General features: G+C 38.5%; 4 protein-coding genes across 4 annotated transcripts; 2 read left to right on the top strand and 2 right to left on the bottom strand.

Moving 5' to 3' along the window:
• The first annotated feature begins 18,829 nt into the window (after positions 1–18,829).
• LOC104091395 (la protein 1) lies at positions 18,830–35,328 on the top strand. Its single transcript, XM_070182466.1, has 11 exons — positions 18,830–18,835; positions 29,915–29,976; positions 30,067–30,145; positions 30,798–30,947; positions 31,110–31,252; positions 31,600–31,748; positions 32,749–32,850; positions 32,952–33,345; positions 33,910–34,057; positions 34,472–34,553; positions 35,103–35,328. The coding sequence occupies exons 2-11, from the start codon at positions 29,929–29,931 to the stop codon at positions 35,194–35,196; spliced, it is 1,389 nt and encodes a 462-aa protein (XP_070038567.1). The 5' UTR covers positions 18,830–18,835; positions 29,915–29,928; the 3' UTR covers positions 35,197–35,328.
• Positions 24,607–25,029, bottom strand: LOC138897734 (uncharacterized). The gene has a single exon (XM_070183743.1). It carries the CDS (start codon positions 25,027–25,029, stop codon positions 24,607–24,609), a length of 423 nt encoding a protein of 140 aa, XP_070039844.1.
• An 18,726-nt stretch (positions 35,329–54,054) lies between the features above and the next one.
• Positions 54,055–54,531, top strand: LOC138897733 (uncharacterized). Its single transcript, XM_070183742.1, has one exon. It carries the CDS (start codon positions 54,055–54,057, stop codon positions 54,529–54,531), a length of 477 nt encoding a protein of 158 aa, XP_070039843.1.
• Positions 54,532–59,268: 4,737 nt separating this feature from the next.
• On the bottom strand, positions 59,269–61,051 carry LOC138897732 (uncharacterized). The gene is made up of 3 exons (XM_070183741.1): positions 60,323–61,051; positions 60,025–60,207; positions 59,269–59,925 (listed from the first exon to the last, which is right to left on the bottom strand). Exons 1-3 carry the CDS (start codon positions 61,049–61,051, stop codon positions 59,269–59,271), a joined length of 1,569 nt encoding a protein of 522 aa, XP_070039842.1.
• Positions 61,052–72,089: the final 11,038 nt, after the last annotated feature.

Genomic DNA, 72,089 nt, shown 5'->3' with positions numbered 1-72,089 from the left:
ATATAAAAATTACTCAAATCCGACCACAAATCCCCTTTCAAAACTCAAAATCTTTGTTGAAGGAGTTCTTCCAAATTTTTCCCAATTTCAACCCCAAAATCCGAAATTAAATGATGAAATCAACCATAGATTAGTGAAATATAACCATAAAGGAGTTAAGAATCGTTACCCAATCGATATCTCTGAAAATACCTCAATACCTCCAAAATCTGAGCTTCCAACTCAGTTTTTTGATAAAAATGGCAAAACCCCCGTTTTTTGGAAACTTTAACACTGCCCAGCGATTCCTTAATCGTGATCGCGGAAATAGCCTCGCGATCGCGAAGAACAACTTTACTGCCCCAGAAATTACTCTACGCTATCGCGTAAAACACCACGTGAATGTGATGCTCTGGCTCCCCTACTCACGCGATCGCGAACATCATTACGCATTCACGATGAGCAAAGCATGTGGCCCAGTTTGGTACACTTAACCCTACGCGATCGCGACCTTGTTTCTGCGTTCACGAAGCACCACCTCACATCACTACGCGTTTGCATACCTATGTCCGCGAATACGAAGAACAATTCTATCCTCTGCCCAGCTAAGCCTACGCAATCGCGGATCACCCCACGCGATCGCGTATAAGGAAACCAGAACTCAGACACTAGAAAAACTTCAGCAACCTCCTAAGTCCAAAAATCGATCCGTTGGGCGTCCGAAACTCACCCGAGGCCCCGGGACCTCGATCAAATATACCAACCAATCCTAAAACACCATACGAACTTAGTAGAGCCCTCAAATCACATCAAACAACGCTAAAATCACAAATCATCCTTCGATTCAAACTTAAAGAACTTGAAACTTTTAATTTTGACAACCGATGCCGAAACTAACCAAACCACGTCCAATTGACCCCAAATTTTGCACACAAGTCATATTTAACATTACGTACCTACTCCAACTTCCGGAATTAGATTCCGATCCCGATATCAAAATTTTCACTACCGGTCTAAAACTCCAAAAATTCAACTTTCGCCAATTCAAGCCTAAATAAGCTACGGACCTCCAAAACATAATCCGGATACACTTCTAAGTCCAAAATCACCTAACGGAGCTAAAGGACCAACGAAACTCCATTTCGGAGTCGTCTTCATGCAGTTCCGACTATGATCAAAATTCTAAGACTTAAGCTCCCGTTTAGGGACTAAGTGTCCCAAAACACTCTAAAAACCAAAACGAAGCCTCCCGACAAGTCACATAAGCAGAAAAAAGGTACGAGGAAAACAGTAAATAGGGGATTGGGGCTATTACTCTCAAAACGACCGGCCAGGTCCCGGTCGTTACACTCGGGACCTTAAGTCGCTGAACGAGATGTTAATTCTTAAAACGACAAGTCGGGTCGGTATAAAAACTGCCCCAATCTTGAAATCCTCCCCCAGATATGATATAGCGGGTTACCTTCTCCAAGGAAGGGTTTATGTATGTCTATACGTATCCCTTTACCTTGGGTTCATTCTCCCTAGGGTCGAGTGAAGGGCTCGACCCAATAAATTTGGAGTTTTGCCACTGATATCAGGTCTGCTTAACACAAGTAGGCCCGTCTATATGGCGGACGGTGGCCTACCTTCGCCAACTGTGCACGAAGACCGGGCAAACCCTAACCCTTGCACATGTAATGAGCCTTTACTCTCCCAAAATTTTCTGTGGGGGAGTAATAAACTTTAGCAAGCCTGGTCACCACGCTCTTCTCACCAGCGTAGACGATAACAATGATCGTGGATGGATGGAATAATTCGTTGTCATTGCTACCAGGGACATCATCCCGACCACAACTCCAAGTTTTCCCTAGTCGTGGAATCGTTTTCATAAGTTTTGAGTCAATCACTTCCTTTTCCTGTGAAATGATCATCTTCGATTTTGCTAATTTTCCATTTTCTTCGTTTCAGATACCCGTTGGGAACCTCCAAGGGTTCAAGGCCCGGACCAATGGATTCAGAAAATTCTAAAAATTACAACTCCAGAATCCTGACGGTGGAAAGAGATGGCCCCCAAATATGGGTGGAGGCCAAGCATCATGGTAAGTCAAGCCCTTCTTTCTTTTACCCTTGCTCGAGCATAAGAAATCTTCATGAACGAACTACTAACTCTATTATTGGCCCGACACAGGACTTCCGAGGGGCTCTGTCACCTGCCCCGAGGTCGACGCTTTAGTTAACCCCGAGGAAGCCGGGTGAGTGTTAAAAAATGCCCTTGCCCGGAGCAGAGCTCGTGGATCTGTCCGAGCCTCCGGTGAGAGTACCTCCTCTACGAGTCCCCAGCCCGAGAGCAAGAAACCAAAGAGAAGATGCTCTTTATTGGTTGGAACTCAAGAAAATAGGATAAAGAAAATGCCATCCGAGCCGGCCATATTTTCCTCGTCGATGAAGGGAAGCCAGTGATGAAGAGGGTCCCCTTCAAAGGAGAAAAGGATCTTCATTAGCTCAACCAGATGCTCAGCCGGGGGAGCTTCAAAACCCGTCGTCAAATGAAACTCAGGCGCTTTGGGGTGAGATAGACCTGGTCAAAAATACTGATTCTCGCTTTCCGGCCCCAGTTGTTGTCTCTGGTCCAAGGAGCTTGGACCCTGAGCCTTTTCTGCCCCCAACCATTGAGCCAATAACAACCAACATTGTTTCTACCGCAACTACTTCTCATCCTTCCACACCAACTGTTGAAAAATTAGTGATATCTCAAAAGGTAATGTTCATCTTGACTTGGAAAATCTTTTCTCTTTGAAATATTATTTATATTTACTTATTATTTAGTAAGTTATTTTACAATTAATAGAGTCAAACTAGCCGTTAACTAGCCATTGGAGCAACACCTATATAAACATGGAGTTTGGAGAGCTAAAGACATACTTTATAATACAACTTTCTGAATCTTCTTCTCCTCCTATATGCTGGGTTTCTTTCTTGAATTTTCTGCTAGTTCTATTCCCAGTTTAATAACTGAAAGTGCTTGTTGAATCCTGGGGGATATACCTAGTTTATCCTTTATTATGTAGGCGATGTCCTTGACATGCCTCAAGCTTTGATAAATCTTATTCTCCATAATCAATAATTGTTCCAACAATCATAAGAATATTTCTATACTATTCCTATGGAGAATATCAATTCTGGAATCTCAAGAGCAATAGATGACAGGTGAACAAATATTATTATTATTATATTGGTATCATATATCGTTGTTGCTGGTTCTACTTTGGCATGCACTCTTAGCAAGTTGTCATTTCAATTTTATACACTATCGCATTATGAAGATCAAAATGCACCACAAAATTAAGGTACGCTTTTTATAATATTTAAATGCGCTTAAGATAGTGGGTTTAAATTTATTCTTTAATTTTAACAAATTTGAGTTTTGAATTTGGAGTGTTACAAATAAAAGCATGATTGATTTCACCCAAGTCGTATAAGTTCTTTGCTAATTCTACGAGAATGAAATAGTGAATAATTTACTATACATGATAATCATACATGTCAAATAGAATTTGACAGATCTTTTTTATGGAAGGGAAGATGATGATTAATGTGTTGGCCTTGTAAATCTCCCCTCAGCATATTTAAATATTTTACATATATTTTCTAAAGGATTTCATAATATATTTAATAGTTTTTTGAGATCTTGAATTTTGATGAATTCGCATTTATCTTTACAAATAATTTGTATCTAACAAATTGTCTTAATTAGTGAGCCATGATTTCTAGGAATTCAACTTGAGTATATGTGTTCCTAGAACATTGCGAGTCTCCTCTGTATTTGTTTGATAGAAATATTAGATAAGATAAGACCTTCGTGTTCTTGTGACTTATTGGATGAAGCTGTGTTATTAGCTTGTTATTTATAAATTAGTAAAACTCTTTATGAGTTGTAAAAGAGTATTTGATTAACCTGAAAATTTTGAGGGGGGGGAGGGGGGGGGAAGTATCGTGTCCGAGTTATGTAGCGTGATCCAAAGAAGATAAAGAATGGAAAAAATGTTTATTAAAATTATAATGTTGAATCCTTACAAAATTGATATATATATATATATATAGTGCTTCTGACTCAGAAACATTATTTTGCTTCGGATCTTTTAGTCGTTTGGATGAAAAAATTGTTGAATTATGACTTGTTTTCTACTAATTTGAGATATTCCTGTAGAAGTTAAAGTTGCTTCTTTATTTAGAAAATTTTACTCTGGTATTATAGTATGGAAGATACCAAAAGGAACACAAAATTCTTATATGTGTTGAAAGATGTTTCAAAAGGCACTGGTATGGAAGTCAAGTTTCATTTCATTTGAAATGATTTTATGACTTACCTGAGAAATATTGTGAGTTAGTATTCTGTATGTTAATTTTTCACTGTATTAGAAGGATTCAGTGATGATATTGAATCTTTGATTCAGATGAGAAAAAGCTCACTAGTGACTGTGTGATCACCTTTTGGTGGAGTGTTATGGTATTGAAATTGCCTGACAGCGAGGCTGATTAAGTAACCTCTTGGTGAATATTCCACTGGGAATCAATCCGACAATATTTGTGCCGATAAATCAATTGCTTAAAGATGAGAATTTTTTCATAAATATAATGTGTAGTCAAAAGAGGATTTGGCAGATCCTTTGACTTATAAATGAAATATCGAGGGGTTGAGACTTTTGTCAATTTGAGAGGTATCAACAATGCTGGTAACCCAACCTATGTGATTGGAGATCCCATGAAGTAGGTTCATATGGGTAATAACAAGTCATTAGTTGATCAAATATGCACTATTAAATTATGTCTCTTCCTATGGTGTGTGTATATAGTGCAAGACTGCAAGGAATGTGAGGCTGAGTTATTAAACTCTTAATCCAATAATCTGTAGCCTTTTATAGGTGGTGTATTACGCTGCAGAATACACTTGATGGATGGACCTATATGATCGCGGAGTGGGCCGCTCCTATGAAATTTATGGCAAATATTTATAGAGCACTCATGAAAATCAGGCGCGTGCATGACCTATTAGCGCAAAACTGCGATAACAGTAGAAATTGTGGGGGTGTAATATGATGAATAAGATCCCTAGCTTACAACAAGAGTTCTTGGTTCATAGAAGTTATTAACTTCACCAATTATTCTGTAAGTTAAAGCTTATTTTATCTATATCTGGTTCGTAGTCTATAAGACACCAGATGAATTTCATTATACCCCGAAACCCAACAAATTATTCTCTTTCTTTCTTTATTTACTATTTATTTTTTATGTCCCTTTTGAGATATGTGGGGGATTATTGGAAAATTAGTGATATCTTAAAAGGTAATGTTCATCTTGACTTGGAAAATCTTTTCTCTTTGAAATATTATTTACACTTACTTATTATTTAGTAAGTTATTTTACAATTAATATAGTCAAACTAGCCGTTATCTAGCCGTTGGAGCAACGCCTATATAAACATAGTTTTTATATTCCATCGACACCAGCAGCTCCTTCGCTACCAGCAGTAACTGCATCTCCTCCACCGACATCAGCTGATCAGGATAGGGATGCTTCTCCCCCTCGGTCTCCCAATCATGAGAACTTAGGGAGAAACTATGCTACTCCTTCTCATGACCCCTAAGGGAGGCGAAGCGCCACCCTTTAAATTTCACGGGATTGTCAAGTCCTCTCGAGGCCGGTGGAAATCGTCAATTATATGAACCCACTGGCTTCGGCAAAAGATTGGAAGAAAATGTGCTCCCTTTCTAGGGAGTGTCTGATAAACAATGCCATGCATAATTCGGTTCAGGAATCGTACTTGTTTTCCCTTATTTTCTTTTCTGCTTACATATTGCAACGAGAATCCTAATTTCAACCTTCTTTTTTTAGGCCAACCTTCTCGTTTCTGAGGGCCTGCAAAGGTTTATCCTTGATAAACAAGGACTTTCTTTCGAGCATAATCAACTCTTAGCTGAAAGGAACCAGCTTGTCGCGTGCCTCTCGGTGCTGGAGGTAAAAGCTGTAGAGATGGGCGAGCTCGAGGCTCACTTACAGCAAAGTGAGCAAGACAGAATGGCCCCCAACCAAGAAGCTGTCCAATTACATGAAAAGCTTCGAGAAGCTAAGGCTAAGTGGGCCGAACTTTACGATACCGTCATCGCCGCTGCCGATCGCGAGTCAGCCTTCGAGGAGCAAACCAATAATTTAAAGGCCAGCTTATGCTCCAAAACGGAGGAGGCCAATGTTGTCGAGGATAAGAGGGCACAGATGGATGAGAGGCTTAAGAGGGCCATGGACCAAAACCGGCTTCACTCAACTACAAATGTTGAGCTCGATGCCCGCCTCCATGCCATGAAGTCCGAAAGAGAAGAGCTTCAGGCCAAAAACAAAAAACTTCAGGCCAAACTCCAAGAACAAGAGGATTTCCTCATCTTCGAGAAGACCTATGCCATATACCATATGAAGAGAAAGACCTTGGAGGAGGCTAAAGCGAGCATCGACAACATAGACGATTATATTGCCTAGGACCGGGAACTGGAGTTATCTGCTCGTCAAAGTCTTTTTGCTCGGCCCACTACGACTCACTCCTCGAGTACTGGTTTTGAGTGCTCGGGAACCGAAGGGGAGACCGAAGAAGATGAAGGTTCTGAACTGGTAGTGAATCCGCTTTCATCTACCAGGGTAAATATAGATCCATCTCTCCCTTCGGGTTCTGGCGGCAATGATGCTTAACGTTTTTTTTTCTTTTTCTATTTTTTTTTGTACTTTGTAAATATACCAAACCTTTCATCGAGTTTGGCATTTTATAAACAAAGAATTTTTGCTAAAGTGTTGTGCAAAAATATTTCTTTTATGTTTAATCAATCAAAGCTTTAGGTATACTTTTTCATTCGATAGCTTTTGACTTCTAGAATCTATCCTTTACTATGAGAGAGGATCCTTATGTTTACAGTGCTCTTGAAGAGAATGTTTCCTATTAATTCCGGCACAAGCATTTGAAGTGTTTTAACTTTCAAACGATAAAGTTAACTCATCATTTGGACAATAAATAAGATAAAAATAAAATGACTTTATTTTATTCCTTCTATCTTTAAAAGTACATAAGCATTCATTTAGTAAAGTAAATAAAATTGCTGCTAATACATGTGGTTAACTTATACAACTTATTTCTATGGAGCTGATCATGCAATTACTGTCCCTGATGAGACATTATTGATCCCGATTCTAGTAGTCTCGATTTTTGTGGCATTCTTGGTGTCGTATCATATACTATTCCCCAAGTGTTCGGATGAGAAACATGCGAATTCGAACACTGAAAGTCTTGCTTCATCGGTGAAAATAACTTGTGAATGGTTAAATAATCCTATTTTAGTGATGGAAGGCAAAGCTTTCCATCTAAACAAAGATTATTTAACCATCCACATAGTCATTCACCGTCGATGTGAAAATTTTTTGCCTTGATATTTAAAGGTCTTGCCTTTACTGGTGACACTTCCTTCATAACATGCTTTCCGTCATTGCATCGTTAAAAACCTTGCCAGAAAAACCTAATTGGGACAAAAACTAGATGAAGGGAAAAATAGTACAACGCATACTTTCAGTATTGGTAGGATCCATCATCAATAATACCTTGGTGAGTTACGTTCCAATTGATGGGCTGTTTGACTCCATCTTGATTTTCCAACTCGTACGACCCTTTACTGATGATAGCGGAAGCCTAGTAAGGACTTTTCCATATTGGTCCCAGCTTTCCTGCATTGACTTCCCTAGTTCTTTGAGTCACCTTTCTCAAAACCAAGTCTTCTCCATTGAAGTAACATAGATTGGCCTTGCGATTATAATATCTTTCCATCGTTTGCTTTTGAGCCACCATCCTTACATACGTCAAGTCCATGTATTCGTCTAGAAAGTCCAGCCTCACCAGCAAGGCTTCATTGTTTGCTTCTTCCTTTGTTTGGAAAAACCTTAAAGTCGGCTCCCCTACTTCCACCAGTATCAAAGCTTCCACGCCATACATTAGAGAGAAAGGTATTTCTCCCGTGCTCGACGTCGTCGTTGTCCGGTATGCCCATAGCACACCCCGTAGCTCATCGGCTCATTTTCCCTTAGCATCTTCTAACTTCTTTTTAAGGTTCTGAATAATTACCCTTGGTTGATTATGCATGTCCGTTAGCACTTGGATGGTACGGTAAAGATGTAACTCCCTTGATTTTCAATTCTTTCAAAAAAATTGTGAATTTTGAACCTATAAATTGCGGCCCGTTGTCACAAGAAATTTTCTTCTGTATTCCGAGCCGGCAGATTATGATCCCATATGAAGTCGACCACTTCGCGTTCACCGATCTTCTGGTAAGGACCTGCTTCAACCCATTTAGTGAAGTAGTCAGTTAAAACTAAAGGAAATCTTATCTTTCCAGGACCCGATGGTAGAGGACCAACTATAACCATCCCCCATTTCATGAATGACCACGGGGACAACACCGAATGAATAAATTTTGCTGGTTATTGCACCAACTGTGCATGGCACTGACATTTGTCACATATTTGAACAAATGCCTTTGCGTCCTGTTCCATCCGAGGTCAACAGTAACCTGCCCTGACCAGCTTTAAAACTAATAAGTCTGCACCAAAATAGTTTCTGCAAACTCCTTCATGGACGTCTCTCATCACGTAGTCCGCCTTTGAGGCCCCTAGACACCGAGCCAGTGGTTGTTGGAATGACCTCTTATATAACTGCCCATTTACGAGGCAGTAGCGATCTCCTTTGGTCTGTAGCGCCTGGGACGCCTTTGGGTCCTCAGATAATTTAGCATGTTAGAGGTATTCGATGAACTCCTCCCTCCAGTCCCAAACTAGGTTGGTCGAATTTACCTCGCAATACCCATCTACATCCAACACCGAATGTAGAAGTTAGATGACCATACTGGATCAGATCATTTCATCTCTGTGGATGACTCCAGATTGGCCAATGCATCTGCTTCCATATTTTCTTCCCTTGGAATGTGTATGATTGACCATTCCATGAATCGTGCAAGCAACGCCTAAACCTTGTTCAAATATCATTGCATGCGCTCTTCCTTTGTGTCGAAAATCCTGTACACTTGGTTTACTACTAGTTAGGAATCGCACTTTATCTCGATGACCTCGGAGCCTAGTCCCCGGGCTAGTTCAAGTCTTGCAACCAAGGACTCATACTCGGCTTCATTGTTAGTTAACAGAACAATTTTAATGGTCTACCTCAGGGTTTCCCCCGAGGGCATGATTAGAACTACCCCAAGATCGAACTCTTTTATGTTGGAAGCTCCATCCGTAAACAAGGTCCAAACTCTCGATGTCATTTTCGACACTAGCACTGCTTCCTTAGTAGCTAAGGGCAATAACCCGGCACTGAAGTCGGCCACAAAATAGGCCAAAACTTGTGACTTGAATGCAGTCTTGGGTTTGTACTCAATGTCGACTTCGTTAATTTTGACTGCCCATCTAGCCAAACGGCCTAATAATTCAGGCTTGTGAAGGACATTCCTCAAAGAAAAGGTTGTCACAACGGCTATCGGGTGGCACTGGAAATAAGGCCTAAGCTTTCGAGAGGTGACTACGAGAGATAAGGCCAACTTTTTGAGGTGCGGATAGCGAGTCTCCGCTCTCGACAATATGTTACTAACATAATAAATAGGAAATTATGTACCTTCTTCCTCTAGGAACAAAATGGCACTTACCGCTACCTCCAATACCACTAGATATATCAATAACTATTTTCTTTAAGTGCTTGTTGGCATTTCAAATTCCAGGCGATATCGTTCTTTTTTTCTGAAGCGAAAAGAAGTGGTGGCACTTTTTTGAGGATCTTGAGATGAATCTGCTTAGAGACACCATCTCGGTCAACCTCTGTACTTCCTTCACACTTGTCAATTGGTTCGGAATGTCCTAGATAGCTTTGATTTTATTGAGATTTACGTTAATCCCTCTTTGCGAGACTAGGAATCTTAAGAACTTACCGGAGTCAACCCCGAACGCACATTTCTCTGTTAATTTTCATGTTATGCTTCCTAAGAATGTCGAAAGTCTCTTGGAGATGTTTCAAATGATATCCTGCATTCAAAGACATGACTAGCATGTCATCAATGTATACTTTTATTATTTTACCTATCTGATTCTCAAATATTTTATTAACGAGCCTCTGATAAGTGACTCCGGCATTCTTGAGCCCAAAAGCCATCACATTATAGCAATATGTGCCAAAATGTGTTATAAAAGAAGTCTTTTCCTGATCCTCTGGATTCATCTTAATTTGGTTATACCCGAAGTAAGCATCAAGGAAACCATTAGCTCATATTCGGTCGTCGCATCAATCATTTGATCAATGTTTGGTAGTGGGAACGAGTCTTTAGGACACGCCTTATTTAGATCTTTATAGTCTACGCACATTCTAAATTTGTTATTCTTTTCGGGAACTACAAATACGTTTGCTAACCATTCCGGATACTTTAACTCTCGGATTGAACCTGTATTGAGTAGTCGGGTTACCTCTTATTTAACAAACCTATTCCCGACCTCTGCTATCGGGCATTTCTTTTGCCTTACCAGAGGGAAATTTGGATCCACACTTAGCTTGTGGACCACCACCTCTAATGGGATACCTGTCATATTCGAGTGAGACCACGCAAAGCAGTCAATGTTAGCTTTAAGAAAATTTGTAAATTCTAAACTAGGCTAAGGATTTAACCTTGTCCCCAAATGAAACTTCTTTTCCAAGAATTCCTCGAACAGGGTCACTTGCTCGAGTTCTTCCGCGGTTGATTTGGTCGCATCTGTCTCCTCTGGTACCTAAAAATATCTTGGAGCCTGATGGTATTTCGATGACTCCTCACTTTTATTGTCTTCATTCGGAAAGGGAGAAGGCATCAGTTCCTGATATTGCAATTTGTTGGACTTTTTCCCTTGGTTGCTGGAAACAGTTATTGCGTTCATCTCTCTTGTCGCCGATTGATCTCCTCTTATTTGCTTGATCCTTCCAGCGATGGAAATTTCAACAACTGATGATATGTTGAGGGTACGACCCTCATCTCATATATCCACGGCCTTTCGAGGATTACACTGTAACCCATATCTCCATCTACCACTTCGAATAGAGTGGTCTTTGTTACTCCTTCGGCGTGTGTGGGCAGCAAAATCTCTCCTCAGGTAGTCATGTTGTCAAGTTGAAGCCAACCAAGAGTTTTGTCGTCGGAACGATGATCCCAATTAATTTTGCTTTCTCCAAAAGTCTCCATTGTATTATGTTGGCTGAGCTTCCTGGGTCAACCAAAACACGTTTAATTTTGAAATTTAAAACATTGAGAGAGATTACAAAAGCGTCGTTGTGTGGCAGAAGAAGTCCGTCAGAGTCTTCCTCCGTGAAAGTGATATCATCTTCTGCAACTTCCCGAAGTCTCTTGTTGTGAGTCACCGATATCTTCGTTTTCTTTGCTGCTAAAAAGGTTACACCATTGACTTCATTTCTTCCGAAAATCATGTTAATAGTAAGCCAAGGGGAGCCTTCCACTACCTTTAAAGGCTCTTCATTGTCTCGGCTTCGGCCATAGTGATTCTTGGCTCAATCACTCAAAAACATCCTGAGATAGCCATTCTTCAACAATGTCGCCACCTCTTCACGAAGATACCGACAGTACCCGGTTCTTTGGCTGTGAGTTCCATTGCAGTCACACCACAAACTAGGATCCCTCTGGCTAGAATCTGAGCAGATTAGCTTTGGGAACCGTGCTTCTTTGACATTCCTCATTGTCGATACCAATTCTACCAGGCTGATGTTGAAATTGTTGTTCGATAACCTGGGATATATGAAATCTCGGGCCCGCGATACCTCTTTATTTTGCAATGACCTGTTGTTTCGGTGACGATCAACTCTTTTGTCGGGAGCGACCCTATCCGATGTCTGAAACCCTTTGCTGCTATGCCCATCGGTTCTCTCATACGGTAGAAAATAACCTCTAGAGGGACACCGATCCGTGTCATAGTCACTTTTAAACTTGTCCTCGCTCTTCTCTCGACCTCGTCCCTTAGCTGATACCGAAGACCCAAGCTAATCATTTTCTATCCTTATTTTTTACTCATAACGGTGTAGATATCTGCCCATGTGTTGCCTAAAACTTGAGCAGACTCTCCTTCAGTTTTTGGGAGGCATTGGAACTCAGCGGATTTAGACTCTTTGTGAATGCCTCTGCGTCCCTCTCATCTGAAATTGACGGTAGCAGTTGTAACTACCCGACCGGTCATTTTGAACTTTAACATGTCGTTCGACAGTTTGAGTCCATGATCAGCTTGACTTCGGGTATTATGACTTGTATGCATGGTCGGAATTGAATTTTGGAAAGTTCGGAGTTTATTTGGAAAGAGAATTCTAATTTCGGAAGCCTTAAGTTGGAGGAATTGATGAAAGTGTGATTTTGAGTAAACGACCTCAGAACTGGGATTTGAAGGTTCCAACAGGTTCGTATTATGATATTGGACTTGGGCGTATGTCCGGATCGGGTTTTGGATGACCCGGGAGCGTTTCGGTACCTATTGTAGAAGTTGGCATTTTGGAAAAATTTCATAAATTTGGGTTGAGGTGTATTTCAATGTTATCGATGTCCGTTTGGGATTCCGAGTCTGGGAATAGCTCCGTATGATGATTTTGGTATTGGGAGCGCATCCGAAAGTGGATTTGGAGGTCTGTAGGTCATTTCGGGGTCATTCAGCGAAAGTTAGAAATTTGAAGGTTTTTGGAAAGTTTGACCAGGAGTGGACTTCTGATATCGGAGTCGGATTTCGATTTCGGAAGTTAGAGTAGGTTTGTAATGTCGAATGTCACTTGTGTACAAAATTTGAAGTCAATCGGACGTGATTTGATAGGTTTCGGCATCGAATGTAGAAGTTTGAAGTTCTAAAGTTTATTAAGCTTGAATTGTGGTACGATTCATGATTTCGATGTTGTTTGATATGATTTGAGGCCTCAATCAAGTTAGTGTTATGTTATGCGAAAGAAGTCCTGCGTTCGCATAGAGGAAATTATGAGTTGGCTTTCGCGAATACGAGCAAGTGGACACGAAAGCGAGGCAAGAGCTGGGCAAGCCTTCGTGAATGCAGCCAAGGCAACGCGAAAAAGAAAGGGGAAGATGGGCCTAAGGCCATTTGGCCTACGCGAACGCGTAGAAGGGAACGCGAACGCGAACGCGAACGCGAACGCGAACGCGAACGCGAACGCGAGGGATCTGGGAAGCTGGCCTTCGCGAACGCGATCAGAGTGTCGCGAACGCAAAGAGAGATTTCTGGGCGTGAGGTTGTTGAGCCTCGCGAACGCGAGGGATGTGCCGCATTCGCGAAGAAGGGTCGCCTGGGCAGTGAAGTTTTTAAAAGACGGGATTTGGCCATTTTCCTCTATTTTTCTTTTGGTTGGGCGATCTTTCGAGATCTTGGAAGGGAGATTTTTGTCATCTATGTCAAGGTAAGTGATTCTCATCTATTGCAAGTTAAATACTTGGATTATATATGGATTTAGACTTGCAAATTTTTGGAAATTTGGGATTTTGAAGAAAAATCTAGAAATTGATATTTTTGGATTTTGACCACGAAATTGGACATGGAATTTGGAATAAATTATATATTTGATTTCGTGGTGTTATGGTTAAAGTTTATCTTCAAAAATTTTCGGAATTTGGGCACGTGGGCCCAAGGGTTGCTTTATCGATTTTACGAGCGGAGTTGAAAATTGTTATAAATTGATTAATTATGAGTATTAGAGTATATTTTGATTGGGTTGCATCTTATTTGACTAGTTTTGGATCGGCGGTCACCGGTTTGAGGTGTTAGGGCGGTGTTGGAGCCGATTTTGGAACGTCGAAGTGATTTAAGTCTATTGTCTAACTCTATGAGGGGGAAATTACCCCTAGGTGTTGTATATTGATGTGTGCTACTTGTTGTGGGGGCTATGTACGCGCGAGGTGACGAGAGCCCGTACGTAGCTATATTCATGTTATTGTCCGGGTAGGCTTAGGTTTATATCATGCTATAGCTGTATTATTTGAGCAGTCTCTCGCCTATTAAATTCCTCTGTTTTACATTACTACTTGAGACTAGACTTGTTATTGTAGAGACTTCACGAGTTCATGATTAGTCACCGAATAATTCTACTCCTCTTACGCATGTTTCTGTGATATATATACTTCATTGAAAGGTTTTTGTTAAAGAAATTACAACTCACACGTTTATTCGTGAGTGGGGTCAATGACCCGTCAAAGCTTCTTATTCTAATGGGATCGGGCCGTTCGCCTCGGCGGGATTATGTATTTCACTCTTATGGGATCGGGTCGTTCGCCTCGGCAGGATTATGTATTTCACTCTTATAGGATCGTGTCGTTCGCCTCGGCAGGATTATATATTTCACTCTTATGGAATCGGGTCTTTCGCCTCGGTAGGATTTATGTACCACACTCTCATGGGAGCAGGTAGTTCACCTCGGTAGTTTAATAGATGCATCTATGATTCGTGCCGTTCGACCCTCGGTAGTGCATAATTTAAATATCTATGTTGGATCGGGTTGTACGCCTCGGCATTTTCTATATCATATCCTCATGGAATCGTGCGTAATATTTGGCAAGAAGCCAGTGTATCTGTGAGTTTTCCCGATTTGAGTTATGACTATCCATCTGATGAGATCCAATATATATATATATATATATATATATATATACACTCTCCGGTTAAGGAGGAAATTTCTAATGGAGAGCTTGAGTTCCTCGTAAAGAGGGGGATCTGTACCACGTGATTTATACTTGTTTATCTTATTTATTTACTCTGCCTCATATTTACTTACCTCTTTACTGTACCTGATATTATTGGACCACTAGTGAGTGTCGATGTCGACCACTCGTCATTACTCCTCCGGGGTTAGGCTAGATACTTACTGGGTACACGTTGATTACGTACTCATACTACATTTGCTGCACATTTTTGTGCAGGTACATATGTGACTAGTGGCCTTGTGAGAGCAGAGGCGTGTATGCATGCGGGGACTTACGTGAGCTGTATTCCATATTACGACCCACAGCCGGCAGAGTCTCCTTCAGAGTATTTATATTTCTCCTGTCCAAATTTGTATTCCGGACAGATGCTGTATTTTATTTTACATTCCTAATTCATGCTCATGCACTTGTGACACAGGGTTTTGGGGTGATTATGGGTTGTTCTGTATTGAAATTGTTAAGAATATTATTATTTACACTGTGAATTCCATCTTTTACTATTTAATCGAAGGAATATATGATTTCAAAAATATTAAAATGAGAACCAAATCAAGTATTTATTTTTGGCTTGCCTGGCGGCAGTGTCCTACGCCATCACGACCATTAATGGATTTTGGGTCGTGGCAACATGGTATCAGAGCGCTAGGTTCACTTAGGTCTCATGAGTCATGAGCGAGTCTAGTAGAGTCTTGCGGATCGGTACGGAGACATCTGTACTTATCTTCGAGAGGCTACAAAGCTCTTAGGAGCACTTCCCTTCTTGATTCCTCATCGTGCAAATTTATTATTTTGAGGCTTGTACCTTTATTTCTTTCCAATTCAATCTTATACGACGTGAAGCGCTTGTTATAAATTGGGAATCAAGGAATTGTCATGGTACTACAGAGGTGGTGCAGGATGTCTCTGCCTGCGTGTTTAATTGGGCTATTACCGTCGCCTTGCGGAAGGTCGTCCTGTCGTTTTAGCTCAGCATCAGTATTTCCTATGGTTTTGAGATTTGGCATTGATTGTTATGATGATTTATGCGTTGTTATCGCACCGTGTTTGTGTAATGGTAGGATGCCTATCTACGCATCGAGGCAGTGAATTACTTGAAAGGAGGATTTCTCAGCGCATGATGTAGAGGTTCAACGTTTAATCACAGCAAAGGAGAGGTAATCGTACTATGATTGTTCAGGTTTGGAGTTGATAGAGTGATGAGGCTTGATATTTTCGAGCGAAGTAAAGCTCTCAATTGTGATGTGGTGTGATCGCCCTTGTTAAACGCATTAAGGTTCGCCGGTGTTATGGTCTTCTTCAATTCGCCTTTGGGGCAGGGTATTGTGGAATAATACCAGGGAAGCGGCTGTTAGAGATCGCGGTGTGCAGTGGTTCAGGATCGAATCGATGTTCCTAGTGTTGATGGTTCGAGAAGGATGATCTTTAGAGAGGCTTTAAAGTTGGTAGCGATCGATTGGTTCAAGTGCTATAGAGTTAGATTTTGATTTAAGGCAATAACTAGGCAGCGAAGGATGAGGAAGGACATGTGGGAGGTGTCTTGCGGTGGTTAAATTTTGTAGAGGACAAGTGTGAGAAGCATAATTCGAGTAGTTGCTTAAAGGAGAGGGTTTAACCAAAGTGGGAGAGTGGCAGAGTAACATATGGGTTCTGTGGCAGGGTGGCCACAAGCCTTGAGGAAAGTTTGAGCCATTTGGGAATTCATGGTGGGTAGAGACTAGGTCTACGGATTTTATTTGGATGCGACATGACTTCGGATTTGAAATGTATTATCGCACCTTTAGTTGATGTCAATGGGCAGTGAACAAACTTGTACAGCTGGTGAATGAGCACGGGATCAGGATGGTTTACTAATTTTGTGGTGTTGACGGTGCTTGTATGAAGAATTCTACTGGCTATCCAGTAAGAGGTTGAATATATGAATATGGCTAGTGATTCAGAATGTTCACGAAATGTTTAACAGGAGGATTTCGAGAAATTTGGCAGGTCAATTGTGCAGGCTCATGTCTATGAGGAAGGAGGAATATTTGTGGGTTATAGGGTTATGTAATTATAGCTTCAAGCTAAGTGGGAGAGCCCCACCTTCTACGATTGGATTGCATGGTTGCCTACTTGTGAAGTTTCTGGTTATCGGCATATTGGTGGGTTATTACGACTAAGGAAAGAAAACACTAGTGGTAATTTGAGCAAAGGATTAGAGGAATGTGTGCTATACTTGGGCCTTATCGGTTCATGTTCAGTTTTGAGAAAACTCAGAGTTTCTACTTCTTGTGGAAGTAATGTACAAGGGAAAATAATTCAGTTGGGTGCTTCTTTGATAGGATGTTCACGTGCTGGCAGAGCGCTAGAGTTTAGCTTACTCGGGACCAAGACAGAGTGGGTGACTCTCAACAGTGTTCCTGGTGGGTTCAAGAATTTGAGTACAGTGCCTGAGGACTTGGAATGTTCTATGTTATCATTGAGTGTGCGGTGCAGTACTGGAGGAAGGGAATAAGTAGCTCCGGATTCATGAAAAGTCTTGCAGAATGGGTGTACCAGTTGGCTATGCTATTGAGCGCTTAAGGAGAATATGAGACGGTTCATGGGTATTAAGACGATGTGGTCTAGTGGATTGGGTCACTCGGGATGAGTGTTGTTGGGTTTTGTTACGTTACTGAATGGAACTATTATTGTTTCTAAGGCAAGTTGAGAATAAATTGGAAGTTGAGGATCAAGGTTGCAGTTGATGTCGACAAGAATGTCAAGAGCTCAGATGAGCAGGGAAGAATTCAGATGTTTAGAGTAAGCTGGTATTGTCATTAGCGTCACCTGAGATTGGTGTCATGTGGAAGAGGCTTGGTGTATTGACTTGCAGATTTTTGACTCACTCTACAGAATTAGAACGACTGCTGGTATAGATGTGCGGACCTTGCTATCTGAGCGGAATGGTCATGGGATCATGCCTCACGGGAAGATTTGTATAAGTGTAACATGTCAGTTACTTGATTGTTAAAGATTGAGACCGAATGTGGAGGTCATGGTAATATCGCAAGTGCGAGAGTTTATGCCTGAGAGGCATTCTATTCCTTGGGTTGTGGACCATGTGAGTTCATTTCGGACTTGACGGTTGTTCTTATTAGTCGTGAATAGGTCATTGTGGGTCCTTCAAGGGTTATTAGCCCAGTGCGATACGATCAGAATCGACTTGAGGTCCGTGGATGGATCTAAATGTGAATATGGGCTCTATATCAGGCCGAATGTGTTCATTTCAGCATAACATTATTTTTGGAGGGATCTTCGGGCCTTGGATGATATTTCTGTTGTCGGCCCTTTCGTGTATTCTATATTATGCCATGTGGGTTGTAAGGTGGTTTAATTATTCGCACTTGTATTGAGATCCCGTGTTATTGGTGGTGGTGTGAGAGAAGGATGGCTCTCGAGATACGGGTCATTTATTGCATCGTAGTTGTGCTTGAGTTTCGTAGCGTATGGCTCTATCCGTCTCCCCAGGATTTGTATTATGCACTTCGCGTGTTTGTGGTTGATATTCGAGTATTTCGTAGTTATGAGCATTTTAGCTCGGTAAGTATTTTCTTATCGACTATTATGTGTGGATTGGGCGGCAGGCCGCCACGGTTATCATGGTTGGATCGGGTTGTACGCCGCAACGGTATCATGATTGGATCAGGTTGCACGCCGCAACAGTGTGATGTTGAGTACAGTATCCCATATCTTCTATTGTGTGTTTTGCTTCTCATTTTTCTGAGGAAGGTCCACAATATCTTTTCGGTTGTTTAAATTAGTTACGTGGGTTGAGAAATTCTTTCCAGAGTTCGTTTCCTTATGTATCACATTCAAGTTTGCAGCTTTTTGGCACATTATGGCATCATATGAGACTTTTGGCAACATCTGAGGTGGCTTATTGCATGAGTAGCTTGTACTGGGTGAGACGAGATTATTGGACCTGGGATCAGTGCGATCAGGTTTATATGAGTCACATTAAAGAGTAATATCGATATTCAGTCTAGAATGAGGTAAGGGTTCTTGTCGGGAGAAGAGACTCCATGAGTTGTGATTCGGCGGGTAGTTATGAGTTTCTACACATGCTTTCTGTCGTGGCAGTGTTGCGAGAGTTGGGACGGGACTTATATGCTTTATGAGGTGCATTGCGGGCATCAGATTCGGGAAATTTCGGCTATTGTTGTCACGGGATGTCATTATGGACATGTGAATAATGCGGTGCAAGGTGTGAATTCGGTAAGGGTATACAATCATGTATGGGTACATCGTGTAGTGATGGGTATGGTGTTCGTATGTTGGAAGCATACCTGGTAAAGAATTTCAAATGTTGGAATTTGGCTCTAAGGCTTATTTGACTAGATAAAAGAGAGAATTTCCAGGTTTGCTCGAGCGGATGAGCTCAACAGGATCGTGGAGGCACGGGTAGGTGCACGAGGTGTTAAACAGAAATTTCAGACAACTCCAGAGCAGTTCTTAGCACGTTCGAGGACGAACGTATGTTTAAGTGGGAGAGAATGTAATGACCCAACCGATCATTTTGAGCTCTAATGCGTCGTTCGGCGGTTTGAGGCCATGAGAAGCTTCACTTCGGGTATTATGACTTGTACGCGAGGTCGGAATTGAATTTCGGGAAGTTCGAAATTGATTTGGAAAGAGAATTCTAATTTCGGAAGCCTTAAGTTGGAGGAATTGACTAAAGTGTGATTTTAAGTAAACGACCTCGAAACTGGGATTTGAAGATTCCAACAGGTTCATATGATGATATTGGACTTGGGCGTATGGCCGGATCGAGTTTTGGATGACCCGGAAGCGTTTCGGCGCCTATTGTAGAAGTTGGCATTTTGGAAGAATTCCATAAATTTGGGTTGAGGCGTATTTCAATGTTATAGTTGTCCGTTTGGGATTCCGAGTCTGGGAATAGCTCCGTATGGTGATTCTGGTATTGGGAGCACGTCCGGAAGTAGAATTGGAGGTTCGTAGGTCATTTCGGGGTCATTCGACGAAAGTTAGAAATTTGAAAATTTTTGGAAAGTTTGACTAGGAGTGGACTTTTTGATATCAGGGTCGGATTCCGATTCCGGAAGTTGGAATAGGTCTGTAATGTCAAATGTGACTTGTGTGCAAAATTTGAAGTCAATCGGATGTGATTTGATAGGTTTCGGCATCGAATGTAGAAGTTTGAAGTTCTAAAGTTCATTAAGCTTGAATTGGGATGTGATTCATGATTTTGATGTTGTTTGATGTGATTTGAGGCCTCGAGCAAGTTTGTGTTATGTTATGGGACAGGTTTGTGTGATTGGATGGGGTCCTGGGGGCCTCAAGTGTGTTTCGGGATGGTTTCATATCATTTCGGGCTGTTTTGGACTCATGTTGCTGGTGTCTGATGCCCTTCTTCGCGAACGCGAAGGAAGTGTCGCGTTCGCGTAGAGGAAATGGTGAGGCTTCTAGGTTGTCCTTCACGAACACGAGCAAGTGGACGCGAACGCGAGGCAAGAGCAAGGCAAGCCTTCGCGAACGCGGCCAAGGCGACGCGAACACGAAGAAGAAAGGGGGAGATGGGCCTAAGGCCATCTGGCCTACGCGAACACGTAGAAAGGAAGGCGAACGCGAGGGTCTGGGCAGCTGCCCTTTGCGAACGCGATCAGAGTGCCGTGAACGCGAAGAGAGATTTCTGGGCGTGAGGTTGTTGAGCCTCGCGAACGTGAGGGATGTGTCGCGTTCGCGAAGAAGGGTCGCCTGGGTAGTGAGGTTTTTAAAAGACGGGATTTGGCTATTTTCCTCCATTTTTCTTTTGGTTGGGAGATCTTTGGAGCTCTTGGAAGGGAGATTTTCGTCATCTATGTCAAGGTAAGTGATTCCCACCTATTGCAAGTTAAATACTTTGATTATATATGGATTTAGACTTGAAAATTTGTGAAAATTTGGGATTTTGAAGAAAAACCTAGAAATTGGTATTTTTGGATTTTACCACGAAATTGGACATGGAATTTGGAATAAATTATATATTTAAGTTCGTGGTGTAATGGGTAAAGTTTATCTTCAAATATTTTCGAAATCCGGGCATGTGGGTCCGAGGGTTGCTTTATCGTTTTTTCGAGCGGAGTTGGAAATTGTTATAAATTGATTAATTATGAGTATTAGAGTATATTTTGATTGGGTTGCATCTTCTTTGACTAGTTTTGGATCGGCGGTCACCGGTTTGAGGTGTTAGGGCGGTGTTGGAGCTAGTTTTGGAACATCGGAGTGAGGTAAGTCTCTTGTCTAACTCTGTGAGGGGAAAATTACCCCTAGGTGTTGTATATTGATGTGTGTTACTTGTTGTGGGGGCTACGTACGCGCAGGGGGACGAGAGCCCGTACGTAGCTACATTCATGTTATTGTCCGGGTAGGCTTAGGTTCATATCATGCTATAGCTGTATTATTTGAGCAGTTTCTCGCCTATTAAATTCCTCTGTTTTATATTACTACTTGAGACTAGACTTGTTATTGTAGAGATTTCACGAGTTCATGATTAGTCACTGAATAATTCTACTCCTCTTATGGCATGTTTCCGTGATATATATACTTCATTGAAAGATTTTTGTTAAAGAAATTACAACTCACATGTTTATTCGTGAGTGGGGTCAAGGACCCGTCAAAACTTCTTATTCTAATGGGACCGGGTCGTTAGCCTCGGCAGGATTATGTATTTCACTCTTATGGGATCGGGTCGTTCGCCTCGGCAGGATTATGTATTTCACTCTTATGGGATCGGATTGTTTGCCTCGGCAGGATTATGTATTTCACTCTTATGGGATCGGATTGTTTGCCTCGGCAGGATTATGTATTTCACTCTTATGGGATCGGGTTGTTCGCCTCGGTAGGATTTATGTACCACACTCTCATGGGAGCCGGCCATTCGCCTCGGCAATTTAATAGATGCATCTATGGTTCGTGTCGTTCGACCATCGACAATGCACAGTTTAAATATTTATGTTGGATCGGGCCGTACGCCTCGGCATTTCCTATATCATATCCTCATGGAATCGTGCGTAATATTTGGCAAGAAGCCAGTGTATCTGCGAGTTTTCCCGATTTGAGTTATGACAATCCATCTGATGAGATCCACGATATCTATATATATGCTCCGGTTAAGGAGGGAATTTCTAATGGAGAGCCTGAGTTCCTCGTAAAGAGGGGGATCTGTACCACGTGATTTGTACTTGTTTATCTCATTAATTTACTCTGCCTCATATTTATTTACCTCTTTACTATACCTGATGTTATTGGACCACTAGTGAGTGTCGATGTCGATCCCTCGTCACTACTCCTCCGGGGTTAGGCTAGATACTTACGGGGTACATGTTGATTACGTACTCATACTACACTTTGCTGCACATTTTTGTGCAGGTACATATGTGACTAGTGGCCTTGTGAGAGCACATATGATTTCAAAATGAGAACCAAATCAATTATTTATTTTTGGCTTGTCTGACGGCAGTATTTGGCGCCATCACGATCTTTAATGGATTTTGGGTCGTGACAGCAATATCCTTTCTATCTGGAACCGGATCATAAATTCTCGCAGCAGCTCAGATTCGCCTTGCGTAATTCTGAATATGTCTGCCTTTCTAGACTAAACCTTCTTTCCTCTAGCATGAGCCTTAATGAACGAGTCTGCAAGCATCTCAAAAAAATCAATTGAATGCTCAGGTAAAAGAGAGTACCATGTCAAGGACTACTTTGTGAGGGTTTCACCAATCTTCTTCAACAAGACCGACTCAATCTCATGTTAAGCTAAATTGTTTCCTTTCTCAATCGAGTGTAGGTTGTGATGTACTCATGTGGATCCGAAGTCCAATCATATTTTGGTATGTCCTGCATTTTGAATCTCTTCAGAATTAACTCTGGTACTGTGCTCGGTTTAAACGACAACTGCGTGTGTTTTTTCGAATCTGGACCTTTTAGTACTGGTGGTGCGCCCGGAATCTGATCCATCCAAGCGTGAAACTCCTTCTCATTTTGATCCATTCGTTTGTTCATTTCTCTCATGAATCTCATAAGCTCGATTTTGAAAGGATCACTTCCATTGTTGTTCCTAGATCCGCTACTGGTACCTCCCGCCTCGTCGAAACCGACTTCGCCCTTGGGGTGTTGTTATCGATTCTCTGAGTCGTTTGATTTATGGTTACGATCGCATTGTTGGAAGCACTTGTCTATGCTTGTTTCAATTCTGTCATCACCTGATCCTGTCTCGAGGGGTGATCCATGATTGTTCTCTACTATTCCCTCAGGAGTTTGACCGTTTCTACATCATGTTCCTCCTCCACATCATCAGGAGTCGACTCCCATACATACCGATGATACTTTCTTTCACAAACCGGGGTTGTTCCGTCACCTTCATTACGGGTGTCACTAATTGAGTCATCACATTGGGACAATTCTTCCCGTTCAATGCGTGGTTCAATATTGTATGTGTTGTTGACATCGTTAGCTTCCATATATGACTTTTGCTAAAGAAAGTACTGAAACTTGTTAGTAATAAACATATGGATCAAAGCAATTATGCAACTGTCTAAGACCCGCGGTGGACGCCAAATTATTTACCCGTAAAACGGTACAGTTAAATTCATAACGTGATTTATAGACAAGCGAATCGATTTGACCCTAAAATGATAAAGAGATAAGACTGAAATTAAGATTTATTGATTGAAATTAAAGAAAATAACGATCCTAATTTCGAACTCAACCTTTTCGAGAGCAAAAGTGAAAATAAAGATAAAGCAATGATGAAGCTTTAAAATTGAGAGCTAAATAATAAGGTATGAGAGCAAAATGGTGTATCTTTTGTGTACAGAGTGTTTTGTGTCCCTACAATGGGTGTTAAACCCCACTATTTATAGTTTTACATAGGGAAATAGGATCCTAGGATCAAGATCCTCTTTAAATGATAATAAAAGGGTCATTGATGAGTGTGTAACGACAGGTCTTGAATTCCAATATTCTCTGTAACAGCTGGTCATTTAACGCCAGCAAATATTCCCTCATTGAATGCTATCCTATGGTAAATCTTTAACCTTCTATCGCTGACTATATTCCCTTTGAAATCCAGCCAGTACTGGTTACATGCCGCATTCGGTACTAATTATTTTCCAACTCGTCTTTTGTCTATCTTCGGTTCCACGTATCATTTTTATATTCTACCATTCGTTATAAACTAATTTTACCCCATACATTTTTATCAAGGATAAAAATGATAGTGTATTAAAAAAGTTCATCAATAAAAATGATAAAATAGCTTTTTACTTCTCAAGTTATATTTCCTTCTAAGTTTATGAACACAAGTGTGAACTTTCCTACAATTTGTTTCTTCTTTCACCACTAAAATAAGGTTGCTTAGTGATTAAAATTCGCTTAAAAGTCTACATTTTAAAAGGATTCTTCTAAATGCATAACGATTCTTTCATAGATTAAAAGAGTTTAATAGGTAAGAAAATTGTATACACATGTGATCATGAAATAATGACTAATTATTAGACATTAGTGAATTAATAAATAGGTGAAATATTGGCTAATAAGTAGGATATCAGCCGGGTATTTAGTATACAAGTAAAGAAGTCAATGCCCTTAAAGAATTATACAAAAAGATTATGGCCACAATCTTAACCATAACAGTCGCTGATATGAAAGATCATGAAATAATTAACACTAAAATATTACTTCAACACCTCTTAGTAACAAGTGAATATGAGAAAAATGTTGTACTGATGAGAGTAGGATGCATATAATTTCTTGCTGGTATAGCATGTTTAAGAGATTTTGTTTTGATGGTGAAACATACCCACATCGTCAAAGATTATGATGGAGTGATAAGCGGTTCTCCATCTTAATTAGAGGTCGACTTTAGGAGGGATACCAACCTTGCCTTGTATCTCTCTACTTCTCCATTAGCTTTATACTTGATTTTATATACCCATTTAGAGCCAATAGCATTTTTTCCTTTTGGTAGGTCAACAACCTCCCATGTGTTATTATCCTCCAATGCTTTTATTTCTAACTCTATTGCTTCAATCCACTTTCTATCCTTTGATGCTACTGCAAAGCTTTGTCCTGTTAGTGCTGAAATCTTGGCCAACATGCTTCTGTAACTTGCTAAGAGATTGTCATATGAGAGGTAGTCTGATATAGGATATAAAGCTCCATTAGCCTTCTTCTTCGTGACATAGTTCTGCATCCACAATGACTCTTTGGTGTGTCTTTCTGGCTTCGTCCTTATTATATGAGACTCATGTTCCATAAGGTCACCCATAGTAATCATCTCAGTAATAGCCTGATCATCTGTCTATTCTACAATGTCTTCAGCTTCAGCTTCAGCATGTTCTGCAATAGTAATAGCTTGATCATCTGCCTGTTCTGCTATATCTTCAGCTGCAATAGGAACATCTTAATCATTTGTCTGTTCTGCAATGTCACTAGTATTTTGTGCACTAAATTCTACTTCTGACAATGCAGTTTCAGTAACATCAGCATTATAATCCACCACAGTAGTGTCATAAATGGAATTTACAGACTCATCATGTCTCAATGCATTATCAGCAGCATCATGGTTTGGAGTGTCATTTTCAGTACCTTATACTTGTTCATGAGGATCTGTTATCACTCTCCCCTTATCAAGAACAAGGACAAGTGCCTTGGCTGGTACTGATTTGGTAGGAACTTGTCCAAATGGAAATAAGTGTTCCTTAAATATAACATCCCTACAAACAAAAAAATATTTAGTGGATATGTCCATCAGTTTGTACCCCTTTTGAGTCTCTGAATACCCCAGAAAGACTGAGGCCCTGGCCCTAGGAGCAAACTTATCCTCTTTAACCAAATTGGTTGCATAACACAAACAACCAAAAATTTTAAGATGAGACAATGATGGTGATTTGTTGTGTAACATTTCAAATGGCGTTTTGCCTTCTAACAGCTCAGTAGGTAGTCGATTAATCACATAAATTGCAGTTTCCGCACTTTCCCCCCAAAATCTGATAGGCAAACTTGCTTGAAACTTCAAGGCTCTAGTTGTGTCAAGAATGTGCCTAAGTTTTCTTTTCATTATGCCATTTTATTGTGGAGTATAGACACAACTACTTTGTTGAATAATCACATAGCCTTCAAGCAACTCACTCATATGTTTGTTAAGGAATTCAGTCTCTTTATCAATTCAAATTACTTTCACTGCATTTGCATACTGTCTCTGCAACATTGACAGAAATTTCTTTACAACTACTATGACATAACTTTTCAACGGATGCAATCTAATCCAAGTATACCTGAAATTATCATCAACAATAGTAAAAAAAATAAGTATTTTCTATCATGAGTAGGATGTTTATAAGGTCCCCAAACATTCATGTGCAGGAGATTCAAGGGACTTGAGCTTCTAGATTTACTTCTAGGAAACATCAATCTATTTTTCCTAGTTAATGGACACACATGACAGTCATTATTTACAGACATATCAACAGTCTTATTACCAAGAAACTATACATTCTTCATAGTACTAACATAGGCATGTCCTAGCCTCCTATGCCACAAGCTTCCATCTTCAATATTCTTCTGAACTGCAGCATTGCACACAACTTCCTTTATTCTGTTGAAATCATCCTTTACCACATACAGATCACCTCTCTATCTACCAATCCCCCCAACCTTGCCACTGTAAAGGTCCTGAAATAAGCAAAAATCAGGAAAGAAGTTCACAGAGCAAGAGAGAGCCTTGGTTAATTTGGATACTGACAATAGGTTAAATCTGAACTCAGGAACAAATAATACATTGTTAAGTTCCATATCTCTGAGAAAGGTTATAGTTCCTATATGAGTTATACCTGCCTTTTCACCAGTAGGTAGATGAACTTGTTCATCGTGATAAGCAGTCAATTTAAATTTGTGACTTAGTACATCTAAACTGCCACTAATATGATGTGAGACTCCTGAATCAATTATCCACTTAGTACTACCTACATTGGCCATAAGAGAGGTTACAATACCTGTCATGTTGGCATGATGTTGGTCTTCACCTTCATTTTCTATGTTTAGCATACTCAATATCCTTTTGTATTGTTTTTCTATAAAATAAGGCATTTCCTGTAGAATTCCAGCTCTATTGATTCCATCATTTTCCTATGCTACATTCTCTCTACCAGCGTTCCCCATCACATTGATTGCTACAAACTTTTTCCTATTCTTAAAGTCTGATGGATATCCTATGAGCTTGTAATAATTTTCTTTCAAGTGTCCCTTCAGCCCATAATAGTCATATTTCAAGAAGGTTTTTTTTCCCTTTGTAAGGTTTTACCTCTTCCTGCCTGCATAGCTAGAGGTTCTCCCTTCTCTCCTGCAGCTGAATAAGAAGCATATCTCTGACTCTCATACTCAGTTATCATGGCATAAGCCTAATTGAGAGAAGGTTCGGTTGACTTCATAAGAATCTGTCTCCTTGGCTGACCATAGGAATCATTAAGACCACTTAAAAACTGCATTAGTCTCTGCTGAAGAAAATTGTCGACTTGTTCCTTTGACTTTGGACATCCACAATTTGGTGAAGGCACCATTGTGTCAAACTCAGCCCAAAGCTCCTTCAGCCTTGTAAAATACATTGAGACAGAGTCTGTCCCTACGTAATGGTTGCAATCTCCCTGTGCAACTGAAATATTCATACTCAACTCACATTATCAAATCTCTCCCTGAGATCCTCCCAAACCAAATGCGCATTTGATGCATAAACAATTCTGCTAAGTAGGTCTTGAGACACAGTGCTCATGATCCATGAGAGCATTATTACATTGCAAGTCTCCCAATCCTCATACAATTCTTTGTCAAATGACTCCTTTTTATAAGTAACAATGACAAATCTCAGTTTCCTCTTAGCTTGAAGAACAATTCGCATTGATCGCCTCCATAATCCATAATTCTCAGCTCGTGTAAGATGTATAGGAATCAACACATATCCAGGAGTGTCAGAAGGGTGGACGTACAATGGATGAGCGTGTGATTAATTTTGGAGGTACTCATTTCGAAGGATTTTGACAAAATTGACGAACGTTTTTGAAAATCGAAGACAAATTAGAGTAGAATTTTAGCTACACAGAAGTTTCGAGAAGTAGAATCATCACCCGCTCTGATACCATGTGAATTTTTGTGTGCTCGAGCTTGATTTAGAACACAACAATGGAGAATTAGAGCTAGCTGCCCAGAGAGAAGATGAAGGTTCTAGAGAGAGAATTTATGCATGTGAGTGGAGCTAAAAAATAATTTTATTACACTGTGCAATGAATCTACACGTGTATATATACATCCACTAACTTAACCTCCTCACTAATAACTAATGTCCATTAGTTAGTTATAACTAACTCTCGTTAACAAACTAACACTAACTCCCTAACTACAGTACTAACTGTTAACTACAGTTAACTCCTAACAACTCAGCTATTCTCACACCAACCATCTTTCACTGGATGCATTTATTTATTTTTTTGTTACCTACACAACTTGATAGTTGTTACTACTCAACACATATTAAATTTTAGATATAAATTTTTTCAGTTACATATAAATATTTTAAGTACAAAAAAATTGTTAACAATTTATTATAATTAAATATATGTTAGCATCAGAGAATAAAATATTGGTTCATACATTCAGGCCATATAATTTTTTTGAACATGAATTATTCAAAAAGAAGAAGAAGTAATATTTACCTTTTCTCTTTCGATCATTTTTATATAAAATATTTATTGGCCAAAGTAGGAAGTACATTTTCTGAACGAATGTATCATCTCTACCCAAAGCATGGGCTTATCCAGTGATTTGCACTTATCATTTCTTGTGATTTCTTTAGATTCTAGAATATAATTTAATTTTTCCGTAGTTTGATTCGTCTCATGAATCTAAATTAAAGCTTAAAAAACCAAACATAGAAGTATTAGAAGCTAAAAAATCAAACAAAGGAGTATTAAAAACTTGAACGAAATATAACTCGGGTTAACCGAATCTACTAGGAGTATCTAATAACTAATACTAAGGGGTATTTTTGAGACATTATTGAAAGATTATTATTTATACAAGTTCCGTTCAATATCCGAAACCACGTTATAACTTATAGGGAAATTGCGAGCTATACAGCCCATAAGTAAGTTAGTACAAAAATTAGCTAATTTATAAAATATTATCAATATTAGCCAATTTATAAAATATTATCAATATTAGCCAATTAGCTATTTGTAGCCAAATATTTGTCAAATATTTTACTTTCTTTTGAGTAGGTATTGTTGGAATAGATTGAATACATCTTAAGAAGTTTAAATCTCAGTTTTGGAGTGATTTGGTAGAGTTTTCAAGTGGTTTTGAATTAAAATTCGAAGTAGAAGATGAACATAGAAAAAAATAATATGTGTATCACACTATATATCATTTGTGTATCACATATATATCCATATATACCTGTGTGTGAGATACACGGGTGATACATGCTTGATACATATGTCGTAAAAGAATTTTTTGAACTCGATTTTAACTACGAATTTTAATACTAAATCAGTCCAAATCACCTCCAATCTTCCTCAAATTTTGTATATTGAGTCATCTATATATATTCAATGTATTTCAACCATACCTATTGAAAAATGTCCCTTTTACTTAGATTTTTGGAATCTTGTATGTATATTTTATTTGTATTTCATCACCTTGTTTGCTACCTCATTCATGAAATTTCCTTTCTGTCTTGCATCTAAGGTTGTTGATAATGCTTAAAATATATGGAAGGAGATCTTTATGTGTGATTCTTGGAGAAAAAGAATCCTTATTTATATGAGCTTTCAATTTTTACATGTACTTGACTAGTTTTGACAAATTTATGATTAATAGCTAAAGAGTTGGTAAGTTGGGACTTATTTGTGATATTTCCGTAAGATTTCCTAACTTATTAAGGCTAAAACTTAAAAGAGAGGTCTTCGAAATTGTAAAGAATGTTGAAGAGGTAGCTATGATCCGGACCCGATCAATGTATAGCCCTAATAAACATCCGGTTTTGCGGGTCAAGTTATTATTATATATACAAAACTACAAAACAACTTAAGTCGTTCATTTGATAACTAAACCCCTTATTTCTCAAATCCCAAAACCCTAGACGTTGCTTCTCTCTTCTCTAGTACCTTTTACAACGATGGCCAAAACTTTGAACGAAGAAACAATCAAGAAGGTCATTCGTCAGGTTAGCCTTTCTGGGATTTTGATATCTTTAAAACAGCAGCACCTTTTCGTCTAACTGATTTTTTTTAAAAAATAACCATCTTCTTTGTAGGTCGAGTTTTACTTCAGTGATAGTAATCTTCCAAAAGATGGGTTTCTTAAGAAAACTGTGGATGAAAGTGAAGATGGATGTATCCTTTTTTACTTTATTTTTTTATGAGTCAACATTGATTTTTATTTATCATTTGTACTAAAGATTCAATCTTTAACCAAAATAAATGATGAAAAAAATTAAGTAGAATTTTTAAGGTCTTGAAATAATGTTGTTGATCTTGTGAATAAGTTACGCTTATGCACAACGACTTGTATGTGTTGTAGTTCTTCTAAAGGCTCGCAAGTGGGAAGTTTAGCTTTGATTTATGTGATATTGTACTAAATATGAACTCTTTAACAATAAAAATTATTAAAAATATTAGTAGAATTGTTTAGGCATTGGAAAAATGTTGTTGATGATATTATGTTATGCAAGTCTTTTGAGATAGAGTAGGTATATGTACAAGCACTTGTATGTTTTATAAACTCACCTAAGTATGGAATTGTATGCTTCTTTTGGATAGCTCCGAGGTGCCAAACCAGATAAAGGAGGAGAGTTGTAGTAGGTTGACGGGCAAAACAAAACTAGTCAATTTTCAATGAATCCTCAGAATATTGGGTACTGGAATGGAATGGATCCAAACAGATATTAGGGATTAGGAAACCCAACTAGATTGACATCGAGGCATTGTTTTTGTTGTATGTTTTTGTGGACAAAATGTATTGTAGTACTTAACTATAGCTTTATAGTGGTAAGTTTAGCTTTGATATGTTCGTTTTCACGGATGAGGTCTCATTTGGGTTTGGGGGCGTCAAAGCAGGAAGAGATATCAGATGATACTATACAAGCTGTTGCTGAAGCTCTAAAGGCTTCTTCTTTTCTTAAGATTTCGGAAGATGGTAAGTGTCTTTGTTTTTTTAAAATAATTTTGCCTTGAGGTGGCGCTGCCCTTGCAAAGTTGGTGTCTTTGTTTGGTTTTGCTAATTTGTGTGTTGCTCTCTTAGCTCACTACTGAATGACATAATAGTAAATGGGCTGATTTGAGCTGATTTATGTTACAGGGAAATGTGTTGGTAGAGTCACAGAGCTTTCGAAGCCCGAGGAGGTTATAGAGCAAATAGATGTTAGGACGATTGCTGCATCCCCATTGGAATACAGTGTCAAGCTTGAAGATGTGGAGTCCTTCTTTGGTCAGCATGGCAAGGTGATGTCTGTAACTTTGCACTTGCTTACTTTGTTAGTGTTTTACCTTTGATGAAATTTGGTATCTTTATCCAAATTTGTTAAACAGGTTACTCTTTCGTGAAAAGGGAAAAGAGCGGGATGGGCTGGGATGAGGTAGATTAAGAAAATAAAACATTTCTACACTGGTTCGCATGATCAGCTGCTATTGAACAGTTTATTTGTTCTGCGTCCTTCTACTGTAAATTTTTCCGCATGATATTGCTTGCATTGATATCCAAAATAGTATTGCATGAAAAAAGATATATCCAAGATAGTAAAATGTGTGCCTGCCTGTTCAATGATTTTTTAATCTTCTTCTTCTTTTAGGTTAACAGTGTGAGGCTGCCTCGGCATGTAGCTGACAAAAGGATGTTTTGTGGCACTGCTCTGGTTGAGTTCGCCAGTGAGGAAGATGCGGCTAATGTTGTGAAGCAAAACTTGATTTATGAAGGAGTTGAATTAGAACTGAAACCAAAGTAAGATAGTGTTTTCTTTGGTGTTACTTCCTATAACACGGTGACGCGGGGGGCACTTTGGTTTCTATGTTATTTTGGAGTTAACAACTTCTGGTGACATATTGTCTATATGAACTAGCATTGCAAACACTTTTCATACATTGGTAGACTTCTACCTTCATTGCTTTTCCCTATATTTTAAACCAAACCCAACTTTGGCAACAGAGATTGTAGGAAGCACTATGGGGGTCTTCTGCTCTTGTATAATCTATAGTTTTGCTTGTTTGGCTGGACTTCCTTTTGCGATATTGGACCCCAGGATGTAAAAGGGAAGACTGCACCTCTTTTATATGCACCGCCTATTGCATTTTGTTTCACCTTCCTTTTCCGTTTTAGTCTGCCCAAAAACAGCACTTGTTTTGGTAAATGGAAAGTCCAATTCCAAATATTCGAATATATCAATACAGAACACTATTACAATTTTTTTGTATTTGTGATGACATATTTTATACTTTGTTAACACCTACCAACCATTATTTTCAACATATATTACCAAAGTTATACTATATATTTATTTTAAACAAATCCAACTCTCATACAATGGAGAGGGGGGGGGGGATATTATTTATTTTGCCCCCTTGGGGGGGCATGGGGGAGTCACCGATGTCACTAGGGCCGAGAAATCTATGATGTACATTAACCTGCGTTGTCCTGGGAAAGCATGGATCTGTATTCTATTTGTCTAGGCTTTGCTGTCTTAGGGTTCAGATTTGCCTTTTCAGTTAAACTTGTCCAAACATTGGCTATGTAACCTAGTAGGCTCACTTGAGTAAGTAAATAGAATCTATTATTTTTTCACAATCTTGCATCATTATTATGTCTTAATTCCAGTGGAAGATACTGTTCATTTTAATGGCCAATGCTTCAAATATAAGTTTTCATTGATACAAGTTCTAGCGGTTCCATTCATAACTTACTTTCAATGATTGCTCATACATATCACTGGTTTGCTGTTATTCAGGAAAGATTTCGATGTAGAAAGAGCCAACGAAGAGAAAGAAGTTGAGCATAACCGTCCTCATCTTGGTCCAAATAGTAAAAACAATTCGAAGCCTGAACTAGAGTGAGTATAATGCTACCGCTAAGTAGTGAGTCCTTACTAATTTGGTATTTTGTTAGCATGCTTGCCATGTGGTGTTAACTCGATGGATGTGATGGTTGCAGCTATCCAAAGGGCTTGATCATTGCATTTAAGTTGAAGAGAAAAAGCTCTACAGAACAAAATGGTAATCATCAAGCGGCTGCTGAAAGCGCAAGTGCTCCCGAAACAGAAGGCAATAAAGATACAACAAAAGACAATGTCAAGGTGACAGAAGAGGTGTCAGAAGTTAGAGATGAAGACAACAATAAGGATGATGAAAAAGATGCTGAGAATGGAAGTGGGGAGACTGATGTTCAGAATCCTGAAGCTGTAGAGAAATCCATGGACAGTCCAACTGAAGAGGATGATCAAGCTCCTGCTGAAGAAAAATTATCAATTCCTGCTTGCAAGGACAACAAGGACATTGTTATGCGTGAAGACTTGAGGAGCATTTTCCAAAAATTTGGCACTGTGAAGGTAAGTTTTCTCCATTTTTATTTGTTCATTTTGTTCAATATATGTAATTCGTAGGGTCCTTTCTTTGTGTTATCTATTGCTGTTACTTTTTGTATCCTTCTATTGGGATTAGCAAAATGAATGTAGTTCCTTATCTTATAATTGATGAACACTGAAGTATGCTTACTATTGTGGAAGAGAAGTATGGAGCTGTCTCCTTTTGGTCTTGCCCAATCTCAAACAAAAAATGCTAACTGAGAAAATATCACAGGATTATTAGCAATCCAAAACAATTTGCTGGGACTACAGATTATAGTAATGAACCTATTGTAAAATCGTTGCAATATATTTGTTATTAAGGACACAATTACCATTTCTCGGAAAAAATAAAGTCTGTAATAATGACATGATACTGTGTGTTTTGGTTCTGTCCACAATTCATTTTTTTTAATCTAATCGAAGCTTCAAAGTTTTCTTTTTTCTGAAGTTGAGTAAAATCAGGATATGTATGTGAAACAGAACTGTAAATGATGCATCAAGAAAGCATAGAGTGACATCTCAAGTTTCATGGGTTTCCTTGTGCAGTTTGTTGATTTCACGATTGGATCAGAATCAGGTTATATAAGGTTTGAAAATGAAGGGGCTGCACAGAAAGCACGTGCTGCTGGTGTACTTGCTGAAGAAGGTGGTTTGACGGTGAAGAATTTCATTGCTGCCTTAGACCCAGTAACTGGTGGGTGCCGACTGTTCTTCGGCTCTTTTGATTGCAATCTTAACGCATTCTTTTCCTATTATCTTGCATGTGTTGGAGACCTCATTGAGCTTTTTAGGTTAAGGAGTGAAATTGGGTGAGGGGAAGGGGGAGCAGGTTTTACTGTTGAGGATATTGGCTACATTGAATGTACCTACAGAATCAGCTGAAGTGGCTATTAGTGGGTGCTTTTGTTCTATCAATTGGCCAATGTTATGAGTTGAAGCTATATATTGTTTCTTTGGGGGAATAAACATTTGTTTTTGATCCACCACTTCAAATATAACAGCTGTTCTTTATTTTGTACTCCTATTATATTATCTTATTTATATCATCTTTTTGTTTGTGAATTGCTTCTATAACTTGATTTTTACTTGTGTGCTACTTTTTTATCAGGTGATGCTGAGAAGGAATACTGGAGTATGTTCCGTAATAACCAGGACAAACGCCGTGACTTTAATAAAGGGAATAGGGGAAGGTAAGCCCTTAGCTCATCTATTGCCTTACTTGGTTCTTTACGTGGGCATAAGGTTCTGTTGGATTCTTTCTCAAAAGGCATGTTGGACTATACAATCCAATTAATTGGAGGGTTCTCCGGAAAAGATAACAGTAAATAGATGACCATGTACATGTTACTTGTGACTTGAGGAGTATTTACGTGTTCATAGCTGATGTATTTTCTGGATTCTTCCGAAGCCTATTTGGGATATTTGGTCTAGTATAGTGGTGCGTGAGAAAGAAACTCTTGTATCAATGAGCATGAGTACCACGTCACTGCAACAGGAAACTAAAATAAAATGTGTAGATCATAGTGAAAGTAGTGTATCAATGAATGTGGAGATATGGATATATTTTATGATGATATATTATCCCCTGGCCCTACTTAAATGAGTTGGATATGGTCACAGTTGACAACTTTCTCTTAGTGCCATCGTTATTTGCTTTGGAGCAGAAAAGCTTTTGTAGTTTGCCATGTATTTTTGAATGTATTCTGTTTTAACTCTATTGTTATTGTTCATGGACATAGGGGAGGAAGATACAACAGAGGCGGGAAGCATTCGCGTCCAAGGGGAAACGATTCAGGTGGTCGCCCAAACAAATTCCAGAAAGTTAGGTCATGAGAAATTTATCTTTACAAAGAACATGTCAAGCTATTTTGTCTCACATTACTGCGATGATACTTTGTTGAAATGTGTTAGCAATTTTGTGGCCTAATCTATGTCTCAATATCATAAAAATGGTTTTGTTCTCCATTTTCTGTTTTCCTTAGTCAAAGTTATATGGTAGTGCAACTTTGTTGAATCTGTGTCTATCTTTTTATTTTTTGGGTTCTATAGGGAGCGTTTATAAAAGTGGTCAGCTGTTTTGTCAGAGCCGGGGAGGAGGAAAATAGAAAAAATTATGTCTTTTTTAAAGTTATTGTTTCACCTGTTTCTGTAAATGAAGAAAAAAACATCTACATGAATTGACTAAGAGAACACACCAATAATGTTGTCTAATCCGTTGATTAAAAACATGATTGTAGGTAAGATATATTCGTTTAAGTGTCTTTGTTATATTCGGTATTAAAAATGATATTGTCAAAGTTATATTATTATGATTAGTATGCGTGTGCAAGTGTTCAATTATCCATAGTTGAAACAAACGGTTACTCCCCTTAAATAAATTCACACCACTGACAGGCGACAGCCAGTCAAATGTCAACGCAAGAAACTATACTTGATTCAAAACAAAATATGATTGCTCTATTAATACAATCTTGTTTTCTTGGGTTGTACAGAAAGCATTATTTTATTTTTAATAAATCATACTTTTCACAATAGAAATTTGCTGGCTATTTTCACTATAGCCTTGTATGCAATACTTGAAAGCAAGAGGAGCAAAAATTTCATACTAATTATACGCAGAAATTTCATACCAATTCTTTACTTTTTTCAGATTGTAAAATTCAATACGAAACTCTAGATAAGTGTTAATACAAAATGAATTTAGACCCTTCAAATTAGTGTTCACAGTGGTTACTATCAACTATCAAGTATTGTATTGGACATTAAAGGGATGAATTTTTTCCATTCTTTCTTTTTAATTTATTTTCCAAAAGAACTTTCAACAAACATATTGAAAAATGTTATGGCTACTTTTCCGTTTTTAGTATGGGATTTGGAGCTTATTAGTTTTGACTCTTTCCCCAGATAATATGTTTTACAGATTATTAAATTGAAAAATTGTTTGTTACTTTTATTGACTTCCAAACATGTGAAAATTCATTCTTTGATAATGGTGGCGTTGTGACTCGAACTCAGGACCTCTGCATGCTCTAATACCATATGAAGTGTGTGATCATCTCACCAAAAGTTTAAGCTCTTAGAGAAAGTACACTTTTATTTACTTAATTATGTCTTACGATTTTATATCCACTTTCATAGAATTAATTAATTAATTTGGATTGCTAACCTATGCAATTTGTTATATAGAAGTCTAAATGTTCTATTTGCCTATCAAATTACTCTAGCCCCTATGTTTCAGTGACATTAGATCGTCTAAAATGAATTCATAAAGAATATTCTTGTGTTAATTTGTTAAGTAAGAGGAATCGGGATATTCCTACCCTGCATCATCCAAACAAGCTGCTACATTTTTTTCTATAGGTGGTCAGGCAGTTTCGATACCAGAAAAAATGCCTGAACTTGGATAAAATCCATAAAAGGGTTAGTTTCAAGGCAGTTTTTTATTCTTAGTTCTCTTTAACTCCAAATAGTTTCGGTAAAAACTTACTTGCACCCGGGTGTTTACATCCGATTTACTTAAGTTAACCATAGAAGACAACCAAGGCTATAAGGAGTCCTACTTTTACAACAACAACAACAACAACAACAACCCAATAAAATCCCACAAGTGGGGTTTGGGGAAGGTAATGTGTACGCAGACCTTACCCTTATCCCGAAGGAGTAGAGAGGCTGTTTCCGAAAGACCCTCGGCTCAAGAAGACGGAAAAGACGAGAAGAGAAGGGAAGGGACAATATATTAGTACCATCAAATAGAAACCAAAGAAATAATAACATTATCATAAGAACTAGAAAATAGTTGAAATGCAATAAGGGAGTCCTACTTTTAACAAATAAAAAATTTAAAAAGAAAATAAAGCCATAATAACTTAACGATAGAAAGTTTAGAGTTAAAGTCACCGATTTGTTACTACATATCGTTTTTCTTCTAGGTTCTGGTTCAATCGGAAGTTTCCGTTATTCCCCTATATACTACGACTAGTTGGGAGTTAAGAGATTGGAATACATACAGGTTTGTTAATTTCATGCTTTTAATTACAAGTATACTTGCATGCTGAAAGAATTATTCTTTTTAAGAAAAAACTGTTAAAACATAAGTTTAATTTTCTATTCCAGATTAAGTTATTTTTAATATATATTATTAATTTTCATGATTAGTAACAGTGTAAGCATGAAAGTTAGGTGCAATTCTATGAATCTTTTTTTTGTATGAGTCTGTCAACTTTTGATTTTTTTTTTTAAAGGATAATATCTATTTAATTTGAGAAAATTTTCTTTATAAAAAGTAAAAAGAAAGTACAGTAACATAAAATAAAATCAATCTACATGATGTTGTCGTTTTAGAACACAACGGAGAATATATTTAGCAAGATAATAAGTACTTTTAATGTTATTAATTAAGATTATGTGCAAAATACATAAGTAATTAGCTATAGTTAAATAAAGTGATAAGTGTTATTTATTTATTAGTTGGGCGTAAACATGCGGTGCATATAAGTTTCTAACGTTTCTAACTCCAATTTTTAGCCCCAAATAGCTCCCTTAGCTTCATTTTGTTTTCATTAGGCAACCGCCGAAAATGAATAAAATGTATTTTAATATTCCAATTGTTGGGCTGTCTAAAATTTATCGGTGAACCTTATGAAATAATTTTTGAATTTTAGAGTATTAAATTTGACAAAGTTTCTTCAGAAAAAAAATTTTCAAACTCCTTTTTCACTCTTGTTATCGTTGCACTCTATTTTATGACGTCTATATGCAATGCAAGCTTAGGAGCCTGATAAAGGAGAGCAGTGACGTAGCCAGAAATTTCACGATGGGTGTTCAACCTTTGAATAAGTAAATATTTTTTTTATGAATGGGTGCACCAAATTTTTTTATAATAAAATATACAATATTTAGCTAAATCAAAAAAACACTTTAACATAACTATTGTATAAATCAAAACCAATATAAAGGAATCAACAAAAAAAAATATTACTACTGAAAGCACAATTTAAATATATTATTACAATTGTACTCGACGAGGTCTTCTCTCTTAAATTATTTTTATAATAACCTCATTAGAAATAGTACGAAATACTTTTTTTTTCTACATAAGGCACTATGCAACCGTCCAAAAATTCATCATCCATTCGATTCCGCAAGTCATTCTTGATAAATTTTATTGCAGAAAGAGCCCTTTCAACAGTTGCAGTGGCAACTGGCAGAAGCAAAACAAGTTTCACTAAGCAGAATACAAGAGGATAAGTAATATTCTTCTTTGTCTCAACTAATTTTTTTGAAAGTTCACCAAGTCCACCTAAATTGGAGAACCTTTGATCAATATCCCGTACATCAACAATCGAGTCAAACAAAAATATAAAATTCCTAAATGACTTGTAGTGAGATCCCCAACGAGTATCACCGCCTCTAACAAGACCAAGCTCTTGATTCAAGCCTCTACCTATTTCTAGCTCACCCATTTCTTATGCCTCTTGGAGTTTTTCTTTTTTAGATTCTCGAAATTCATCCATACGTTTAAAAGAAGCTCCCAACAAATTCAAAATATTTGAAACCAATAGCATAAGTTCTTCCACTTGAACACACTTTTTTGAAATAGAAAGAACATTTATTAACACTACACAAGTCAAAAAAGCTAAACTTTACAACCACTCCAGCTTGATTAGCAGGATCCAAGAGCAATATACATGTTTTGCTTCTTAATATGAGTTTTTTTTCCTCTCTTAATATGAGCTTAGGCATCATGAAAGAAACATTTAAAAACCAAATTCGTATACACATCCACCAAATTTTTTCTTATTTTTTTTTTTTAAAGAACAAATATATGTTATGAATCGGGTAATCTAAGTATAAGTTATTTTATTCTAGTTGTAAATTATTTAAGAGATTTAGAAATATTTAGTAAATTTTCAATCTCTAAAGATTCTAACAATAAAATTCAGATTATAAATTGAGCAAAAAAAAAAAAAAAAAGAAAGACAGAAGAGTCTAACCTGAAATTGAATCAGATTCAGAGTTAGAGTGCAAGATTTCACGCGCATCCGACAATAACGCAACAGGCTAGCAAGGCAAAAAGCAAGGGATGGTCTTTTGTTTCTCCTCTGTGTTTCTTCTTTCTATTTTTACAAAGTTAGGTTTAGATCTAGTAAAGAACTTTTAGAATTTTTTATTAAGTAGCTTTTAATTAAATAATGATCTTTAATATTTATTTATTAAAAAATTAAAAAAGAAAAAGAAAGTCAAAGGTTGGTTGAGATTTGGAAATGACACACTTCTACTTTGGAATATTTTGCACACTCTTCGGGGCTACCTCACCTAGTTATGTTAAGAGTGTGCAAGCTATTTTATATATTAAAATATAACAACATTTTATTTATATGCACCGTATAATTTTCCGACGAAGGGCGTGCGCCTGACCATCCTTGGAGAACTGCAGCTCCGCCACTGAAGGAGAGGAAAGTAGGAAATTGAGATTGTTTTTGCTTTCTTAGTGACTAGACATAAAATCAAACGATTTTTTTTTCAGTTTCTCTGGTATATTTAGAAAGTTAAAAGCCGACATTACTAGGAATGGTCCGAATGGAGGAACATAATCAAGAGTACGAAATTGTCATATTACGCGAGTACTGGAAAGCTAAAGCCACTATATTAGGATAGAAGAATAGTCTAGAATTGCCAAAATTGAAAAATATGTATGAAAAATAGTCTTGATTTTTCAAGTCTTCATAGCATAAAATATGTAACTTGTGCTCCAAATATTTCTTAAGTTCTAGTAAAATACAACTATATAATGTATTTTCCAAGAAACTAACACAATAATATGAGATAAGTCATAGCATTACTAAAATATTCAATAACAAAGATAAAATAATAAAATTACGTAAAACAAATATTGCTAATTAATAAGCTAGAATGAAAATTAACATAATCTAAAAATACTATATAGGTCCTGCTAAAATAAGCTAATAAGTAATAATATTAATTACGTAACTAAGCACTAAAGAAAAAGATAAACTAAGTTATGCATTTTCACTATAAACCAATGTAAAACTAAAATAATTATTCAACACTATCGTCATTTCTAGTATTGAATTGAATTTCTTTTGTTAGCATTAGTATTGATTTGAACTTCGTTTGAGTTACTATATTTATGGGCTTTAAAATTTATTTACCATTCAAGAATGTTAAGTCTAAATTTGAAATAATACGTTAAAAGATAAAACTGTAAAAAAGTTTAAAAAATATTTATAAATTATATTACAATAAATATTTATATGTATAAAATATTTTTAAAAATTATATAAATGTACTATCAGGTTGGTTTGATTTCGGTTTGACTTTTTTTTAAAATCACATCGAGTTTTTTCCCGATTTGACTCGAATTATCGGTTTATTGCGGTTTATCAGTTTTCTTTTGTATACCCCTACTGTTGGTGTTTGAGTTTAAGGATGTGGTAAAACTTGATGCTCTTGATTGCTGGTGTTTGTCGAATTAGATCGCTCTTCGATCGTGGTTTCTCTGTATAAGAATTTGAGGTCTTATAATTAGTAAAATTTGTTATAAATGCTCTTTGTAAAGTAGATGGATTATGCAAAGAAGGAAAGAAATAAAATAAAAGTAACGAAATATGTTACTATAGGGTGGTGATCCGTATTTGTAACATAATGTTACAATCTTCAAAACGTTTTTTCTCTTTTTATATTTTATCAAAGCAAGGTAAATTTTTGTTACATTGTGAAGCACTTTCTCGAGGCACGGTAGATATTTTGTTAGGATCGAGAACTTGGGTAGTGCGGTATTTAGTCAAACAACATTATAATAATAATAACAAATACAATACAAGTTGATAATAATGACAATTAAAGCATATAAAGAAGACACAAATTTAACGTGGGTCAAAGTGACCTACGTCCACAAGCGGAGAGGAGCAATTTTACTATACCAACAAGAGTACAAAAGAGAGTACAAAATTAGAGTAAAACTCTAATTAATCCCAAATACCCTAAGAGAATAACCTCACAAGATCACTCCAAAGAATGGATTCACACAAGTGTTTCCCAACACTAACTCTCATACAAAACACTCTTAATAAAGGAGGAAAGGAAGAAACAAGAAATGAAGATTCAAGTCTTGTTGGTGTGTTTAAAATGAACTAATGGCCTTCCCTTTTATAGGCAAAAACGTTTTGGCCTCTTAGGTGTAAAAAAAGAGATACAACTTGTGCAAATGATGTGCACCACACAATGCAATATTTTTGGGTCCCAAAGAATATTGCCAACAAAGTCTACAAAGATTCTTATACTTACGTGAGATGGACTCCATTAGCCAAAATATTGCCCATATTACATATTTGCTACGAGTATGATAGTGACGACGATGAATGGATAAATGTCTTTGCAAAGAAGTTCAACGGATGAGACAAGAGATTGCATTTTTTTCTTTTCAAAATTTGTTAGAGCTTATGCAAAAAATTAGAAGTTAGATTGATAGTTTAGAATGTTAGAATGAATTGTCTCATATTGATATTAATTCTAGATTTATATAGTTTAAGTGTGTATGGACTCTTTACATATTCCGGAAATAGATTGACTCGTTGACATGTGTTGTGCAATTGAGTTGATGTCTTATTATTTACATTGATTTTTTTTCTTTGGCAAAATTAAGTATGTTCCATTGCATTTTTGGTTTAGAGAAGTATGTTTGTTCTAGATTATATTTGTACATTTATATTCCTTCCCTATGTCCTTCTGCAAGTATGATTTTTGTAGTATTTGCCGACTCCAAACGCAATAACAGGTTAGTGGTGTATTATGTATACAACGTCTTGGTTTCCTCTGTGTGGCCAAGTAAAAAAGGAGGGGATAGGAGATCACCTCCACTAACTAAAAACTTATGGAGTTGTTTTCTGTCCAATTAATCGTAGCATAATAATGCAATCGTTGAATTAGAGGCGGTTCGATTTGAGTCGATTTTTTTGTTAAAATCAAAATCAAATCAATTTAATTTGTTTATAATTATTAAAATCAAACTAAATCAAATAAAAAAGGACAGTCCGGTACAAGAAACATCCTACGTTTATGAAATCAAATCAAATATAATAATAATAAAATATTAGTTTAGTTATTGTCGGTTTGGTTTGATTTGGTTTTTCGTTTTTGATCACACATAAATATATGGGAATCTTACAGAAATGTTCCAAATAAGTGCTAATTTACCAATCTCAAGCCAAATAATTATAGACTTACCAAAATTAGCCAAACGCATAAAGAAATTGTAAACCGAAATAAATAAGCTTCTTTCTCTCCAAGAATCATACGCAAAGATCTCTTTTCATATTTTTAAGCGTGATTGGCAACATTTTATGGATGAGGTAGCAAACAAAGTGATAGAATCATAGAAATACATACATACGCACATACACACACACACACACACACACACACATAAGCAAAAAAGGATATTTTTCGATGGGTATAATTGAAATTCATTGAAAACATATAGATGAGTCAATATACAAAATTGGAGGTGATTTGGACTGATTTGGTATCAAAATTTGTAGTTAAAATCGAGTTCAAAAAATTCTTCTGCAACACATATTTCAAACATGTATGACGCATGTATCACACACACATGGATATATATGTGATACACATTTGATACAAATATGATACATATGTGATACACAAATGATACACAATGTGATACACATGTCATTTTTTTCATGTTCAACTTCTATTTCAAATTTTTAATCCAACCCACCTCAAAACTCCACCAAATCATCTCAAACTGAAATTCAAGCTCCTTAAAATGTATCCAATCTATTCTAATAACACCCACTCAAAATAAAGAAAAAAATAAATATTTTTTTGTTACAAATAACTAATTTGCCAATATTAATAATATTTTATGAATTAATTAATTTTTATAATAAACTACTTATAAATTGACAAAGCTGGTGCAGTTTCCCTAAATGTATTGGATTTTCCCCCCTCTTCCTTTTAGACTATTTTGCACTTGTTAATGAGGTAGGACTTCGATAGTTGGGCAAAATAATATTCTAATGTTACGGACCATTTTTGCCTGAAGAAGGTTAGTAGCCTGTATAATGAACAAGATTTGAAGACTAATACTTCAAATATCCAAGAGTGCATGCTTCAGAAATCTTCCGATAGCTAATGAAGTGTAAGGGCCATCGAATTCAGTAATTAAACTTTAACCAACAATAGAACTACTTTTGAGTAAAGTGATGCTATGGAGTAAAATACATCTCCATTTTTCTTAAAGATTATGGAGTGAAAAAGATATTAATCAAGGTTAAATGTGAGAGGAAAAGACCCCATCCTCCAATTTATCGATTTGGTTTAGTTATTTGCTGATGACATAGTTTTAATTGACGAGACGCGGGGTGTTAACGAGAGGCTGGAGGTAGGAGTGTTCATGGTTCAGTTTGGGTCGGTTTTTCCCTAAAAAGAAACCAAATCAAGTAAGTCAGTTTTTCAAATATTGTAACCAAACCAAACCAATTAAGTCGGTTTTTTATCGATTCGGTTTTTGTCGGTTTTTCAATTTTTTCAGTTATTTATCGGTTTTTTCTTAAATATGAGACATACACTACCAAACGCATATTCCAGCGATTACATTTTCAACGTAACGCTATCAAACCAATTGCTCTTTGAGAAATCTATCATTTACCAAGATATATTGATGATAATTGACTCAAACAGTGATTAATAATTTAAGTACTCAATTAAAAATCGATTATTTTTAACATGAAATAAATTCTTATACTTAGCAAAAAAAAAATACCAATCAAACTAGAAGACATAGAATTAGATTATTATAATAGCAAAAAACTAGACTAAAAATATAAATGACTAATATGTACCATAAAATTTTAAAAACTTTATATATATATATATATATATATATATATATATGTGTGTGTGTGTGTGTGTGTGTGTGTGTGTGTGTGTGTGTGTGTAATAATAATTTTAAATAGCTACTTTTATAGTCGGTTTGGTTCGATTTTTTTCGGTTATTTTTTTTATTAAAATCGAAACCAAACCAAATTTGATCGGTTTTTAAAATTTAAAATCAAAACCAAACCAAACCTAAAAAGTATCGGTTTTTTTGGATGGTTTGGTTCGGTTTTCGGTTTGATTTGATTTTTTGGGTTTTTATGAACACCCCTAGCTGGAGGTTTGGAGGCAGACCCTAGAGTCTAAGGGTTTCAAGTTGAGCAGGACCAAGACGGAATACTTGGAGTGCAAGTTCAACAACGGTACCCAGGAAAGGAATATGGAGGTGAGGCTTGATACGCAAGTCATCCCCAAGAAAGTTAGTTTCAAGTATCTTGGATCTATAATACAAGGTAACGGGAGATTGATGAAGATGTCACGCATCGTATCAGAGCAGGATGGATGAAGTGAAGGCTCGCTTCCGGTACTGTATGATAAGAATGTGCCGTTGAGACTTAAAGATAAGTTCTACAAGGTTATAGTTAGACCGACTATGTTGTATGGAGCAGAGTATTGGCCGGTCAAGAACTCTCATACCCAGAAGCTAAAAGTAGCTGAGATGAGGATGTTGAGGTGGATGTGTGGGCACACCCGGTTGGATAAGATTAGGAATGAAGTTATTCGGGAAAAGGTGGGAGTGACCCCTGTGGAGAATAAGATGCGAGAGGCGAGGTTGAGATGGTTCAGGCATGTTAAGAGGAGAAGTATAGAAGCCCCAGTTAGAAGGTGCGAGCGGTTAGCCTCAGTGGGTAGCAGGAGGGGTAGAGTTAGGCCTAAGAAATCTAGGGGAGATGTTATTAGGCGAGACATGGCGCAACTGGAGCTGACTGAAGACGTGGCCCTAGACAGGAGAGTGTTGAGGTCAAAGATTAGGGTAGGAGGTTCGTAGGTAGTTGAGCGTTTCTCTTTGTCTTACTCAGATCGCTAACATTAGTGTTAGTATGATATCTTTTATCCATAGATAACTATTACTACCTAGAGTTTGACTGTATTCTTGGATTCAATCTCATTTCATCTTGCTGTTATTCCTACTTGTTGGCTTGTTGCAATTACCTTTTTCTTTTCAGTCGGTCTCTAGCCGAGAGTCTATCGGAAATAGCCTCTCTGCCCTTCCAGGGGTAGGGGTAAGGCTGCGTACATCTTACCTACCACATACCTCACTTGTGGGAAACTACTGGGTTTGTTGTTGTTGTTGTTGTTGTTGTTGTTGTTATTTCTTCGATTTTTTCAAAAATAAAACCAAATCGAACCAAATATTATCTATTACTTAAAATGTAAACTAAAATCAAACCAACCTGGAAAAAAATCGATTTATTTAAGCGGGTTAGTTTGATTTCGAATTTGATTCGGTTTTTAACCGAACCGTGATTATCCCTGGTTGAATGATCACATAAGAAATAAATAATATTCATATAATTAACGCACTGGTCGTAGAATTTATATATTATTTTATACTGAATAAAAGATAGAATAATAATAAGTTATTGAATTATTTAAAGGCATAATGTGTTTTTAAAATAAGTAATTTGTGTAGAACAATGGAATTCACGTACGATAATTTTGCATAACTCGTAAGTGAACCAACCCACTATTACAATACTTTTCTCAGTTTTTTTAAAAAAAAAGACAATTAACAACGTGGAAAAAAGTGAGTCACGCAGCACTCGGTTATTCTTCTTCATATGGTCATTGATTGTTTACTTTTCAAGTTCTCTTGTACAATTGTCACTGAACATAAAATGATAGACATAACAATATTGACTATTATTCTACTCTTTTCCATTCAATTCACTAAAAACAGAAGTGTAATTTACTGGTAAAATAAGCAAATGATCTTCTACTTATTAGTAATGCAGTACTACCTCCGTTTCAATTTATGTGAACCTATTTCCTTTTTAGTCCGTATAAAAAAGAATGACCACTTTCCCTATTTGGAAATAATTTACTTTTATGCAATGATTTATAGCCACACAAAATATATGTGCTTCATTTTATACCACAAGTTCAAAAGTCTTCTCTCTTTTTTTAAGCTCCGTGTCCGGTCAAGGAAGTATTATTTTTCCTTTAGTTTCTCCGGTATATTTTGAAAGTTAAAAACAAACAGTACCAGGAATAGTCGGAAACGGAAGAATACAGAATAAGGGTACGAAATTGTCATATGACGTGAGTATAGGTATGCTTATGCATATTTGGAAATAAGAATCTAGAATGCCAAATTTTTTTAAAAAAAAAGTGTACTAAAGTGTCATTTCACAACAATCACATCTCGGAAACCCTAGCTTCTCCACACGTCTATTTATATTCTCTTTATCATCAGCCTCTTTCACATCCTCATCTTTTGAGGAGCCACTTCACATCGTTCCTATTTCACCATTCATTTAAGGTTCTTTATTCTTGTTTTCTTTTTCCAAACATAATGGCTCTCTCATGTTTTCTTCACCCTAGTATACTGTTACGGATTTCTAAACTAGGATTAAAGGATGTGTGTTGTTTCGGCTTCTGGTTTGTATTTAAGGATGTGATAAAACTTGATGCTGTTGATTGTTGGCGTTTGTCGAATTAAATCGGTTTTCGATTGCGGTTTCTCCGTATAAGAAATTGATTGTCATAGATGCCCTTTGCCAATTAGATGAACTATGCAAAGAAGGCCAGAGATGAGACAAGTGATGCATATACTATAAAATGACACTACGAAGATAATGGTTGTATGTGCGTGACAAATTTAAGCTCAATTCTATAGAATATGTTAGTATATAAGATGAGACAATAGATGTATTATATATCATTTTATGTTTGCAAAATTTTGTTATAGATGTGCCAAAAATATAAATTACATTAGTATTTTAGAATGCTAGAGTGAATTATCAATGCTTATATGGATATTAATTCCAGAAATTATATGAACTCATTACATTTTGTGAGAATGGATTCACGCTTTATTATTTGCTCTGAAGTTGAGTTGATGCTTGTCCCTACCAACGTTATTTTTATCAAGGGCGAATGTTAGATATTTGCCATTGCCTTTTCGGTTTAGTGAAAAATGTTTGTTCTATATTCTTTTTGTACATAAATAATTCATACACTTGCCTTTACAAGATTCACAGCAATTTCACAAGGATTCTACACTTGCTTTTACAAATGAAAAAGGGGAAATGCTAAATATACTCTTCTACTTTTATATATTTGTTTACGTTTAATTTTTATTGTATTATCGGGTTAAATTTATCCTTATCATTACATTATCGGGCCAAATTTATTTCTACAGTTAACTTTTAAAAATACAACTTGATCTGTTAAGTAATTCAAAATCTCTCAAATTCTTTTTATTAAATCACTTGTTGTTCTTCTTGCTTTATTATTTTCAAAAATAGCTAATGTTACTAGACTATATAAATTATTCATAATTTTTTTAATTACCAATGCACACATTTCTCTTATTGTAATAAATAAAATTGATTTAGAACTTTATTTATTTTTAATCATATATATACCGTAGAATTTAGTGCTTTATTTATTGTGTATTATATCATCATGTATGTACACGTATATTCAAATATATTTTGTCATTGCTTGATTAGTATAAAGTTTGATCGACTAATTTAAGATTGAAAAAGTTGAATTAGACAATTTAAAGTCTTTGAGGAACTTTAATTTCAATCATTAATATTTGCAAAGTTTACATATATTTGGTGCAATGAATTCATTAAAATTGTGATGTTGTAAATACTTTTAGAATTTAGAAAATCTATCTAATTTAGATTTTTCAATTTACTATACTTTGTTTATTCGGTTGTATTATTCAATATTTTTTTTCTCTTTTTTTTTCTCTCTAATTAAGAAAGCATGTGAATGCAAATTATTTCAAAAATAGTGAACCAAGAAGAACAACAAGTGAGTTAAATAAAAAGAATTTGGGAGATTTTAGATTACTTAACAGATCAAAGAATATTTTTAAAAGTTTATTAATTATATAGGTAAATTTAACCCTATAATATAATACAAGTTAAATATAGACAATTTATGAAAGTAAATGAGTATATTTGGCCATTTTCTCAATGAAAAAATGCGAAGAAATAATGTGACAAGCACTCGATAAGAAATGTCAGATACAGTGTCTCGTATGCAATTCTTCTTTACCTTTTTCGGATTGTAAAATTCAACAGGAAACCAATTTAAGTAGTTATGCTCGTAGCAATCTCAATTTTTATTTGCCCATCCAAAGTAGGGGTGGGTATATTTCGGACAGAACCGAACAAACCGACCCAAACCAAAAAAAAATTATTTCGATTTCGGTTATTCAGTTTTTTCGGTCGATTTTGATTTAAAATTTTAAAATTTCAATTTTTCGGTTCGATTTTCGATTATTAATTTATTTAATTCGGATTCCAAAGTACTGTAGCCCTTATTGTTTTCGTCGATTAAATTAGATCTAAAATATATACATAAAGAGTTCTTATGAGTATTAATTTGCTGATTCGACTCTGTTCCAGTTAACAGCAACAACGGGAAAAGATATATTAAAAAAATAAATAAAAATCTAGCCTTAGTTACTGGGCAAATCGAAGATTTTATCATAATAATAATGTTTGATACGAAAATGTTACATAGAAATTGAGTTCGATTGAAGCAGTTGTATATGATAAAATATGATATGACACGTAGTCATCTAAAGGAAAAACACGTGGAACCTAAGACTGGGATGACCGAAAATCGAATGCATCCATTCCGCTTGTCACCGGAAGGGATAACGTTCATAAAGATGTATTAAATGCTCTGCGCCCGATAGTATTTAATAAGGAATATTCTACAGCACTAAGAGTGACGGCCAGTTACAGAAAATTTGGTATTTATGTTCACCGGTACATCTTTATCAATATCGCTCATAATTGACATTAAAGAAGGGCAAGATCTTAGGACCTCCTTTCCTAGGTACAACTATAAATAGTAAGCCCAGTTATCATTGTAAAGGACACGAATTTTCTCGCTAAACTTACACTATATTCTATACAAAACTTAATACAATCTTACTTTTGCGCTTTTTGATCTCATCATTGCTGTGCCCGAAAACCTTGTTCCTAGAACTGTCATCTCCGTTGTTTCATCAACATTTTTAAGGCTAAATATTGTATATTTTTTCAATTATTACATTATTTCAGGATCAAAATTAATTCACTTGTCTAAAAACCACGTATAAATTCAACTGTACCATTTTACGGATAAATAATTTGGCGCCCACCGTGGGGCCTAGACAGCCGTGTAATTAAATTGATCCTTGCCTTTTTTACTAACGTGATTTGATTATTTGGTCTTAGAAAAAATCACAAAATATGGCAGATAACCCTGTTAATTACAACACGCACAACCCTGAAATTCGAGGAGATCAGCCTCATTTCGAGGATTCAATCAGTGATACCCGCAATGAGGGGAATGACTCCATGCCGGTGCATGACAATCAGAACCCTCGACAGGTTCGGGAGACAACTCCCGATGATGCTGATGAGGAGCATGTCATGGATGCGGTGAGGGTCCTGCAAGAGCAACATGCGATCATTCTAGGCCATCTCACGCGACATGATAAGGTTATGACAGAGTTGAAGTAGGCGCTATCGAGGCTTCGAATGATGCAAACAGACGAGATCCAATTCTTCCCGATGTTCCCACAAATCAAACAACACAGAGAGTCGACAACAACACTCCCAGGGGTGAGGTTGGCTCCGACGGGGCTGGGGGAGCATATCCGTTCTCAATAACGAAAACGACCCGTTCAAGAATGAACTTTTACGGTTTATGAGGGAAGTAAACGCCCGCATGGACCAAATCCCGGGCGCACCACCAATATTAAAAGGCCCGGACTCGAAGAAGTATACTCAATTGCCGTACAAGCCGAGTGCGACACCAGACCTAATCCCGAAGCGGTTCAAAATTGTAACGACCCGGCCGGTCGTTTCGAGAGTTATAACCCTGTTTTCCCTATTCCTACTTCTTTTTGTGTTATTCAGCTATATTATGTTATATCGGGTTAGTTGGTTCGAGTCCGAAAGGAACTCGGAGTGAAATGAGACACTTAGTCTCATAATTGAAAATTTTAAGTTAGAAAAGTGGACCGGATATGGACCTATATGTAAACGACCTCGGATTTAAATTTTGATGATTCCAATAGCTCTGTATGGTGATTTTGGGCTTAGAAGCGTGTCCGAAATATTATTTGGGAGTCCGTAGAGAAATTAGGCTTAAAATGCCGAAAGTTTAATTTTTGAGAAGTTTGACCGGGGGGTTGACTTTTTGATATCGGGGTCGGAATCCGATTCTGAAAATTGAAATACCTCTGTTATGTCAATTAGGACTTGTGTGCAAAATTTTAGGTCAATCGGACGTGATTTGATAGGTTCCAGAGTTGTTTGTAGAAATTAGAAATTCCAACGTTCATTAGGCTTGAATTGGGGTGTAATTCATGGTTTTAGCGTTGTTTGAGGTGATTTGAGGATTCGACTAAGTTCGTATGATATTTTAGGACTTGTTGGCATATTTGGTTGAGGTCCCGAGGGCCTCGGGTGAGTTTCGGATGATTAACGGATCAAAAATTAAACTAGAACAGCTGCTGCAATTTCCTTCTGTTGGAAATTGCTTCTGCCCAGAAATCGAGCCTAGATCGAGCTCAGGTTCGAGGGCCACGATCGAAGCCCTGATCGAGCTCAGGGTCGAAGGCCACGATCGAAGGCATGATCGAGCCCAGGGTCGAGGGTCACGGTCGAAGGCCGGGTCGAAGTCATAATCGAAGGTAGGACCGAGGACCAAGATCGAAGGCAGGACCGAGGACCAGGATCGAGGACCTCGATCGAAGGCCAAGATCGAGGGCCAAGATCGAGGCAGAACCGAGGATGTCTGGGCAGAATTATAAAAACAGGGACTTCGTCCCATTTGCCATTTTTGACAAATTGGAGCTTGGGGAGAGACGATTTTGATATATTTTCAAGGAAAACTTGAGGTAAGTCTCTTGTGATCATTTCTACTCCATAATATTGAATTATCATCGAATAATCCGACTAGATTACATGATTTTGAGATGTAAATTGGAGATTGGAACTTAGAAATTTGGAAATTAAATTTGTAGATTTGAGGGTCGAGTTGAGGTCGGATTTTGGTAAAATTGGTATGGGTAGACTCGTGGTTGAATGGGCTTTCGGATTTTGTAACTTTTATCGGGTTCTGATACATGGGCCCCATAGGCGATTTTTGAGCCAATTTCGGGTTTTGGTCTAATTTTGAAGCTTTTCTTGTGGAATTCATTCCATTAGCGTATATTGATAGTATTATACTGATTGTAAATAGATTTGGAGCATTTGGAGGCAGAGTCCAGAGGCATGAGCATTGCGGGGGTAGAGATTTGACCGGTTTGAGGTAAGTAACGATTGTAAATATAGTCCTGAGGGTATGAAACCCCGGATTTCGTATTATTCTACTATTTTGAAGTGACGCACATGCTAGGTGACGGGCATGTGGGCGTGCACTGTTGGGGATTTGTGACTTGGTCCATCCCGTAGCAACTGTAAAGTTGCATACTTTGTTGAAACCATTTGATACTTATATGTTTTAGAAAGAATTTCTGTAAATTGGGCTGAATGCCATGTTTGGGCCTTGCGCCAATGCTGTTTGGACCCTTAGGGGCTGTTTCTTACCATCCTCTCACTGTTTTTGATAGAAAATCTATACTCAGTCATGTTTATATTTGTTTACCGCATAACCCAGTTTTATGACTCTATTTTGATGCATATAAATGTTTTGGGCCGAATGCCCTGTTTTACTGAAATGCCTGAGGGCCTGATTTGTGAGGATGAGTGAGGGCCGGGGCTGCCCGCCTGCAGCATACTTTATGACTGAGTGAGGCCGAGGGCCTGATTTGTGAGGATGAGTGTGGATCGGGGCTGCCCACCTGCAGCATACTTTATTATTATCGCACGTGAGTTTTCCGTGCAGATTATAGCGCTTGGGCTGAAAGAGCCCCTCCGGAGTCTGTACACACCCCTAATGAGCGCAGGTACCTACTGAGTGCGAGTTTCGAGTGCCGAGTGCCGAGTGCTGAGTGACTGGGAGGCAAGAGTGATTGTGAGGTATGCCCGAGTGGCAAGAGTGATTGTGAGGTATGCCCGAGTGGCACGAGTGACTGTGAGGTTTGCCCGAGGGGCTGTTTATGATTTCATCATTTTTGCTCACCTTTGCATTGAGCCTCTGTTTGAAAAACTGTTGGAAAAATGTCTTTGAATGATTTTTACTGGAACTGGGTTTAAACGAGATGTTTGATTCAAATCCTGATTTTTAAAAGCATGTGGTATTTTACTGAGATTTTCCTGATATGAACGTTATATGCTTTATTTATCGTCACTACTGCTCAGTCTTTATTTATTGTTATTACTTACAGAGTTGGCGTACTCACGTTACTCCCTGCACCTTGTGTGAAGATTCAGGTGTAGCTGGACACGGTAGCGGTTATTGAGTGTTCTGTTTGCAGATTTTCTTGGAGATAGCAAGGTAGCTGTTTGGCGATCGCAACCCCTGCTCTTCTCCCTCTTATCTTCCTCTAGTAGTATTTAGCTATTTTTCCAGGCTGAGTTAGCCTTGATATTGTTAGACATATTATAGTAGATGCTCATGACTAGTGACACCCCGATGTCGGGCTTTTCTTTTCCGCAGTTCTGTTTTTCTTTGATTTGAACTCTTTAAATGGAGGTTTTTATGTTAAATAACCTTGAAATTATCTTTGAAATGAAAATATCGTTTTGTTTTGGAAATGAGTCGGCTTGCCTAGTTCCATGATAGGCGCCATCACGACATGGGGTTAGTTTTGGGTCGTGACAAAAATGCCTGAAGTGCCAAAGTATGACGGGACTTTAGACCCACACGAGTATATTACCCCCTTCACAATGATAGTAAAAGGAAATGATTTAGCTTCTCACGAAATTGAATCTGTGTTGCTAAAGAAATTTGGAGAAACTCTCACGAGGGGAGCTCTAACGTGGTATTCATTATTGCCCAAGCATTCCATAGATTCCCTTGATATGCTCGCGGATTCTTTCATCAAGACTCATGTCAGGGTCAGAAAAGTATAAGCCCGAAAAGCTGACATATTCAGGATCGCACAGGAAGAATCCGAATTATTACGAGAGTTCGTTAGAAAGAATGTTGCTCCCGGCTGTCCCGGATGAATGGGCAGCTGAAGCATTCACCAAAGGATTGATTCCGAGAAGCTCAGGCGCTTCCCGGAATAAGTTAAAGATAAGGATCGAAGATGACCAAGTCGGTTCTACATCATCGGCCAAAGGACGGGAGAAGAGGAGAGAAATATCAAAGGATGACTACGACGCAGACAAAAGAACTTCGAGGGGCCGGTTTTTGCCTTACGAGTGGACCAAAGGACGTGGCATAAACTTCCGGGCAGAAAACAAGTACATCATTGACAAAGGGACCGATCATGGTCAAAACAATAGATCACTTCAGGATAAAGAGATGTCGGGGTCTCGGGATCGTTCTTACCCCAAGTTATCGGAATATAAATTCAATGTCAGTATAGTGGAGTTGGTGTCACCCATGAGAAATATTAAAGAGGCACGATTCCCGAGACCTATGAAATTCGATCCCAGCCAGACGAATCCCAACATATAGTGTGAATACCATGAGATGAACAGTAACCGAATATGGGACTGTCGACACCTCCGAGAAGAGGTGGCAACACTATTGAAGAATGGTCACCTTAGAGAATTTTTGAGTGACCGAGCTAAGAACAATTATAGTCGTAACAGAGATAACACGGAACCTTCGAAAGCAGGAGAAGAACCCCCACGCCAAACGATCAATTTGATCTTCGGAGGGAATGAGATTAACGGGGTCACCTTTATGGCAGCGAAGAAGATGAAAGTATCAATAACTCATAGTAAAAGACTCCGGCAAGACGATATCACTTTCACAGAGGAGGACGCAGACGGATTGTTGTTACCACACAACGATGCAATGGTAATTTCTTTAAATGTGTTGGATTCTAAGATTAAACGTGTTGTAGTGGATCCAAGAAGTTCGGCTAATATCATACAATTGAGAGTATTGGAGCAAGATAAACTCACCGGAAGCATTATTCCGGCAACAAATCTCCTTGCTTGATTCAACCTTGCGAGTGTGACGACCCGAAGAGAGATTTTGCTGCTCACAAATGCTGAAGGAGTAATGAAAACAACCCTCTTCGAAGTAGTAGATGGGGACATGGGATACAATATCATCCTGGGAAGGCCATGGTTACACGAGATGAAAGTTGTACCCTCAACATAGCACCAATTGCTAAAGTTTCCAATGCCTGAAGGAATCAAGCAGGTAAGAGGTGATCAACCGACATCAAGGGAGATGAATGCAATTTCGATTTCCAGTAGCAAAGGGAAGGAGCACACGACATAGCAATTACAAGAACCGGCACCTACTCCCGAGCTAGAAGAAGTTAGCGCGGGAGCAGAGTCGTCAGAATATTATCAGGTGCCGAGATATTTCCAAGTTTCAGAAAAGACGGACGCAATGAAGTCCACGACAGAGGAACTGGATCAAGTCGCATTGTTCGAGAATTCCTATAAAAAAAATTCTATTTGGGGACAGGACTGCACCCAGAGCTTAGGTCTGGTTTTATTGAATTCCTTAAATTTAATGTCGATTATTTTGCATGGTCACACGAGGATATGACAGGTATCCCGATAGAATTAGTCGTGCACAAGATGAGTTTGGATCCCAACGTACCTTCGGTAAGACAAAAGAAATGCCCTATTGCCAAGGCCAAGAATAAATTCGTCAAGGAAGAGGTAACCCACTTGCTTAATATCGGCTCGATCCGAGAGATAAGATATCCGGACTGGCTAGCCGATGTTGTAGTAGTCCTAAGATGAACAATAATTTTTGCATGTGTGTAGACTATAAAGACCTTAATAAGGCGTGTCCGAAAGACTCGTTCCCACTGCCAAATATCGATCAAATGATTGATGCCATGGTTGGGCACAAGTTAATAAGTTTCCTCTATGCTTATTCCGGGTATAACCAAATCAAGATGAACCCAGAAGATCAGGAAAAGACTTCGTTTATAACAAATTTCGGTACATATTATTACAATGTGATGCCCTCCGGGTTGAAAAATACCGGAGCCACTTATCAACGGCTCGTAAATAAGATATTTGAAAAGCAAATAGGAAAGACTATGGAAGTTTATATAGATGATATGCTCGTTAAGTATTTGAATACAGGTGACCACCTTAAGCATTTGCAAGAAACATTTGATATCCTGAGGAAGCATAACATGAAATTTAATCCCGAGAAGTGTGCGTTTGGGGTCAGTTCTAGTAAGTTTCTGGGATTTCTGGTCTCACAAAGAGAAATTGAGGTAAATCCCGATAAAATCAAGACCATAGAGGATATCCTGGATCAATTGTCGAACGTAAAGGAAATCCAAAGGGTCACAGGAAGATTAGCAGCTTTGAGCAGGTTCATTTTCTAATCGTCGAAAAAATATCATCGCTTCTTCACACTGCTCAAAAAGAAAAATAATTTCGAATGGACATCGGAGTGCCAGCAGACTTTGAGGGACCTGAAGAGGTACTTATCAAGCCCTCCATTACTCTCAAAACCAAAAGAAGGTGAAATATTGCTAGTCATCCTCGCGGTTTCAAAAGGTACGGTAAGTGCGGTTTTAGTCCGGGAGGGAGAAAGTACGCAATTTCCCAGTTATTACATTAGCAAAATTTTAACGGGAGTAGAAACTCGCTACTCACATTTGGAAAAACTGGCCTTAGCTCTAGTAATCGCCGCTCAGAAGATAAGGCCCTACTTCCAATGCCACCCGATAGTTGTGGTCATTACTTTCCCTTTGCGGAACATCCTTCATAAACCAGAGCTCTCGGGCAAATTGGCCAAATGGGCCATCGAAATGAGTGAGTTCGACATAGAATATAAACCAAGGACTGCAATTAAGTCGCAAGTCTTGGCTGACTTTGTGGTTGATTTCAGTCCAAGACTACTGCCTTTGGCGACCAAGGAGACAGTAATGGTGTCGGAATCGACATCGGGGGTTTGGACCTTATTTACGGACAAAGTTTCCAACATAAAAGGGACCGGACTCGAAATAGTTTTAATCACGCCTTCGGGGGAAACCTTAAGGCAAGCCAACAAAACGATCCCTTTAACTAACAATGAAGCAGAGTATGAAGCTTTGATTACAGGGCTCGAATTGGCCCGGTGAATTGATTCCTAGGTTATCGAAATCAAATATGACTCGCAACTGGTGGTAAATCAGGTCTACGAGATCTTTGATACCAAAGAAGAATATATGCAACAATACGTGGTAAAGGTCCAGGTTCTTTTGGCACAATTCCGGGAGTGATTAATTACTCATTTCCCGAGGGAGGATAATGCAAAAGCAGAGGCATTAGCAAACTTAGGATCATCGACAGAAATAAAGGGATCAGATTCCTTGACGGTAGTGCAACTGATGAACTCAATCCTGGATACGGATGGTTACTATGAGGTAAATTTGACTAGTCTGGTCTGGGACTGGAGAAATGAAATAATCGACTATCTCGAGCACAGGATGTTGCCCGAAGACCCCAAAGCATCACATGCATTTCGCGCCAAAGTTGCACGTTATAGCTTCAAGATAGGCCAATTGTATAGAAAATCCTTCCAAGGCCCACTGGCCCGGTGCTTAGGAGCGTCAGAAGCTAATTATGTCATGAGAGAAGTCCACGAAGAGATATGCGGCAATCGCTCGGGCGCAAATTCTTTGGTGCTGAAGTTGGTACGGGCGGGATATTACAGGCGCCAAAGACTTCGTCCGAAAATGTGATAAGTGCCAACGCTACGCACCACTAGTACATCAACCTGCAGAACCCTTACATTCGGTTCTGTCCCCATGGCTGTTTATGAAATGGGGGATGGACATCGTCGGACCGCTGCCACCGGCTCCCGAAAAGGTAAGGTTTCTTTTAATTCTGACTGACTATTTTTTTAAGTGGGTGGAATCAGGTCCTTATAAGAAGATCGGAGAAAGCGAAGTGGTCGATTTCCTGTGGAAAAATATAATTTGCAGGTTCGGAAAATCAAAAGAGATAGCATGCGACAATGGGCCACAGTTTATCGGTGCAAAATTTATAAAGTTCCTCAAAGATTTGAAAATAAAGAGGATCGCATCTTTTCCTTATACGGTCAAGCGGAGTCAACAAATAAAGTGATTATTCAAAACCTCAATAAAAGTTTGGAAGCAGCAAAAGGCAAATGGCCCGAAGTTTTATGGGCCTACTGAACAACGGCCAAATTGAGCACGTGAGAAATTCCTTTTTCCATTATGTACGGTCCTGAAGCCCTATTCCCGGTGAAAGTGGGTGAACTCACTTTGAGATATTTTTGGACAGATGAAGAATCGAACAACAAAGCAATGTTAATCAACTTGGAACTGCTCGAGGAACGCAGGGACTTGGCACGTGTAAGAATGGAAGCTCAAAAGCAGAGAATGGAGCGATATTATAATCGAACAGCCAACCTCCGTTATTTCAAAGTAGGATATTTGGTTCTAAGGAAAGTAACCCAAAATACACGGGAGCTCAACGCGGGTAAGCTAGGTCCGACATGGGAAGGTCCCTAACGGATTTCAGCTATCATTGGGAAAGGTTTATACGAGTTGGAGAATGGAGACAAGTTGCCTAGAAATTGGAATGTGGCACACCTCAAAAGATATTATTGTTGATGAACATTATTCAAGCGAAAAGTATGTACTGCACTTTTTTTTCCCTTCGTTCAGTTTTTGTCCCAATTGGGTTTTTCTGGCAAGGTTTTTAATGAGGCAGCGATAGAAAGTATACTACGAAGACAACAACAGTAAGACCTTTGATAGCAAGGCAAACAAACAAGCTTCCACTCGGGAACGATTAGATAATCTTTGGTTCGATAAAAAATTCCCATTGGGAAGTTAAGTTTTCTACCAAACAAAGGTTACCTGATTGTTCACGAGCACAAACCACTAGAGGATTGTTAGATATTCTTTCGCTCGATAGCATGGATTCCTGAGGGGAAGTAAGGTACGTTGCCGAGTTAAGGATTATCTAGCAATTCATTAGTGAAATCTTTGAAGACACAAGACTTCCAGTGTTCCATTTCGCATTCTTCGCATTCGAACACTCGAGGGGAATGATATGAGGATACGACAACATTAACTTCCACGTCAATCGAGAAACAAAAATCCGGAAACTAAATGCATCATCGAGCCCAGGGACTGTGCAGCTAGCCCCTTAGAAACATGTTGTACAAGATAGCCACAAGTAAATGGCAATTTATTTTAGCATAATAAATGGTAGCCACAAGTAATGGCAATTTCTTAGCATAATAAATGCTTGTGTACTTTTGAAAATAGAAGGAATTATATGAATTGAAATCCTTTTATTTTTATCTTGTTTCTTATTTGAACGATGAACTAACTTTGTCATTTGAAAGTTAAACAAGTACTTCAAATGTTAGTGTCATAATGAACAGGAGACGTCCTCTTCAAGAGCGCCGTAAACATAATATGGCCCTTTCTTATGAAAACCCTTACGTTAAAGGGTTGGTTTCAGAAGAATTTGTGCCCGAAATCAAAATGCCTTCGAGGAAAAATGCACCCGAAGACATACACGAAAGGACGTAAAAAGTAAACTTGCACAAATACTTATAGAAACCCTCACGTAAAAGTAATAACGCTCGGAACCAAAGTGCTTCGAGGAAAATTCATCCGAGGCTACACATAATAAAGCGCAAACAGAAAAACGTGCGTAAAATTCTTAAGCAAATGCAAAGGTTAATGACTTACATGGATATTCAAATGAAAGTAAGACTCAAATAATACTAGAGCAAAAATATGTCTTTATTTACAAGAAAGTGCCAAAACGGTAAAAGTACAAAATGGAAAAAAGAAAGTAAAAGCCAAACTGCAGTGTCTCCGGAATCAGGAAGAAGAGAAGTGTCCGCATCCCCGGGAGAAGTAGGTGGGTCCATCGATGGTGCAACATTTTCATCAGTTTGGCCTTCGGCATCATCATCTTCTAATTTTTCATCAGTTCCCGAAAACTCAGAACTAGAACCAGAAGGGTCAGGTACATCAGACCTCGATGGGAGTCGACTTTTAGCAGCTAATTCAAGCTCGCGTGCCTTAGCAATTTCGGCATCAAAGTCACTGACAGTAGCTTTGGCCTCTTCCAAGGTTTTTCTCCTCATGTTGTACATGGTGTAAGTTTTTTTAATAACGAGGGAAGCCTCTCGGAGCTTGAGTTCTTCTTTGAGTTCGGTTACCTCGGCAGAAAGGTTTTCCCTGGCGGACCTAGCAAATTTGAGGCTGACATCAAGGTCGCGGACAGTTGAAATAAAAAGCCTATTATGCTCGATAGTTTTCCTGTACTTATCTTCTAATTGGGCATGTTTCTCCCTCACAACAGCAAGCTCTTCGATTTTGGAGTTCAAGGCTGCTTCTAAGTCAGTCACTTTTTCAGTAGTAGCAGCCTCGTGCTCGGTTACAGCAAGAACAACGTCCTAAACTTCAGCCCATTTGGCCTTGGCTTCATCAAATCTAACTCTCAGCGGGCCAATTTCTTGGCTAAGGGTTACCACTTCTTGCTCACTTTTCCGCAAACGAGCTTCCAATACAACAACCTCAGCAGCTTTGGCTTCCAGTTCCGAAAGGCGAGCGATATGTTGCTTCTGCTCTGTCAAATGTTGATCCCGTGCGGAAATAATCTCTTCGTTTTCATGAATCAACCCCTGAAGGACCTCGGAAGCAAGAAAGTTGGCCTACAAAGTAAGAAGGGTAAAATTCAGGATATGCTTACACCTAAAAATAGAAGAAGTAATAAAGGAAGAAAGGAACGTACCACTGTGGCGTTGTGCATGGCGTTGTTCAACAAACACTTTCCCAAGAGTGCCTGAATCTTTTCCCAGTCTTTCTCGACTTCAGATAATTAGCAAGCTCCACCGGCCGGGATAACAAGTTGCATCCAGTAGAGACCGAAAGAGTAACGTTCCTCATCCTTTGTGGATCTTCAGAAGGGACAACATAATTTTGCGCCAAATTCTCATGAATTGGGGATTGTGGAAGAGGAACACCTTTTTCATGGTTAGGTGCAACTGGTGGAGGTGATGTAGCAATTACTAGTGGAATAGTGGATGAAGATGGAAGTGATGTAGCAGTTGCTGGTATTAGTGAAGATGGAAGTGATGTAGCAGTTGCTGGTATTGGTGAAGATGGAGATGAAGCTGATAGAGTTGAAGAGTGAGAAGTAGCTGCATCAAATACAGTGCTAGATGTTGGATGCTCGCCAACAAAAGACGGCAAGGACCCGGTACTCAGCCCCGCAGTACCGAGAACAATAATTGGGGTCCGAAAATAGGAGTTGACATTATCTACCAAATCAAACTCTCCCCAAAGCGCCGAGGCATCATCCTCGGTTGGTGTAACTCTCTCAACAGGTCGAGTATCCTGTTGAGATGATGAGGATCGTTGTCTTCTATGTATAGAAGCTCCATCATCACTAGCTTCTTCATCATTATCAATCATCACGGTGTCTATGACCGGCCCGGAAGGAGGGCTCGTCACCATCTCTACTGGAGATGACTCGGGGGCATCAATCCTTGCCATTTTGTTCGTTTCCCTAGCCGCGGAGGAACGTCTTCTCTTTAGTTGTTTATCCTCCGGCCGAGGACTCCGTAAAGAAGTATTTGCGCCCGAAATAGGCCCGGAGATACCTGTTCGAGTAAGTGCCTCCTGATGCAGCCAAGACATCCCCCTCGGGGATAACAACAGAGCCCGCAGGTAGACCTAATTTCGTGAACAAGTCAGAAGGGTTCAACCAAGTTCTCCATATACAAAAAAATAAAAGTAAGGTAAGTTAAAATTACCATGATTTTTGGTCTCCCACCCGTATTTAAGGGCCAGATCTTTCCACAAACGAGTTTCAGGCATCGTGATGTCCAAGATCTTCTGAACCTACCGGTCCAAGCCTTCCACCACCGGTGGGATCCATCGAATTGCTGAAATATGCGAAGGGTGAAGAGTCGATACCACCATAGAAGAATATTTAGTGAAAGAAAATATATTAAATATAGATCTTATGAGTGTGGTTCCAAGCGGCCGGAAAGGATGAAGTCATTGTCGGAATAATATTATTAGTGGCAACTGCAACGAACCGTTCCGTCCACCCACGATCGTTATCATTATCCATGCTAGTCAACAGAGCATGGTGACTACGTTTGCAGAGGTTTATCATACCCCCACGGAAAATTTTGGGAGAGTAGAGATTTATCATACGAGCTAATGTTAAATCTTCTCCAGTTTCCAGGCACAAACGTCAAAGGTAGGCGACCGTCCTCCACACTGAAGGACTTACCTGTGCCAAACACACCTAGTAGCGAAGACAAAACTCCGCAATCAAGGAATCAAGCTCTCCACTCAAAGAAAACGCATCTAAAGTAAAGGGATACGTGTAAAAATATGTAAAACCTTCCTTGGGAAGGGTCACTCGCTCCAATAGATCAGGAGCAATGATATCCAACTCATGGAAGCAACAATTTTCCTTCACAGCAGAAATACTAGAAGGACGAATGGAAGAAAGGTTCCTACTAACAACCCATGTACGAGGGTTAGCAGTAGGGAATTTCTCTTCAAAGTCCTTTGTGGTACTGAGTCTTCTTGGGATGATGGAGCCCACCGTTGGAGGAGTAGAGTCCTCGGCTTTGTTCTTATTCTTTAAAGAACCAGCACGCTTGGAGGAAGAAGCCATTGAATAAGAAGAAGAAAAATATTTTTATTTGAAGAGAATTAGAGAAATGATGGAGAACAAAGATGCAAATAAGAAGCTCGAGAAATTATGAAGTGCAAAGGAAAAGAATGATGCATATAAGTAAAATTTTGGCAGCTAAATTCATGGCCGTGATTACCTCGATAATCGGCAAAAGTTGTGTTGAATTGTGGGATAACGCATGTTCGGGGCATTAAATGCGGAGAGACGTGCGTCTAATCAACCGTCAAAAGTCTTCAGAGGGAGTGATAGTAATTCCCTCCAAAAGAGTGTTTCTACCAACTTCTCGGTAATACAAAGTTATGTCACCGAAAAGCAGGGGGACTATCTTTATAGGGTGAAATATGATGTGGTCATCTAAAGGAAAGACATGTGGAACCCAAGACTGGGATGACCGAAGACCGAACGTATCCATTCTGCTTGTCACCGGAAGGGATAACGTTCATAAAGATGTATTAAATGCTCTGCGTCCGGTAGCATTTAATAAGGAATATTCTGCAGCATTAAGAGCGACGACCCGTTACAGAGAATTTGGTATTTATGTTCACCGTTACATCTTCATCAATGACGCTCATAATTGACATTAAATGAGAGCACGATCCTAGAACCTCCTTTTCTAGACACAACTATAAATAGTGAGCCCAATTATCATTGTAAAGGACACGAATTTTCTCGCTAAACTTACACTATATTCTATACAAAGTTTAATACAATCTTACTTTTCCGCTTTTTGATTTCATCATTGTTGTGCCCGGAAACCTTGTTCCCGGAACTGTCATCCCTGTTGTTTCATCTACATTTTTAAGGCCAAGTATTCAAGTTTTTTTCACTTGTGGACTTCTAAATTCAGGTCCAAATTTAAGCTCAAAAACAAGAAATGATAATTAAAAGACCAAACAAGTATATTTATCGGATGATTTCAAATAAAAAGCAATTATTAGTGTCAGTATAGTAAATACATAGAAAATAATCATGATAAATTAAATAATACCACACAAAAATATTGTAAATGAAAAGAAAGAAGACGCACTTTGGAAGCCAATGGTAGGCTTTTACGTTACTTTCTTTCCTGGAAAGAGAGAAAATAATGTAACTGCTGGACTTTTTATTATATTTTTCGATTAATTATTGCCATTAATATAGACGGGTCGTAACAAATCTTAACCTTTGGAACGAAGGACACATATCTATAATCTAAACAACCATTGATATTTACTAGAGCAAAGTTCACACCGAAACTTCACTTGTAAGACTACACTGAGTATATTGTTATTATTGTTATTTGTAAAGCTCACTGGAGCGGAGCTGAACTCCTCTAATGTCTATCATTTATGAACTCATTTTATAACGCTTGAACTAAGATCCATAGATAATGTTTAATGATGCACAAACAATCAAACAAGTAAGAGCGTAACAAGAATGGGTAAATAGCTCAATAGTCAGTACGATAAAAACCAATTCACAAAATAATTAGAATCCACAACAATTATGCCAAGTTCTAATAACCCTAAATAACAAGTTTAGCCACATATAGCCATCGAAATCAACAAAATATATGAATAAAAAAAAAATAGATATCAAGGAAAAAAGATAGAAAAAAAAAAAAGATCTCCGTCAGACCTCCAACTCCACAATATAGCTCTCAAGAATCTCCACAAGTTTGATAACAAAATAACGAGCACCACAAATATTTATCATTGATACTTAAGTCTAGGAAAATATGAATTTGCCCCCAAAAGTCGTCTCTGTTAGATGGTTCAGCGCGGCATGCATTTTTAGGTGTCTTTAAATTGTGTATCTTGTTGCCCTCGCATTGCAATAAATGGTTTTTTGACAGTGCATTGCCATAAAACAACGGCAATACGTTTGTCTTTTGTTTCAGGGTAGTTTCTTTTTTTAATAATAGCTTGTTTTGATGATTATTATGTATGATTTTATAATGTATCGTCTTAGTATATTATGTTATATATTGTATTGTTTTGATGTATATAATGTTTGCATAAATTATATTGTTTGTCATTATTTCATAATCTCATGCATAAATAATACGAAGAATAAATTTGTAATATTAAAAAACAAGCTCTTCTTTTATGCTCCAAATAATTTCGAACTCCATCCTTTTAGCCGCAAATAGTTCCATTATCTTCATTTTTTTCCATTAGTGGCGTCAAATAATTTGCCGACTTTATTGATGGGCAGCCTGCGAAAATATTTTGATTCTATTACCAACTCATTCATACTAGCATATACAGTTGAAAAGGCCATTCTTTTGTATTAATCACTAAAGAAGCTGTACAAACCATAGCCATGCTAACACGGCTAGCTATTTAAAATCAGACATTCAAAACAAATCAACTAATCTGCCTATCCTATTTTTTATGTATCAATCGTTAACTTTTGTACTAAAATCTTCTCTAGAAGCTAGGGGTGTACAAAGGAAACTGACAAACCGTATCAAATCGATAATTCGAGTCAAACAGAGAAAAAAAACTCGATTATGGTTTGGTTTGATTTGGTTTTGTATTGAAAAAAATAAAACCCGACCATAATTGGTTTGGTTTGGTTTTAACTAAAAAAAGTCAAACCGCAACCAAACCAACCCGACATTACACATATAGAATTTTTAGATATATTTAATACATAAATATACTTATTGTGATATAATTTATAAATATTTCTTAAACTTTTTCATAATTTTATCTTTTAAGATATTATTTCAAGGTTGTACTTAGAATTTTTGAATGTTCCAATAAGTTTTATAGCCATTAATATTAGTAACTCAAATAATATTAACAAAAGCCCAAACCAAAATCAAATCAATAATGATGCTAACAAAGACATTCAATTCAATACTAGGAATGACAATGTATTGAATATCTATTGGTTGTTTTGCAATGATTTAGATAAAAATGCATAACCTATTTTTATTTTTTCTTTAGCGTTTAGTCATGTAATTAATATTCCCTTATTAGTCTACTTATTTTAGCATGACTTAGTACTTATAGATTATGTTTATTTTTATTATGACTTTTTAATTAGCAATATTTATATTACTTGATTTTATTGTCTTTATTATTAAATATTTTAAGATAATGCCTTGACACATCTCATATTTTATAGTATTATTTTTTTGAAAAATACCTTATATTAGAGCTGCTCGAATGTTGCACGCATAGGCTATCTCTCGCACCAGTCCATCAGTTACTCTATACCTCTGCTCGAAGATCCTCATGTTTCTTTTTATCCACACTGTATGGGCATGCCTCGGCATATATACTATCTTGAAGATACTGGCCCTCTGTGAATTCCCATTGTAAGTGGACAGATAATGGCTTTGCACTTAGGTCGTAATTTTCTAGACCCAACGTTGTGGGGTAGTATGTTAGTTGTTGTACTTAGGTCGTAATTTTCTTTCACAATTACGTTCATCAGTGAAAGCACAAGTAACAAAGAGATGTTCATCCTACTCTTGGCATAACACACACTCCCTAGTTGGCCAGCCGCCAGCCAATCAGTTTTTAGCCACATTGTAAAGATGGCATTTGGTCCGGAAGATCAGACATTTCCAATTTACTCTGGCATATCTCCTAGTAGTTTCAGATATATTTGTCTGATGAGGCTCGTTTTTGCATCAAAATTACAGTGTATTTATTTTGTAGCAGTGTATCTCTAGCTCCATTATAATTATTTGTCTCACCATCCAACTAGCTTGACGAGGTAGAGGCATGTGTTTGTTTGACCAAAAAATATAGACGTTTGATTAACTAATTAATTTTTTTATGACGAAGGGCTAAACCTAGTTAATAATAATAACTTCAGATCTATAATTGATTAACACAAATAACGCAAGACCAGTGTTGAGAGAAGATTAAATGTGATGTACATTTAATGTTTCAAGATCATTAATGATGGGAGAATATCAAGCAACAAATAACGAAATGACATTAAAGTAAATGAGGAGAATGATTCACCCAATATTGAATGAGGTGCATGATTCTTCTTTCTAACAATGATGAATGATAGACAAATACTAGAATGTTGGGACCCTTCTCGGATCTAATGGAAAAAGTGTAGAATAGTAGACAATCGAATCTCTTTAGAAAGGTAGTGATTGTCTTTTATCTAGAGTGAGTCTGCTTTTTCAAAGAATGTTCTTATCAGAGAATATTACCCATCTCCATCTCCCCCTATCTCTTTTTCTATTTATATGGGACATTCCCCAGTCAACCCTAAAAGTACAGACACAATAGAATATTCTCCTGAATATTATGTTACAAAAACTAGCTGTTAGCACTGCCCTTGATACTTGACCTCGACCGTTATTGACTACTCGTCTACGAGTCCCGTTATCTACTAATCAACCTCGACCATATCGCTTTCCATGATACCGTTTCATGCTAAATCCTACTGAGATAGATTTTGACCCATATAATTAGTCCCTCCGCTTATTTATGTCGACCCTGGGCGACCTTGATGAGCGGACTCTGTCAGGTAGGGTTGAGAAGTTTTATGCAAGCAGGTCGAGTAGTAGCGCTTCGGACGGGAAGGAAACATGGCCTTCAGTGAGCCACAACCTAGGATCACGTCGTTTCAGAGTGACGTCATGTCATCATGCGTCATTATTACGCATTTTTCCGATACCCTATATCGTTTCCCGTGCCTCTACCATTTCGATTTTTGAGCTGGGCAACTATGGTTTGCTTCCTCGATATTGATGCCCTAACTCTTATAAATGAGGATACTCGATCCTTCGATTCACTCTTTGCATTTTAAAAATCGGATTTTCATAACTTCTTCTTCCTCAATCAGAATCTTTGCTTTCTTGACCTTACTTCATACTCATGCCTTCACTGATTTCGGTGGTTCCTGCTACTCGACTCTTCTGCGTTTACATCCCCTCTATTCATAAACCAAAATGGTTAATGTGTCTTCCAGTTCTGGGGAGGGGGAGGGGGTACCTGACCCTGTTCCTTTGGTATTGTGCATGCCTCCCTATGACGTTGGGGCTGTCATTGCTGCAGAAGATGAAAGATTTCCTACGGTGGAGGAAATAATTCCCTGTAGCGAAAAGGCTAGAACTGACTTCTCAAAGCTGCCAGAGGATGACCCTGAGGCCGTAGAGTCTGATATGGACGCGGCCGCCCTTGCTAATTTCAGGGCGTAGTTCAAAATTCCAGTCCACATCGATATGGTCCCAGCTGGACACGATGTGGTGCAGATTCATCGCCCTGGATATTGTGTGTTCTACGCATATCCATTCTATGTGGGCTACTCTTTTCCCATTCTCCCATTGGCAGAGGAATTTCGCCGCTACTACGGCGTCTGCCCGGCTCAGCTTTCTCCTTATATATACAAGCTCATCCTCATGCTGACGAAGTACGCAGAGTTGGCTGGCCGCGGGGTCTCTCTTCGCCACTTGATGTACCTCTTCGCGCCGAGTTTCCATAGAGGGACGATGTTGCACCTTCGTCACCGTGGAGGCAAAAGCTTGGTAGTAAAGATGGACGATAAAGAAAATTATCGATTATGGTTTAATTACTTCTACATCAAGACCGAGGACGTGGTGGCGAACGCAAATGGATTTCCTGAGGCGTGGAATATGCCCGTAAGTATTTTCACTAAGTGCTTATTTTGCTCGTTCTGGTCATAGTCCAATCGTTTTGTCTTTTTTTTCTTCAGCTGAGATCGAGCCCCCTCTTTTGGTCGCGGATATTCACAAATAGGTTAGCCAGATCTTGCCCCACAGTGGGGATTCGTGGGTGGCCGGCCTTTTTCCAGAAGTTCGGACCCAAGCTTTCAGCGACCGGTGAGTTTGTTCATCCATATACTGACTTTTTACATATGCCGTCCTGACCTTGTGGTCACGTGTTCGTCATGACTTTGAGAGTCGCCGTTCTAATCACTTTTGTAGGCCGAGGGTCTTTGAAGAGGCGGAAAGCTCCTGCTCCGGCATTCCGTAAGAGGAAGGCCATTTCTGTTCCTATTGCTACGGTGAGACCTGCTCGGTCGTCGACTACTGCGGTGAGTGTTTCCACTTCCCTCTGCGTCATCTAGTTGACGAGGACGATGAGGAAGTATCATCGCCGACTGATGATAATCTGCTTCCCAGCAAGAGGCAATCCGTCGGTATCGGCGAGGGAAGTGTCGATGATGGATGACTTTGTCATCAGAGAAACGACGACCATAGATCTCAGAGTTGATGCCGAGCTGCTGTCCATGATTCTGCCGTCATCGGGGGCCGAGGGGTGTACGTTGCTCCTTGAGGTCGGAATGGGTTTTGAAGGGTCATCGGTGCAAGTCCCTGACGCCTTACAAGGGGGTGAGACATCAACCTCGTTACCGACCGAGGACCCTTCCTCTCGGGTTGATACCAAGGGAAAAAGTGTTGTCGAAGAGGATTATGAGGCGGGCTCCGATATGGACGCCGAGGAGGTTAGGATGATGGGCGAAGGACTCACCCTGCTTGAGGTGAGGTTGGAAGGGAGCACGCGGACTATTACGATCCCTTTGGACCGTTATCTATTAGTTGACACGGAGGACGTAGTCCCTTCTCTTGGTCTACTCTGTTCCGATATGGAGGGTAAGACCCTCGAGAAGCTGAAGGATTCCACTTTGTAGAAGAGCATAGCCGGCCTTGCTCTTAGGGTATGTTTGGTATTCCATTTCTATATTCATCTTCTTTTTTTATGTTGATTTTGACTTTGTTCTTACCCGCTCTGGCTTTCTTTTCAGACTGTGATTTTGGAGATTGAAAGTTCCCGCCGAGAGGAGAGGCTTAAGGATATCTTCCAAAATATGGAGCTGAAATATCGCGAATATCGTGATAAGCACCGTGAGCTTTGTCGATGACTTGGTGTTAGTAGCAACTTCCAGGCCCTCCGAAATGAGCTAAAGGAGAAGGATGACGAATTGGTGAAGGTCATCGGAAAATGTAGTGAGCTCGAGGGGGCATTGAAGGACAAAGAGGAGGAGCTCGAGGTGAGTAAGGGGGTTGAGGCCCAATGCACCGACCTTCAGGCCCAAGTGGTCTCGCTGCGTGCCGAGCTGGAGGAGTGTCAACTTCGAGCGGCAGTTTTGAGTGGCGAGGTCACCGAGAAGGTAGCGAATTTGAAGAAGTTGGAGTCGGCCCAGTTATCAGTTGTGCGTAAAGCTGCAGCTTTAGAGGACACGATCTGTGTTATCCGTTCTGAATAGGATTGTGCCATGGAAACGGCTAGGCTCAGAGAGGAGCGGCTCGATGAGCGGATTGGGGAGTTAGAAAATGAGGTTGCAGACCTTAGTGATCGAGTTGTTGCCCTCGAGGCTGAAAAGGCACATTTATTGGTGCAGTCGTCCTCATCCCGTACTACTTTTCCTGATGTTCCTCGGGATCTGTATGAGAAATGGATTCACGCCGATGCCCAGCTGGATATATTCAGGGATCTGATGGGGACGGTGTTGTTTCAGAAGCCGACTTAGAGAATGAACGTGCTAAGGCACGTGAAGCTCGGTTTTCTTGTGGCTATGACCCCGCTACACCACAAGCTGGTGATACTAAGGAAGACGTGGAAGGGATTGAGCAGGATGCCTGGTACGAAGATAAGTATCCTAGCGGCGACGGCGATGGTGGAGAGACATGTGGATATATTGTTGTTGAGTTGGGTAGCGCGTAGTTGCTTTTCTTTCTTTTGCTTGTAGTTCTTGTACACACTTTTGTTGGCATCTGTTTTAGCCTTTGTAAGGAATATATTTGAAGTAAGAAATGTCGTTTTTGTTGTTTCATATCTAATTCTTTTCTTTCTGTTCGGGCCTGCATGTTTTTTTTTGTCGTTTTAATCATAAAAATTTGGTTTTGGTCATGGTCGAGGATTAGTAGGTGTTAATTCGAACGAGGTCGAATGTAACCTGTATTGAGTTGGTTCAAGTGAGGTCAAATATGAGTTAATTCGAGCGAGGTCGAATGTGAGTTGATTCGAGCGAGGTTGAATGTGAGTTAATTCGAGCAAGGTCGAATGTGAGTTAATTCGAACGAGGTCGAATGCAAGTTAATTCGAGCGAGGTCAAATGTGAGTTGATTCGAACGAGGTCGAATGTGAGTTAATTCGAGCGAGGTCGGATGTGAGTTGATTCGAATGAGGTCGAATGTGAGTTAATTCGAGTGAGGTCGAATGTGAGTTGATTCGAACGAGGTTTAATGTGAGTTAATTCGAGCGAGGTCGAATGTGAGTTGATTCTACGAGGTCGAATGTGAGTTACTTAATTGTGTCTGGGTAGATATTGAGGCGATGTTGTTCTGGCGAAAACATGGGCGAACTTCATACATTTGTGTTTTTCTCACATACTTGGAGAAATTTGCATGTTTTTCGGGCTGACATTCCAGTCCCAGTCTATCTAGTCCCTTCATTGGGTGACCTGGAGACGTGTTGAGAGGTTGGGCAATTAACTAACCGTCTGGTGTCTCTTTCCGTTCGTATTTCGACTTGGAAGTGTCCCCCCTGTCGCCTCGTTAAAAACCTCCTCGAGAAAACACAATTGGGACAAAACTCAAGTGAGGGAAAAAGAGTGTGACTTGGAGGACGCTTTTTCTTAAAAGTTAAAGTACTTGAGGTGGGCGACGTTCCAGTTGTTTGGCAGTATTTTTCCTTCCATTGTTTCTAGTTAAAATGACCCTTTATTTGTTGTTGCCATGATTTTGTATGGGTCGTCCCAATTTATCCCCAGTTTGCCTTCCCGCAGGTCTTTACTTGCTTGTGGTTTGGCCGTGAGCACGTAGCCCTCGACTTTGAGTGGTCTGATTTTGGCCTTTTTGTTATAATAGCGTTCGTCCTGCTATTTTTGGGCGACCATCCTTATGTAGGCCATATCTCTCCGTTCTTTGGCTTCGTCGAGCTCTTGCCTTCTGCTTTCATCGTTCCTCAGCCCGCTCTCATGGGAATATCGCAAACTGGGCTCTCCGACTTCGACCAGTATTACCGCATCAGTCCCATAGACTAAAGAGTAAGGTGTCTCTCCTGTGCTCGTCTTTGGCATTGTGTGATAGGCCCAAAGCACTTCTGGTAATAGCTTTGGCCGTAATCCCTTGGCGTCCTCAAGTTTTTTCTTCATGATGTTTAGTATTGATTTATACTTGCCCGTTTCCCACAGGATGGTATAGTGTGGAGAGTATTCTTTTGATATGCCACTTGTCAAAAACTTCGACGACCCTTTTTCCAGTAAATTGGGGTCCGTTGTCGCAATTGACCTCTTTGGGGAGGCCGAAGCGGCACACAATGTTTTTCATATGAAGGCGATCATTTCTTGTTCGTGTATTTGGGAGAATGCTCCTACTTCTACCCATTTAGAAATATAGTCAGTTAAAACCAAAAGAAATCGAACGTTACCTCGCCCTGCAGGAAGGGGACGACGATGTCCATTCCCCATTTGATGAAAGGCCAAGGGGAGGTGACCGAGTGGAGATGCTTGGCCGCTTGATGGATCATTGTGGTGTATTTTTGGCATTGTTCGCATTTTTTCACGAAGTCTGTGACCTTTCTTTTTTATGGTAGGCCAGTAGTAACCTGCTCGTATGAGACATCTGACTAGAGCTTGATTGCCTGAGTGAGCTCCGCAGTGGCCTTCTTCTAGGATGCACCGCGTCTGATTCGGGCCTAAGCATTTCTCTAGGGGACCGTTGTACGTCCTTTTGTATAGGTCGTTGTGAATGATGTTGTACCTGACCGCTTGCATCCGAAGCTTCTTGGCTTCCTTTTTAACATCTGGGAGTATGCCGTCCTGCAAGTATGTAACAATACGGTTGCGCCAGTCTCATGTTAGATTTATAATCCTTACCTCGATTTGATCTATCGTTAAGTGGAGGAGGGTGACCACGTTTCCTTCTCCGATTATGCTTTTAGTTGCTGC

This window comes from Nicotiana tomentosiformis, chromosome 8 (genome assembly GCF_000390325.3).
Source record: "Nicotiana tomentosiformis chromosome 8, ASM39032v3, whole genome shotgun sequence".
In the NCBI taxonomy this organism is placed as follows: Eukaryota; Viridiplantae; Streptophyta; class Magnoliopsida; order Solanales; family Solanaceae; genus Nicotiana; species Nicotiana tomentosiformis.
This window is presented reverse-complemented; position numbering and strand designations above follow the sequence as displayed.

Bases quoted from the DNA above. Each gene is read 5' to 3' on its own strand.
- LOC138897734 (XM_070183743.1), bottom strand. From the start codon at position 25,029: ATGGGTGACCTTATGGAACATGAGTCTCATATAATAAGGACGAAGCCA.
- LOC104091395 (XM_070182466.1), top strand. From the start codon at position 29,929: ATGGCCAAAACTTTGAACGAAGAAACAATCAAGAAGGTCATTCGTCAG. The intron at 30,948-31,109 runs GTAAGTGTCTTT...TTTATGTTACAG, and splicing joins TCTTAAGATTTCGGAAGATG to GGAAATGTGTTGGTAGAGTC. The intron at 32,851-32,951 runs GTGAGTATAATG...TGATGGTTGCAG, and splicing joins AATTCGAAGCCTGAACTAGA to CTATCCAAAGGGCTTGATCA.
- LOC138897733 (XM_070183742.1), top strand. From the start codon at position 54,055: ATGAACAGTAACCGAATATGGGACTGTCGACACCTCCGAGAAGAGGTG.
- LOC138897732 (XM_070183741.1), bottom strand. From the start codon at position 61,051: ATGGCAAGGATTGATGCCCCCGAGTCATCTCCAGTAGAGATGGTGACG. The intron at 60,208-60,322 runs GTTTGTTGAACA...CTTACTTTGTAG, and splicing joins TCAGGCACTCTTGGGAAAGT to GCCAACTTTCTTGCTTCCGA. The intron at 59,926-60,024 runs GTAACCCTTAGC...GCTGTAACCGAG, and splicing joins GGAAAAGTGAGCAAGAAGTG to CACGAGGCTGCTACTACTGA.